Here is a 72,089-nt window from a genome sequence, read left to right on the forward strand (position 1 = left end):
TGCGATTTCTTTACTTTATTTATATCTTTTCTCAATTTATTTTTCTTACTATATCTTACCTCAATTTTTTTCTTCTCATTTTTGATAATTTTTTAGCATTTTTAAAAATAATTTATAAATTTAGGTCCATTTTTTAACAATTCTTTACGTTTTTTTTTCATTATACATATGTCGTAATTTTTAAAGTGATCATAACTATCCGGGATCTTCACGGGATTTAAAGGGATCCCTTTAAAATTTCAATTTTTTAAAGGATAAAGAACTATACAGCATTATCACGTTTGAACCATGATATAGAAGAATCTTATTTTAAAAAGCGTTTTCCGCGCGTTTCGTTTCGTTTTTTAATTTTATTGTTATTCATTAACAATGTTGTTTTTTTTTGGCCTTATGAAATAAGATATATCTAATATAGGGTATCAATCGATAGCTAATCAAAAGATCTATTGCAGGTCAATCTCTCTCCCATAATGGGCGGGTCTAGGTCTTGGGGGGTCAGAAATATTTTTATCATCACAAAATATCGAAATGGGCATCAAATAAAAGCTAATTTTAATATGGTTTGACTGAAAGTCTTCATTCATGGTCTGGATGGGTATGGCTTGGTCTGGGGGTGAGAGGAAAAAATAAATTTTATTGATATGGGTATCAAATAAAAGCTAATTTTGATATGGTTTGATTGAAAGTCTTTATTCTTGGTCTTGATGGGTATGACTTGGTCATACTAAAATTATTATAATAATTTTCGCTATTTATTTAGTAACGAGCTACCGCTATCTCTATTTTTTAAAAAATGTAGCCTGCTAAAGCTATCGATACTAAAAAAAATAGCTATGGAATAAGGCGCTAAATTTAGAATACTGCAAATTATATATTTCCAGTTCAGGATTGGAACCGAATAAAAAATTGTTTTATCTTCATTCTCTTTTATTTCTGTAAATTCTATCCAACTAGACATTTTTTTAATATATTGAGGGCCTGACAGTCATACCCATCAAAACCAAAAATTAATAATTTCAATCTAAAGATATCTAAACTAGCTTTTATTTGATACCCATATCGATATTTTGTGGTGATAAAAATATTCCTGACCCCCCCAAGACCTAGACCCACCTTCTATGAGTGATTATTATTATTACAATAAAAAAATATTTTTAATACTTTTTATTTGATACACATATCAAAAAAACTATTTTTTACACCCCCCCCCCACCCCCACCCCTTAGACCAAGTCATACCCATCAAGACCAGGAATGAAGACTTTCAGTCAAACCATATTAAAATTAACTTTTATTTGATACCCATATCAAAAAAATTTATTTTTACACCCCCCCCACACCCAATAACTCCTCACCCATTAACCCCCCCCCACCCCCAGACAAAGTCATAACCACCCAGACCTAGAATGTAGAGTTTCAGTCAAACCATATTAAAATTAGCTTTTATTTGATACCCATATCGATATTTTGTGTTGATAAAAATATTTCTGACCCCCCCAAGACCTAGACCTGCCATTTATGGGGGAGAGATTGACCTCCAATTGAATAGATCTTTTGATTAGCTATCGATTGATACCCTATATTAGACATATCTTATTTCATAAGGCCAAAAAAAAACAACATTGTTAATGAATAACAATAAAATTAAAAAACGAAACGCGCGGAAAACGCTTTTTAAAATAAGATTCTTCTATATCATGGTTCAAACGTGATAATGCCATATAGTTCTTTATCCTTTATAAAATTGAAATTTTAAAAGAATCCCTTTAACTTCCGTTAAGATCCCGGATAGTTATGATCCCTTTTAAAATTACGACATATGTATGATGAAAAAAAAACGTAAAGAATTGTTAAAATAATGGAACAAAAAACTATTTTTAAAAATATAAAATAATTATCAAAAATGAGAAGAAAAAAATTGAGAAAAGATATAATAAGAAAAATAAATTGAGAAAAGATACAAATAAAGTAAAGAAATCGCAAAAAGTTAGAAATAAAATAAGAAGGAATGGCAAAAATAAATAAAAATTTAAGAACAATTGAAAAATTTATAATTTTTTTTAAAAAATTACGATTTTCCTTTCCTTTTGAAAATTTTCCTTTTTCGATTGACACTTTTATTTTTTTGATTGACACTTTTCATTTTTTGATTGGACCTTTTCCTTTTGACACTTTTCCTTTTGACACTTTTCTTTTTTTGATCGGACTTTTTCCTTTCTTAAGGAGAATTTTCTTTTTTGATTGATACTTTTCCTTTTTTGTTTGGACCTTTTCCTTTTTTGATTAAACCTTTTCCTTTTCATATTGACCCTTTTCCTTTTTTGAATGGGAAAGCCTCTATCTGTGTAGCGTTGTAGAATGACTGCTGTGATAAATTGACTGTGAGTCGCAAATTCTAATTGAAATAATTGTAAAATTTTTAACCTTTAAAATTTTGTGTGTCACCTTCAGTGAAAAAGTTTAGCACATTTTCTTAATTTAAACCATAAATTATATACAATCAGGCGCGTAACCAATGGGGGGGGGGGGAATAGCAAATTTGACTGTTTTCATAAATATTATTTTAAGCTTAAAAAAATCTACCACCCCCCTCCCAATTAAATAAATTTTATTAAAATTTCCTTTCCTTGTGAGTATATTAACATTATTCAAAAATATGAATAAAATGGAAATTTTTTTAGTCAATGATATTAAAATCAAAAGGTAATTTATTTTATTATTATATATAATTATTTTATTAAATTCAAAATTATTAGTGAGTTGGAATTAATAAGTATTTTTAATAATATTTTAATTATTAATAAATATCTATAATTTTTTAAATATTTTTCATTTTTACTTCCATTTTGTAGAACAGAAGAAATAGAAATACAAAATAAATAAGGCTGAGCATGAAAAAAGTAATGTGTCGTCAGAAGTTATATCATTATTGAATTCAATTTATCAATCAGAGTTTATCATTGCTGCTAGTTGCATCAATAAATTATTTTCCTATAGCTCACTACTTTATAGAAATTTACAAAAACCAAGTTTAGATTGGTTCATGTTATTGATTTGTCGGAAAATATATATGAACAGGTAGATACAATAAGAATGAATGTAGATGAATATTTTCATAATATTTATCTAAACGTTGAATCGAAGGCTAAATTTTATGATATAACACTAATTAAACCTCGTCTAGCACCTAGGCAATTATTGAGATGTAAAATAAATATTGGCCCAACTGAAGAATATTATAAAATATCCATTTTCATCCTATTCTTAGATACTTTTTTATCGCAAATAAAAGTACGGTTTTTAGATAAAAAACAAGTCTTTAGCAATCTTCAAGTTTTATTACCCAAAGATCCATCTTCGTTTTCTAATGCCACTATTGGTAAAATTAAATATTTAGAAAAATTTTATTCCTATGATTTTGATACTGAAGTAAATTTAATCAGTGAATTCGAATTGTGGTATAAATATTTACTACTTTTAGCTATTTTACCTGAGCATGCTATTGATGCGCTCAATCGGTGTAAAGAAATCTTGGCTCAATTTCCTAATATTTTGAAGTTGTTTTATATTCTTGCATGTTTGCCTATTACAACATGTACGAATGAAAGGACTTTTTCCAACTTGAGAAGGTTGAAAACATATTTACGAAGTCTTACTTCCGAATCTCGGCTAAATGGGTTGACTTTGTTAAATATCCACAGAGATTTCGTTTCAACGACAAACAAAATTCTTGGCAACATTCCCACGAAAATTAAAAATCACATTATAATTATAGTATTTAATAAAAAAAATTGTATAATATTGTATTTGATAAGAAGTTAAATAAAACTTGTTTTTTAAATTATTTTCTAGTCAATATTTTATATACTACTATTAGTATTTACAATAAAAAAATTATATTCTACTTATATTGTGTGAGAATTTAAGCTGAGGCTAGTTTTTAAAGCAAATTTTATAAAAAATGACATTTCAACTTTACATTTAAAAAAACCTTATTAAATATAATATTCCTAACTTAAAATAATAAAAAATAGGCTTGTAATATCCATAAGCACGAATTAGTAAATAATAGTTAAAAATAGAAATATAACCCCCCCCCCCCATAAGAAAATCCTGGATACGCCACTGTACAGAATTTAATGAAATTGAACGATGTTGTTACAACATATTTATATTTAAAATCTACAAAATAGAGCTGTAATTTTAGAATTCAATCAACCCAGCCTCAAAGATTTTGAAATCAAGATCACATTATGTCAAAGAGTAAATGTGAAAATATTAGTAATCTAAAAAACAAGTATATTATTGTAGAATTTCACCATGGATATCAGGAAAACATTATCACTAAAATCTTTAGACCACATTGTTGTCGACATTTTGGGAATTGGGAGGGAATTATTATTAGGACCTAACCTCAAACTCATCAAGTATTTTATTTAGCATTATATATATTTTGTATATTTATTGCTTTTCATATTTTAGATATCTTTTAACCTACAAAACATCTCAAGATCATCTAGAGCTCTTCTTTAGCTGTTTACGAAGCAGAGGAGGTTTTAATAATAACCCTTCTACCTATCAATTACGATCAGCTATAAGAGGCGTTATGATAGCAAAGATGGGAGCCTTATGCACAGGTAATTGTATTCCACTCAATAATACAAATCTTTTTTGTGGAGATTATCAAGATAATGATAATGATGATGACAATATACAAGCTATAGATTTTTCTTTTATAGATGTTCCAGATATCCAAAAATTATCGCCATTTGTTGATAACATCGCAACTTATATATCAGGATATATAACACGTAAACTTATATCCGAAAATAAGGTAAAGTGTTATATATGTATTTCTGCAATGATTGTTAAAAATTGTAAAGATCAAGAGAGCTATAATTTAATTAAAATTAAAAACAATCAGGGATTAATAATTCCTTCCAGAGGTGAATCTAGATTATGCCAATATGCTGAAAGTGGTTTCCGTACATTTGAACATAATAATCAAATTAAAAGGCCTTGTATATTTAAACGAATAATATCTTTTGTGATTTCAAAAGTGATAGAAACAAATATTTTTGATAATCTGGTTGATCACATGCTAGATCAAGAAGAAACATCTAGCCATTATCAAAAATTAATTAGATTAATAGTTGAACGTTACATAAACATAAGATTTTATCATTTTGCAGATAAACAAAATAAAAATGAAAATACCAACATTCGTCAGAAGCTGACCAAAACCATTCTATTTAAAGGACAATAAATATATCTATATAATCTTTTTTAATATGATATTAGATATATATTGTAACTATATATATTTAAATATAAATAATATCTATAAATCCTTTTTGTAATTCATGAATATTATTTCTATTTATTAATTTATAATAAACAATTATTGATTTTCATCATAAGATTAATAATCTCATAATATTAAGTTATGAAATTCTTCAAAAAATAAAAAGGTAAGATTAAGCTAAATTTATCTGAAGTCTTAGAAATGTTTTAATTTATTTAATCTATATTTTTTTTATTGATAAAATAAACTGGATAATATAATATAAGGAAAAATAATTTTTTATTTGCAATACATAATTTATCCTAAGATATATCTATTAAATCAATATGATCCAATTAGCACAACTGATTAAAATATTAAATTCATATTGTATTTCTTTAATAATATAACATATTTTTTATAATATATATATTATTGAGAATCTGAAGATTAAACATTTACTTTATATTTAAAAAAAAAGAAATACCTCTATTTTTAAGATTCAGGATCACAACTTTAAAATTGAGAGAACTTTACGTTTATTATTTAAGAAAAATATTGGAGAGGATGCCTAATATTCTGGATTTCTAAGTTATATTTTACTTTTTTATTAATATCATAATGTAAATTTTTAGCTAGAATTCTTTAAAAATTAACTTATGTTTAGATGTTTAAGCCAAACAATATGAATATTTATAATAAAAATCCTGATGATTCAGTTTATCACCTTGTATGATTCGAAATATTAAAAGGGCAAGTAAAGTCTCATATTAAGATAAACATAAATTTAAGCAATGATTTAAATATATCTACCTTATTAGATATTTTAAGAATAGAATAGAAACTAAAAACAATTATAATGTGTCTTAAGAAAAACAAATGATAAGTAAGGGAACTTTATTAGATACTTTATATTCTATGTATAAAAAAATGTTTAAAATATAAATTTTAATAATTTAGTCATATAATTTTAAATTATTTGAATTTGGTCTGCTAGATATATATCTTCTTGGAAGAATAGCCTTGGAATATTTGTGGGATAGGATCCTTGATGGTACCATTAATGCAGATGGATGTGGATTTAAATTCTTTGTTAAGTATCATAGGAAAAATTCAGATATAGTAATAAATTAGGCTCTCGTAATTTTAATAATGATTTCTGTTACCAAAATGGCGGGTCCAGCTGATTTGCTTTTAACGACGCTTAAAAATGCATTTTAATGAATGAATCGTCAGTCTAGGTATATTATATGTCATTGATAATAACAATATATTATATTTTTAAGTTATTTGCATAATGTAAAATATAATTTAAGTTTATCAAATTGGTTTCTTGCCTAAACAAATTTAAACAACAGACAGGTTTTTATTTCACTCCATTAATCATTTCTAATGTTGTTAATCAGACGACTAATTAATAGTTTTAGTCAAAAAACTCGGTTAATGGCCTTAGCCACTAAATTAGTTGACTAAGACTAACATTATTTTATTAATTTTTATTATATATATTTCATATAATTTTTTAAAAATATACAAAATAATAGATTTGCTGCCAGATAAGCGCTAATAAACAAATATTAGATTTGGTACCAGCAAGGAGCTAAAAAAATTTAAAATAAATAAGAAGAAATATAATAGGGATAAAAATTATAAGCAAACGAATAGTGTTGTTAATTGGATTGTTGTGTACCCGGACCCGGGTTTAGGTCTAAAAATCGATGAAACCAGCTGTTAGTAGACCAGAGGTCCACCCGGGGTATCCTAAATTTTGATGTTAGCTAGTTATAATATATAATCAAAAGGTGATAAGTATTAAAAGTTTTAAACGGGGTTCATATAATGTTGTCAAACGCCTCGTTTAGATTTTTAAAAATGGCTAACTCAATATTTCATCCAAAATATTACCCAAGACTGAAGATTTTACTCATAATCGAAATCTAGAGGCTTAGGCAATACTTTTCTGACTAAAATATTGAGTTAGCCGTTATTAAAAATCGGCTCAAATCGAGCCGTTACACTAGGTACAAACCCGGAGCAAAAACTAGTTTATAGTTGTTTTTTTGTTGAAATTAGGAAAGTATATATATTCATTATATATCAATCTAGAGCTTATCAAAAGATCTATTTATTAGGAGGACAAGCGTTTCCTCTCGATCGGCTAAGGCTTGGGAGTTCAGGAATATTTTTATCAACACAAAATAACAATATGGGTATTAAATAAAAAGTATTTTAATTATATCTTGACTGTAATCATAATTATTATTCTAAGTGGGCAGTTCTAGATCAGGGGGCAAGGAATATTTTTAACAACACAAAATATTGATACAGGCATCAAATAAAAGTTAATTTCGTTATATTTTGATTGTAATCAATTATTATTCTTAGTGGGCGGATCTAGGTTTTGAGGGTCAGGCTAAATTTAGTCGATTACCGTTATTGAAAAATAATTTAATTTCAATTTCGCGGCTATTCACGACATGAAATATCTAAAAGTTTTTACAAATAATGGAAGAAGAAAATAGTAAAATATATATAATCTAAAAAAATTATGGTATTGGTTTTGTTATTTTTATTTTATTTATAATTATAATACACAATGAAAAATATTTTATTGTTTTATTTATAATTTATAAAATTTGAATTATTAAATTAGAATATACAAAATAAAAAAATTTAATTTCCATCTTCTTTTAATAATTTTGCAATTTTTTACAAAAATATTTAATAAAATAATAAGGAAGAAAATGTAAAATAAAAAAATAATTAATTTCTCCCACAATTGATCATACATACCCCGTTTTCTTTAAAAGTCAAAACAAATCTTTTCTTCTTCGGGAATTCTTAGTACAATTTATTCTCTTGTGATTTATTATAAGCTGTTTTGTTTATCCCATTCAAATTAGTTTTTCTGAAATTCGCACTTTTATAAAATAACAAATTTATGTATTTTATTTTTCAAATTTTAACAACTTATTTCTAATCATTTATTGTTATTATAATTTTACATGTCAAATCCAAATAATCATAAAACATTTTTTTTATGCTTAGCAAGAAAATAAATATATTCTATTTATGGATTATACTCACCCTTCACCCTGAATATATTATATATTGTCAATATTTTATTTTAGTATATATCCGCCTGTCATTTCTTCAAATTAAAATTTATTTTGGAAAATTATTTTTTTAATTTTATATTTATCAGGTCTGAACCCCGGGTCTGTGCTCAGGTTTCGTGCTCAGAGCAGGCCTGAGCACAAAATGTGGTCCTAAATTTTACGATCAATCAAATTATCAACACTAACCACGATAGTTTTTAATATATCTAGTAAGAGATCCTCACTAAGGCTACAAATTTTTTAAGATTTAGGTTTAAATTATTTTATTTACTACAAAAATACAATTAGCCACAAATATTATGAGTTTTATTTGAACTCTAAGATGGTCTAATTTTTACAATTTTAAAAATACCTCATTGTATTGTTTAAATAGTTTTGCCATATAATTAAAATAAATGGTGTACGAAAATAAAAAAACATTTAAACCTTTTTAAAATTTGTTAGATGAAAGTCGTCGCCATACGTCTATTAGTACAGAAAAATGTCACCTTTTATAGAAGTAATTTCACGAAGATATTAGAACAGATATTTTGACCCCCCCCCCCCCAAATATTATAATTATTTTCAAAGAAAGAATATAAGGTCTAGGTGATAATATTTATATTTTTAAATAAACTAAATATTTAGCAATTATTATCAGATATTAAAAACAATTGGTAATCTATAGGCTTAATTAACTCAATGGTAATAATTTATAATATTTTAAACATAAAAACTAAATTTTGAGCAATTATCATCAGATATTAAAAACGAATGGTAATCCTCAGGCTTAATTCAAGCAATGGTAATAATTCCTAATATTTTTAACATAGTGTTATATTATAGGAATTAATAAATTGTAATATTATATATTTTGGTTATTGAATAGTAATATGTTTTAATTTATGTAACGCACATTCAATTAATTCTGTTTATTCAAATTATATTTTTATTTTAATTATACTTTTATTTTATAACTTAACCTTTTTAATATTATATTCTAATTTTTGTTTGTAAAAAAATATATAAATAGTAGATTGAAAAAGAGAAATAAAAAAAGAGATATTAAATAAAATAAATTATTTATTATAGGCTCAGCTCCTTCTCTTCACATAGACTAAATTTTTTAGATTTATACCTCAAGATTTAACATATTATGTTAAATTACTGATTCCAAAGAAAGAAAACGAGAAAGATTAATAGTAGATAATGCCTAGAAAATATAAGAAAAAATAGACTAATTTAATAGATGTAACAAAAAAATTTATAAATATAAAATTTTATTCATTAGTATAAATTTTTAAAATATTTTATCAATTTAGAAATGATTGGCGTAGAAAAAAAATGAATGTCAACAACAAATATATTACTATTATTTAAATTTCTTTGAATCTTATTATATTTATAACAAGATAATTATCATTTTAAAAATATATTTAATAATGTATTTTTGAAGCAAATAAAAATTTTAATCGGAATTACCACTGCTTGCATAACAAAAATTTAGGATAATTTTCTTAAAAATCGTTAGCATTAATTATTATTTTATGTATCTGTTAAAATTGAAAGTATCATATGCTATCATGCTATTGAATAATTTTGTTGCTATTTATGATTATTAATTTAAAATGCAAAAATAAAAATGTGAACATAAAAATAAATAGAATTAAGCAAACTGTTGAGATACAAATAAGTAAAAACATTAAAATTATAAAAATTGATGAATTTCCATATTATATTGGAAAAAAATGAATTAAATAAGCATTTGTTGGGAATTTTTCTATAGTAGAAAGAAATAAGGCAAGGGGAGATAATGACAAATTGGAAATATTTTTGAAGGGGCACCATGGATATCCAAGCCATGAGATGTGATAAATTTGAATAAGAATTGAGATCCATTTTTGGGGTGTAACTCAGACATCTTCCAAAATATAGAAGTCATTGGGATACAAAACATTTTTGTATATAAGGCCTTTGATAGCTGCATTATTAAATATAGCTGAAAACATTTTCTTAGACTTGGTCAGATTCAGACATTGATTTTAAAATATTTTATTCTTATGAATATTATTTTCAAAATAACCGTAACATTGTTTATTAAATTTGAATGCTTATACATTTTCAAAGGATATTAAATATCTGAAATTTTTCCAAATATATTTTTACCAATTTTATACTGATTATGACTATGCTGTTTAGGCCTAATTTATAATTCATCTTAATATAGAAATAATAAAAAAAAACGAATTCAAAATCAGTCAATTTTAAAACACAATGGGCTCTTTTTTTATATATTAACCAAATAATTTAAGAAAATCTTTTGATAATAAGTAATTTTTTTAAAAAAATATATAAATTTGTGGTTATGTATTATGTTTAAATTCAACTGGCCTGTTAATTAAAAATAGCTAGCAAGATAAATCTAATCTTAATATTTTATATTACATAGATAATATTTTTAACAAGTAATTATAAGGTTTATTAAATACATACTTATATTACTAATTATACCATCTTATGATAATGATAGTGATCATATTCAATCGACAATTTTGTGGAAATTAAATATATAAAAAATGCAATTTCCATATATACATTTCAATTCGTTATTTTTAATATACTTATATTTATTGTCACCAATGCTCGTTACATATTCGTAAAATTTATAAATTAGGAAAAATAACATTTTTTCCTTGCTATAGGCATGTGGCACAGAACTAACATCTTCCTTAAAATTTAGTTTAAAATTTTGTTTTTATAAGAATTTAAAAATATTAAATTTGAATTAGGGGTTAGCTGTAATTCCCTATCAATTTTACAATGTTTACTTGAATTTTTAAATAATATGGTAAAATTTATTATATTACAGTTTACATATTTATGGAATAATATGTATGAAGATAAAGACTAAATTAGGAAATGTGTGATATGTCAGAAATCAGATAATGGATTTGTAAAAAAATTATTCAAAATTAAGTGTTCCTATTTTAAAAAGTAATAGGCATAGATACATGTCAACCTCCCCCTTCAACTGATATTATTTTTGCAGTTGGTTACTTTGCTAATTGAGGTTAAAATGCTTAGGATTGTAAAATAATAAAAATAACATTAAATAAATAAATTTTTTAAAAAAATCTTTATATAATACAAAATTGAAATCTAAAAAAAAATCAATTCAAGGGGCTATCAAATTTTTTTTTCGTTCAGGAGCTATTCAAAAAAAATGTTTGTTCAGATGGGCATAGAAAACAATTGGGTTCAGGAGGAGGCTATTCAAAATTTCAGAAACTTGAGCCCCTGCCCCCCCCCCCAATAGCGCTATTGACGTACTAATTTTTTATGGATATATTTCTCAACACACATCTATGCTTTACCCAGCTAATATAAATTAATATATTTCATTTAAATAAATGTGATTCCACCCGATAAAATTATAAATTAGGAATGACAGCCATATAGATATTATAAGATATTTCTAATCATTAAATTGTTAGATATTTTTTTGTACATTCGATACATTATATTTTACCTTAATTATGAAGGCTATTGCATTTAATTTAATGTTTTATTTGATATTTATTATTAATAATTTGGAAATGTGTTTTAAATATTTTTCTATAGTTTTTATTTATGTTATAAATTACTTAATTTTTATAAAATTTGACATTGACAATATACTATTATTCCACTAAAAATTTTTCTTATTTTTTAGAGGTCATTTATATATTTATGTTTTTCATTGCTAAAATTTAAAATTTATCTTTAGCATTTATATTTTAATCTTTAACTTAATGCATTTGACAATAAATCTCTATAAAATATATTAAAGAAATGCGGTATCACATTCGTTCAGATTATCTTTAGTTTAAATTATTATTTTTGTTATCTCATTGATAAATAATTTTGAACTAAAAGTGCTTAGTCACTTAGTAAAACTAATTATAGATATCTGTAATTTAGCAACCTATTAAAGAATTTTTCTAACTAAAAATATTCATGCTAGTTACATAAGAATTCTTATAAATGAGCTATTGGGATGTTTAATAATGAAAATTTGCAAAATTCATTTGAGTTTATTAAAGGCTTTCCTAAAATTGATGAATTAACCCTGACCAATGGAAAGATGAATGGTTCTTATGATATTGAAGATCTAATGAATGATAATGAAAATCTATCCCAACTTTATTCATTTGATTTAAATGAAAAGATATTGGAAGAAATTGAGGATTTAATTAACTCAGGTAATTTTAATATATCTTGATAACTTATTTTTTTTAAAAAAGGTCATTTGTCACCAAAAGATATTAATAAAAGTTTTATGGAAATTATTAAAAGCAACAATCCAGAAAAAATCTTTCACATACTTCAAAAGTTTAAATCTTCAAATTCTCTTACTAAACCTGTTGAGGCTTTTACAAAAATTGATATTGATTATTTACATATTAATGGCAATGCACATGAAATTGAATCTAATCATAATTATAAAGAAACTGACAATAGCAATATCAATGTATCTCATATAAGACAAAACATAAATACTAATATAATCATTAATAATCAAACAAAATTAGCTAATTCAATTGCTAATTTATCATTAAGTGGTAGTAATATCAATAATATAGATATAAATGTTGAACTAATTGAAGATCTAAGTGAATTGGATAAAATTGAAAATGACAACCAAAGCAATTCTAATGATAATAGCAATAGTAGCTATAATTATCTTGAAAATTTGACTACTGATAAAAAAGATAACCATGATATTGCAATTACTAAATCTCATAAAAACCAAATAAAAAGAGGACCTAGTGAGACAAAATTAAAGGTTTAAATTTTTAAGTTATATATTTACTTATATTTTTATTAATTACCATAAAACATAGGAAATACTTGATAGAACTGGGTATTCTCATAACATAACAGCTGGTCAACGAAAATATGGTGGGCCGCCTCCAGATTGGGAAGGTTCACCTCCTTCTTTAGGTTGTGAGGTAATTAATTTTTATTTGAATTACAATGTGTAAGATTATGTTTCTAATAAATTATTCACATATATAGTAAAATCCCTCTAAGTTACCCACCTTCTACAAAATGTTTTAACAAATTCACAATTATTTGTTGGGTTATAAATCATTCTAATAAAATCAAATAAAAATATATTATTTATGATCCTGCAGTTGTGTGGTCAGGATTTTTTTTTGCAACTTGTCCAGCCTCCAGATCCTCAGTTTGGTGAGGCACTATTATGTTTATCTTACTAATCATTATGGAGATCAATATTATCCTTTTATTTATGAATATACAAATTTTACTCTTTTCTTTAAATGAATAGAATAGGTTAAAATAAAATCTTGTTATACTTGGGTTTGGGCAATTAACTTTAGCTTAGCTCCCAATTATCTAATTATTGTTCAATTAAATCAAAGAAATGATTTTACTCTACATCTTTATATACTATTTTACCCCATACTTGTTTAGTTACGATAATATAGTTAATGGGCTCTTAGTTGAATAAATGGTCTGATATGCAAATATAATGTTAACTTATATTTAATGTTAATATTCTGGATGAATTTTTGTGCAAATGTTTTATATATTGGTATAAAAATGGCTTACTCAATATTTTAGTTATAAAATATCTGCAAGCCTGAAGATTTTCCATTTATATGGCTTGGCCTAGATTTTAAAAATATTTTCAGGCCTGTCAAATTTTTCGACCTGGTTTGCCAGAATTTTTTAAAATATCATCTATTTTTAATTTTGATATAAAATAATGGTGATTAAAAAATTTAGTTTTTAAATATACGGCCTAGCCTGTTAAAAAAAGTTTTTAGACTTAGCCCAGGTATATTTAAAAAAAAATTAAAATATGCATGCATAATATTTTTTTGGCTAAAATTTTAATTTAAAATTGGCAAAACCAAGCCATAGTATATGATGTTAAACAAAATTTATTTTAAAAAATGAATGCGAAATATTTTTTTATTAAAAACTGAAAACCATATTGGAATTTTTCTTTAACTTTGGGACTTGTTTCATTAAAATGAGTCTCAATATGCTACTGTGGTCAAAATTTGAACCAACAAAGTTCTGCCCATGGATGTTTATTTTATTGAGGGTTTTCACTAACATAAAAGGCCACTTGGTAACAAATAAAATTATATCTCTTAAACCATTTGAAATATTTATTTAAAAAAAATACTATACCTGATGTAATTATTATTATTTTGTATTATTGCTTACTATATAAATTTGATTTATTACTTATTTTATTATATAAAGCTATGGTTTGTCTTTTATCTTTAAGAGTTATAAACAGTTGAAAAACAATTATGAATCCCTCTCATCAGTGACATATTTAATAAATAAAACAAAATTATTTAGTTTTGTCAAATATTGGTTTGGGTTTTTTTTTGCTAATTTTGATCTTTGAATGGGTCCCAAACTAAAATCATGTACCACACTGCCCCTTAATATAATTTTTTGAAGGATGTAACATTTTTTTAAAATTTTATTTGGATTGAGGAGGATTTATTATTTATATTTATTCTGTAATTTTTTTCCCATGTTATAAAATTTCTCTTTATATTAAATAATTGACCTTTTGATCCCTTGCATTACCACACATATCACTTTTAAAACTCTACTATTCTTTTTTTTCATTTCTCATTTTATTTTAACTGTCCATTTTAGTTAAACATTATTGTTTAAAAAATAATTATATATAATAAAAATTTTGTTTTTACTTAAAAGTATATTATAATATATAATAAAACAATTTTTTAAAAATATTTTCAAGGTTTTTGTCAGCTACTAATATATGGAAATATGACAAAAAAATATATAATATTTTATTTTATTATGCATTTATATTATATATATTATTTTATTATATATACATTTTTTCAAGTTTTTTGTTTGTGTTTAGATTTTGATCAATAATAATTATTTAATTTTATATTTTTTTTTGTACTTTTTTGAAAATTATTATAAATTATAATGGAAATAACGTATCCCATTTTTGTGATCAACATCAATACAATATAGTTACACTTTTTTTATTTTCTGAAAATTTTTTTTTGTCTAAATTTCTTCCGCTTGTTACGTTTTTTTGTCCAACCCATAAAATTTGATCAAAACGCTAGCTTCTCAGGTTATGAAGAGTTCGAATTAGACGGGTTGCGGTTAACATTCGGAACATTTTTTTTACCTACGAAGTTTGGATAAAAAAAACATACAGTAAAACATCCTTATAGTTTTAAATTGGATTAAATATTTAACTTTCGTCATTGGTATATGATTTTTCAATATTTTCCGACTGATTAATTGATATAATTTTTAAATTAAAATTTTAAAACTGACCCAGACCTTATAAATTAAAATATTTTTAGGTCCGGTATTTTTTTTATGATTTGATAAAAATAATCATATATAACCTATTCCACAACATATTTATGTATAGCTAATAAAATGAATTAGGTTAAACTTATACATGGCGTGGCGTTACCCCCCCCCCCCCCCCCAAGTAAAATCTTATAGATGCCACTGTACTTATAGTTACCAAGGTAAATACATCGGGTTATTGAATTTAGTTAACTAATCCTTCATTCATAGTTAACGCAAATTCATGGTGAAGAATACAAAAATACATGATGTTTTGTATACTTCGCCGCGAATTCGCGCCAGTTGTAAATGAGGGATAAATTTAATATCCCTTTAGACGTTAACTATATCATGGTTTTACTCGGTTGCTCAAATTCGGACAGCACATGATAAAATAAATACATCTTTTTATTTATTAGCAAATTTATTTAAATATCCAAAATATACTATTTATTATGACTAATTTAAATAAATTAAAATTTTCTATCATAATAAAAACACTTTAAAAATAAAAGTTTTATAATAAAAAATTGCGGAATGATAAATTAAAGGCCAAAAAATCTGCCACTACTACTTCAGAAGCCGAAATAGTGGTCGCCAAGCTAATTATTCAGTCAATAGATCTTTCTTCTCTAATTGCCTGGAATTTTTTAATTGATACTTACACCAGCAGCCGCATAATTTTTCCACTATCACGAGTATTGACCAGGATAAAGTTCCATATTGAATGCCTTTATATCATTCATGCATAAGCAATAATGAGGGAAAGCCAACATTGTGCATAATGATAATGTCTACGGGATTTATAATAAAATTAACAGACTTTCCCGAAGAGCTAGAAGGTTGGCAAGACGAAGTAAAACGATTATCCCTAACCCGAATGTAGCTTCGACATCAGCCGCTCCTGTCACATAGAAGCTCGCGAAACACCCGAGGATTTGAAATATCCAGCCTAAAATCTTAACCACCTTAGCAACCACTACAGCTGCTGGATCCGCTAAGAAAAAATTTACAAGAAATATAGATAGACGACATCATCATTAGAAGGAGAAGGAATTTAAGGGGCCAATCCGGATAATTGATGTAAACGATATATCAACTAAAAGCCATTCGTCTGAAGATTATTCCCTATGCGTAGGCTTCTCGGATGATAATTCCCAAAGTCTATTGTTCATCACGGAAGAAAAATTTAGACTATATTCCCTATGCGTAGTGGCTTCTCAGATAACGATTCCCAAAGTTCATTGTTCACGGAAATTAAATTTAGACTATATTCGTTATTTTTAAATACGTCGTTTTTATATGACTTTATTCTAATTAAATAAATTAACGACTTTTAACGTGAAATAAAAAATTAAATATATTACTAATATGAACTTATCCTAAGGCTTAAATTATTTATTTTCTGAATAATGATAAATGGATAATGTATTTTACTTATTTTTTAACGTGATACGTGATACATCTATGTTGAGTAAACTTTGTTGGATGGAAATACTGACATGGTTAGCGCAAAGCTTCCTGAAATCGTAGGAATGAAATAAACTTTGAAAGCAGTTGAGGTAGCTTGATTTAATCTTGAGCAACTTCTTTATCGATCTATTTTATTTTTTCATTCTTATAAATTGCTTCATGTTCATACTTAAATCTGATATATCCTTCATTGCTCTATGGAACTCCGGTGTTTTGTATTTGCTATACGTCCCATTGAAAAAATAAAATCAGCGCATTAATGTATTAGGTTGCGATTTGAATTCCCGATGATATGAGCGATTTTCCTCTTTTCTTCTTAAGAGTAACACATACTGGAATGTGTTTGGATACCTTCCAGGGTAAAAAACTGCATTTATGATTCTTAAACATTTATTGATGAAAGTCTGCTTTCCAACTTATTTATCTCCTATTCCCCCCCCCCCGGTAGTAAATGGCGGATAACTATAAAATTAAATTTTTTAGCCTTGTGAATACCGATATCTTCCTTTTCCTCATTTTAAAGTATTTATAAAAATTTGTCCTCGCATTTTGGATTCTAATATTCCTCTTTGCATTTACCCACCACCTTGATGCTCTTCGAATCAATTGTGAAATCACCAGTTGTCGCATGGCTGGATGATCATCGTTTTGTCAAAATTGATAACGAGTCCTATCTTACGATTATACCAATTGAGGGCATAAATCAGGTTGTGAATTTCCTGGCTCCGTGTGGTGACAATAACAATATCATCCGCATACGATACCATTAGGTGATGATTACTCATTAAACTAAGTTCTAAAAAGTCGCAGCAGATAGTGCATTCTCCATTACTTTATTTATGGCAATGTTGGAGAGGGTAGAAACTTTGTTTATGGCAATGTTGGAGAGGGTAGGCGAAAGAGCGCAGCCCGGTTTGACCCCTTTTTAATTCTAAAATATGACGAGGTCGACGTCTTGTTGTTTAGCTAAAAGAAGCATATAAATTGTTATGATGATTCTTTAATGTTCTCACTATATTTATATCTGCCAACTTCCAATAGAATGCCCAATAAGGCATCATGACTTATGCTATCGAAAGCTCTTTTAAAGTCAATAAAGGTAGAAAGGCAATTTGTATTTATCGCATTTTTGTATTATGATTTTGAGTGCTTTTAGCTTCAAAATGTTTTTGTTAGGGCGATATGCACTTCTAAACCAGGCCCGGCACGAAATTTTTTTAAAAAAGTTTTACCCGGCCCGGTCCGAATTTATGAATTTATTTAAATATAGAAATTAATTTTTATAATTACTCAAAATAAACGATATATGTTATATGGGGTCTAGTTTCTATAAATAAAATCAAATATTTTTATTTTACATAAAAAATTTCGGGCCGGGTACGTGCCGGGCCTACTTTTGCAGATCTCTAGTTTGGAGTTCTAAAGAAAGTTGGGTAGGTTTTCGAGATTCGAAGATATGCATATAATGATTCAGCCATTTCTCATACATTTATTTACGAAAGTTTGCATTGATACGGCACTCTGAAATAGGAACAAACTTGTCTATATATTTCAGGATTTTTTTTGTTGATTAAGAAGGCTATTCCAGCCCAGTGGCTCTCGGTAGTCCCTGAGATATTGATGAAATGATTAAACGTAGCGGTGTTGTTGCCTTTGTTATATGTCTCCTGTATAGCCGTCAGATCTATTTTATTATCAGTTAACAATTTTAAATAAGTTTATTGCACATGCCGCTTATGTTTTGGGTTGAGATGATAAGATGTCCTTTAAAAGTATTCATAGGCTGATTTTTATTCTCGTTAATTTTGTTAAGGAATAGATGCTTTTTTCCGATAAAATAATTTAAAAAAGTTTATGAACACTTTTGGCAAAGATTTAAACACGCTGCTAATTGCTTCTCTCTATTATCATTTGCCAATATACGTTCAAAGTAGGAGCTACTTTGTAGATTATATGGCATAGCAGTGGTTTTGGGAATATTTTACGGAAAGACTTGAAGAATTGTGAGAAATGGATAACATTATTTTTTGTATAATGGTTTATTTGAATGAAATAAACTACGTTTCTATTGAAGCCCACGCACTGATTTGCTCGCATCCGATAAGACCAAATTCATATCAGTTGTCGGAGATATTTTCTTTGACTCGGTAGCGGACTAAAAGGTTTTATTCAGGCCGGATTCGTTCCTCGCAAAATTTTAAATTATTTTGCTTACCTTATTTTGTTACAAAGTTCTCTTTCTAGCCATTATAATTTTAACTCTTTCCTCGAGAAATCCTATTTTTTTTCGTCGAAACTTCCTATTTCTAATATACGAGTACTCAAATAGACTCGATTATGGGATCCCATTTCTGATAATATATCAAAGTATTTTTCTTAAAATTCCTAATAACACACCTAAGTTTACGACTTTCTGAATTAATAATTTTTAAGACATAAGATAAAAATATAGTAAACTCGATATCGTTACGCATAGCGAGTTATCCTTAGAGGCCTGCAAAACAAATTTCAAATCCCATTCGGCCCGAAAATTAAAATAAATGAACGAAGTAAATTTTTATAACACATCCTCTAGCGAACTTCTTTATTCCTTTTTTAAAAATTATGAATATATTTTATCGAGGCTAGAAAAGCTGATCAAATAATTTTTATATTTCAAATAAATGATTGTAAAAAAAAATTCAATTTAAGGCAATAAAATATAACGAGTCACTCAATTATTATATATATTTTTTAATTCATAATTTGAAAATTAGGAAGGGGGGGGGTAGTTTCGGCTCCAAATTACCGAAACTTTACGAATGATTAAGTGTATTTTATTATTTTTATTCTCCAAAAGTTAATAATCTCTTTTAAAATATTTGCAATGTTTATGAATGAATGCAGTGTTGTTAAACAGCTCTATTTAACCGATTTTTAAAAAGGAGTAAATCAAAATTTTGACCAAATTATTATTACCTAAACCTCGTAGTCTGCCATTTGTGAGCAAAATCAATAAGCTTGAGTAATTTGTTTTTGGCTAAAATCTTGAGTTACTCGTTTTTAAAAATTGACAAAATCGAGCCGTTTAGCAACATTAGCTGAATGCGATTCTTTAGATATTTTAAAACCCTTTTCTTGGTGTAGATAATATAACAAAAAATAATATAAAGTTTTAAACTACAAATTGTATTTTTAGTTCCTTTTATTAATTTATTATTAGGAAATTATTTACACATTAAAATTTTTATGCAAGCATAAAATAACCAAAAACAATAAAAAAAAAATATCGGCCCCGATACGATATTTTTGAAAACGCTAAATATCGGTACCGATCCAATCCAATATTATGATGACATTTTATTATTTGTTTCGCGTGGTACTTGTATAGAGTTTTGATTCGTTTGAGTTTTAATAAATATGTATAAAATGCCAAAAATAACCTTGAATTATTTTTTTATTAATATTTTATTATTAGTTGTTGTTATTAACCTCGAAATTTCATTCTTTTAAAATGGCAAGGTAATTATTTTAACCGCAATTTAATTGCCGTCCCCGTCCATAAATTTTTATAAATGTAATACGGTTCGTTCTACATAATCAATATATAGATATCTCGTCGTCATCTGTTGATATAATCTGAATTCGCATTCGCGCGCGCTAACTGTTTTCAGGGTTGTACAAATATATAATTTTAAAAATTAGCCTATGACATAAAAATAATATACAAGAACCCCTAAATTTCCTAAAAAATTAGTGTACGTGATATGTCTAAAAAAACAACTAGTTTTTGACCAATAGCTTAAATTATGCGGTACCTTTTTTTATTAGCTATAATAGTAAAAAGATACTAAATTTGTTTTAAAATAATATCCTTGAAATAAATTTATAATCACAAAATTTTTTTTTTCCAAAAAATCCACCGATATGTATATAAAAATTATAATGATTTGCGATTAAAGCTTAACTTATTTTAAAAAATTATGAGGGATGTTGAGGTTTAACTTGTTATTGATTTCTTGGTAAGGCGATAGCTTGATAGGAGTGGTTTTTTCAATTTTAAATCAATTATTGATTGCGTTTTTTTAAATTTAAAGAAATCTGATTTTATCGGTTGTTAAATGTATTTCAATATTGTGTGAAATATACCTGCCCTACAAACATTTTTATAATCAACTCTTAAATAAATTTTAATTTATATTAATTTTTCCAAATCTTTTTAAACAAAAATATAAAATTTTATCAAAAGTTTATTATGAAATTGTCTGAAATTTCATTATAATACATTTTCTGTAAAATCAGATATAAAAATTAATTTGGGGCTGAAAACCATTTTACCTGATTCTATTTAAAACCTAACAATACAAGATGGTACATTTCAATTTCAAATAACCTACGCCGATAAATAAGTTACCTAGTTTCGGGAATATTTTAAAAATTACCATAATGTGTAAAGATTAAATACAACCGATCTTATTTTGGCATTGGATTTTTTAAAAATAACCTTATGTACAAAACTATTCGTTGGCTTTATTCTATCTTTGATGCAACTCACCACGTGTTCTAGAGTGAGCCAATCAAATGCAGGGGGTTAGAAGGACAGTTGAATCAGTAATAGATTAGCGCCAACCAAAAATTAATTTCTATCCTAAAATATCATTTAGAATTCTAAAACAAAGCTGATCATTTCAAAAATGACTTTAAGAAAATTGGTCCTCCGATATGGTTACCTTTTAAAAGTGCTGAGTTTTATCATAATAAAATTTTTGTAAAAAATTTAATATTTTATATTAAATGATTTTTTTAACGTATAAATCTATCTAAATTATGAATAATTTAAACCACCCCTTCTCCCGTTCTTTCCAGATATATTGCGGAAAAATCCCGAAAGATATATTTGAAGACGAATTGATTCCGCTTTTCGAGGGCGTGGATCGAATATGGGATTTCCGTCTCATGATCGACTCCTCCAACGGGGGAGCCAGCAAAGGCTTTGCTTTCGTTCAATATCCCGACAAAGAAATGGCCGAAAAAGCTGTTAAAACGGTTTTTTAAACTATATTATTTACATTTTAATATAATGTCTAATTAATTTAATGTTGTATGATATACCTGGTACTGGTATTTTTATGTGAAAATATTGTATATTTGGCAAGCCAACTTAAAGATAATAAAATCTCTTTTTTAAATTAATTTTGAGTGAATTTAATTATTTTTAAATTACAACTTAAATTATTTTTTTATAGATAGGACAGAGAAAATTTAAAATACATTTTACATTCAAATATTTTTAATCGGAACCAATCAAGGTTTCGAACCGTTAAGCATAACGGTTCGGTTTGTTCCGGTTTTTAGTTTAAAATTTTATAAAGGTTTTGTTCCATATCGGTTTTTTTAAAAAAAATTCATATCGGTTCGGTTAGGTTTATGATTTATAACGGTTCATTTCGGTTTGTTCCGGTTTTTATAAATTTGATTTAAAAAAAATTAATCATTAACCATTTATATATTAATTTTAGAGAAAAATCTTATCAATTTATAATTTCTTATTTAATTTAACCATGATAATCTAATAGATATTTTTATTAAACTTAGTAAATATAAATTAGACAAATTAATTTTTTTTATTTCATAAATAAATGATAAAAACAAACATGCGTAAATACAATGATGAATAAAATAACACATAAATATAATAAAAGGTATACTATTTATGTTTAAAAAGAGAATTAGAACGGATGAAAATATTTTCTAATATTTCAGGATTTAATTTAGTTCTCTGCGCAGAGAGTATAAACTTTAGGCTAGAAAATGCTCTTTCTACGGATACGTGCATAGCTGGAACTGCTAGCACATTTATAGCTAACTTATAAAGTTCTGGCATATTATTCATTACATTTCCCCAATAATTCAAAAGATTAGTATCTTTTTCTAATCTCTCTATATTATCAAATGACCGAATTATATATTCTATTTCTATACATTTATTATAATTTTCTATGCCCTGAGAATTATTCTTATTAAGACTTTTATGCGACTTTAATAAATCTTCAAAATCATCATCAAAATTATCTTTCGAATGCGAACACGTAGGCATAGTATTTAGAATTTCAATATTCTGATTATTTAGACTTTGTATCAAGTTCCAAGTTTTACAAAGATGTTTTCTGGCGATCGCTCTTTCTTCAAATGTTAGAAATATTATTTTAATAATAAATAATTTATAATAACTTAAATGAATATTAGAATTCTAAATTTAAAAAAACAATATGATTATAAATAAAAAATTATCATATCATTAAAATATTGCTGACCATTTTATTTATTGTCATTTAAATTCTATGATCCAAGCTTTTATAATGAGATAATAAACCATATAATATAAAAATGATTGTAAAAAGTACTTGATTTCTATTAGATGTTAGTTATTAATAGTAGATTTATTTAATTTTTTCCTAAATTGCAAATATTATTATAAAAGCTTATTAATAACTTATATATATAATCTTGTTAATTTAGCCAAGAATAATTATGTGTGATTATCTAATTAACAGATAATTAGCCTAATCTCTAATAAAATAAGTATTTAAAGAAAAAAACATGGTATTAATTGATATATAATGTTGATAATAAAAAAATATTTAATTTGAAAAGAAATCACCAATTTAAAAACTTCCCCCAAGGAAAATTAAAATTTCAAATATAGATTAATAATTTAAAATTAATTATTTTTTAAAACAACTGGTTCAAAATTATTATAACGGTTCGGTTTGCTCTTTTTATATTTTCTTTATAACGGTTCGGTTAAGGTTACGGTTCAGAAAATCCTAACGGTTCATTCCGGTTTGGCGGTTCAGTTCGGTTCGAAACCCTGGAACCAATAATATAATTTACTTATCATGTTGATTTTCAAATATGAATTAAGGAAATTTTAGAATGACTAATTTATGTAATATTTGCCAAATTGAGGTATTTTTAAAATTTACGAATAACGACTGACTACCTATTGAGCCATGAATGATTGCTCATTATTTATATTTTTATGCGAATTGAATAATTATTTTATTTTTATTCACTCGATTTGAATATTATTCATTCAGATTATTGCTCATGGAATCGAATGTTTAATGTTCGAAAAAAATTTTTTATTTGAATAAATAAATATTCGCGAATCCACGCATGTAATCGAAAATTCAATATTCGACATGAATAATTTTATTCGAATAATCAGAAATGGATATTCGCGAATCGAATCATGTTCATTTTAAATTAACACGCTATAACAAAAAAATCTATTTAAAAAAATTAGCTGAACAATTACGAGATCAGGCCTGGAAAATATCTAAAGCTCAACATATCTATCCCTAACTTGAGGTTATTCGTTGGTAATATTCCAAAATCCAAAGGGAAGGACGAAATATTTGAAGAATTTTTGAAACTTACTGGTCATTTTTTAATATATATTATATTTATACCATTTTCTTATCTGGTTTTATTTTTTATTCATTATATCAATATTGAACTCTAACAAAACTAGGAAAAATCATTACATCTTGTAGGAATTTATTGGGCGTTATTTTCAAATATCTTTTTTCCCTTCTGTGATTCTACTTAAAATTTTATTTTTCTCAATTTTATTCGACTATGGTATTCAATTTTATTATAGGGTTTTTTCAAAAAAATGTTGCTCAATAAAGATAGGTTTTACTTTATAGCACCAAATTTTTGGTTATTTATTGTTTCCCATTTACCCACGGTAAGATACTTATAGGCTAATATTTTTTAAATATATTTAAAACAAAATATTTAGATGGCCTAGTGGACGTTATTGTTTATTCAACTCCCGGTGAGAAACGCAAAAACAGGGGGTTTTGCTTTCTTCAATACGAAAGTCATTTGGCTGCTAGCGTTGCTAAAAAACGTTTAACCAATAACCTTCATAGCAATATAAACCCCACTGGTCTAGGTCCTGGCCCTTATTATTACAATTTAGGTATTTTTTTTATTATGATATGCAGAAATATTTTAGATTAATTTGGAAACTATAAGAAGAAAAGGTAGTTATGATTTTATAAACATAGAGGAAGCAGTTTTATAATTATAAATACTATTGTGACTTTGACCAAGATTTAGTTGTTCATTTAAATACTGAGGAGGTTAAAGTACATTAAACTTAAAAATTTTTCTCTATGTGCAGATACCTATAGATAGTGTTGTTAAACGGCTCATTTTGAGCAGATTTTTTAAAACGGCTAACTCAATATTTTATTAGGAAAATTATTATGCAAGCATTAAGATTTTGTTTATAAGTGGCATAAAGGTTTGAACATCTATTAACTTAATCTCGAGACAATATTTTTCTGGCTAAAATATTTAGCTAGCCATTTTTAAAAATCGTCTCAAATCGAGTTAACAACACTACCTATAGATATTTTAATTTAGCAAGCCTGGTCCGGATTTGCATTTCTTTTTTCGTCTCTGGACTTAATTTTTTTACATTAGATTTGTGACCGGCCCAGATTTGTAAAAAAAGAAATTGGGGGTTTTAAATAAGAGTTTTTTATATTATAGTATATTGCCATATATATAAATCATAGAGATGCACTAATAGGATACTTGGTTAATATTGGCATCTGCCCATACTTTTAATTTTAACAGTACCCAAAAATGATAGTTAACCTTCATAAATTAAAAAAAAATTTAGCCTAACAAGCTATGAATTTTTAAATATATTTCATCTATATACAATTTTTAATCGCCTTTTACTTTTATAATTAAATGATATATATTTTTACTTTTATTTCCAGTAAATTAAATATACTACATTATTCTCTGGTACCAATGGTATTGGTGCTATTATAAATAATATTTTGTAACAGGTTTACCACGATACAGTACAGCTATTCGCCAATTACAAAATTGATATTTTTTAGTCCAAAATCAAATATATTTTATACCTTTTTTTTAACTATTCGAAATTTAGATAGGGAAATGCGCTATTGCCCCTTTCGATTAAGCTGTAGCTTACAAAAACTCAATATTTGCTGTAGCCATAAAAACTATGGCTAATAGTTCCTAACCATGGCTATTGGCCATAACCCTTTTAAATCACCACGACTAATATTTCACTCCTAAAATGAATAATTTTTTTACGGTTTCCAGGTAATAACAATGCTCCTACCGGGAATCTCAATTACAATTGGCCCTTTAAGAGGGTTTGGAATTGTGACATCATAGTTGAATGGGCTCAAGTTCAAGAAGAACCTCCTCAAGAGACTATGGCTAAAGTTTAAAATCGATTCTAATTTTTTTTACTAATATTTATTTAATTATTGATTGATTATTAATATCAAAATTAAAAGATTGTTATAAATTCATTTACGAATTTTTACATTAAATTTTTTTAAAAAATAAAGGTAAAAGTGCTTTATGTTAGCAATCTCACAAATAGTGTAGAGGAGTCGGAACTCAAAAAGGCATTCGAGCGATTCGGTCCTGTCCAACATGTCAAGAAGGTTTTAAAATATATATGATTAATTTGTATAGTCAAAATTATAATATATAGTAATTAGGGATGTACACGGGAAAATTGATTCAGGGAAAATAAAGGAAAATTAGGGGAAATATCGGAAAATTAAAAAATAACCACAAAACACACTTTACACCTTTCATTTTTTTATTAAATAACTTTATTAAATTTGGGGAACTAAGGGGAAAAAATAATTAAACAATAAAGACAAAAATACACTGTAAACATTCATTTTTTTTGAATAACTTTATTAATTACAAGAAGCATGTATTATAAATTACATTTAAAAATCATGGGATGCTAATGAAATAGCATCAACATCTTCATGGGATGCAATTGAAATATTTGATATTGATAAATCGAAATCTGAACTCCTTTGATGATATCCCGAACATTATGTATTTGTGTGATCCTTTAAATGTTATGCCTCTTTGATATCAATTTTCGACTCTTTCACTCTTTATTCTATTACTCGTTTTTGAATGAATTTTTCCAAAAACTGACCAGACTCTTTCTGACGAGACTTAAGGGTGGTATTGAAAGACATCTTACTGCCACTTGATAAAGGGGTTTATTTGTGCACAACCTTTTCCGCCTATGGGTGGTTTGGTATGGATCGAGCTCTCCCATATGCCAGCTCCTTTATAGAAAATAAACCTTGTTTTGGACGATATTCTGCTAAATTACGCATAATTTTCCAATATCGCGATTAATTTGGCCTGAAATAATATTTATTAAATTTAAAGCTAACTCGCGGTCTCTTAATTTCATACAATAATATCTAGTCCATAAGATTTGTTGCATAATGATATTCTTAGCAACAAAATTTATTTCGTTTGTTTTAAATCATTTTCATTAAAAATAAAAATTTATGTTTTGATTTTGGCTTTTATATCCCAAAATATTTCTGGTACGTCAGATAATATCGCTATTTCTGATTCTACAATTATAATTTTGTTATAAATAAATTCCAATTATTTTTTTAATAACCTCATTAAGTTTCATTTTCAGGCTAATTTGATTTTCTTTAATCAAATCTTCTAACATTTGAATATTTTATTGTAACTTTTTATTTTCTAAAACTTTTGAAGAAAACCAGTTAATAGACGAAGTGGAAGATCTTTTGGTTATCCTATTTATACCATAATCAATAGAATCACCTGAACAATTTGAATTTATATTTCCAAATGATCGACATGATTTAACGGGATGGGCATTACTATAAAATGGATATCGGAAACCTTCATAAAAGTTGTGTCATTTCAAACATCTATTGGAACTATTAAAATTATTATTAAATTTACAAGAATCACCAAATTTATATCCTTATGGACTTGTAAATTGTCTTGTCTGATGATTATTATTATAATTAGTTCTAAATTTCATTTTTATTTATTTTACAAATTTCATTGAAATTTGGAGAAGTCAATAAAAAAAACTAAATATTTTAAAAATTTATAAAGAGGAAATGTAATCTATTAATTATAGTAATAATTAGAGAATGTTCTATTCTAATATATTGTTATAATTAATATTCCAGGTAAAATATTCATTTTTCGGGTTCTCAAATTTTACAATATTAGTCATTGACAAATGTTTGGATACTATCCTTTAGTATGTTCTATCTAAGCTTGGCAGGATTTCTTCTAATAAAGCAGTGGCAAAGTGATTATTTCTCAAATATTAATATTAATTTTTTTTTATTTTTTTTTAAACCTCTAAATTATTAGATTAGATTAAATATATGAGGAGCGCATCATAGATTAAAATATTTCCAAGCACACATCAATTAGTTAACATATTTCTTAAATCAGAATTTATACTAGTATTTTTCCATCTTCAACATGTTTGCATGATCCTTAACTACATGTCATCGTCCAATTAAAATCATAATCGATTTTTAGATTTTCTTATATTTGTTAAATTTTATTCATAAATCCTCACATTTATAAAATCCAATTTTTAAAAAAAAAATCTAAACACTCTGGTGATTACAAAGTCGCTATTATAGCGGAGATTTACCTTTAGGTTTTTTCCACTTAATTCATTAATTTATGATAACTCAAATTGTTCTAAGGTTAAAGATTACGCATTCGTTCATTTCGGGGAGCGTGATCACGCGTTACAAGCTATGAAAGAGATGGAGGGTAGCAAACATATACAAGGCCAGAACGGAATACCTATAAAAGTTTCTTTAGCTAAGCCACCTTCCGACAAAAAGAATACCACAAATAACAGCAACACGAGTTCTAACGTGGCGTTGACGTTGAACGGAAGGAGAGGAGATTTCAATAATAATATTAATAGTAATAATAATAGCAACAAAGAGGCCTTCTTGAATTATGGCGGGAACGGAGTTTACGGAAATTTGGGCAATAATTTTGGACAGATAGTCAATCAGGCCAACCAGTGCTATTATTACTATGTGTAAGTGTTTCTGATTCATTTGTGTGTTATATATTAGTTTTTTTTAAAATTATTTAATTAAAAATTCAAATAAATTTATAATTAATATTTTCCCATTTTTCTTTTCGCAAAATTTAATTACTAGCGGTCGCAGGCCTAACAATTTTAGCAATTTAAACCCCGGATTTAATACCTTAAACACAGCCGCCTTTCCTGCCCCTCTCTATAACCCGCACTCAACCCGGCTCAACAAATATTACCATCTCTCTGAAGGGGGTGCGTTCCTTCCTTCCCCCAATTCTCACATTCACCCTTCCTCTAACATAAATTATCCTATGTATTATCCGCCTGTTATGCAAAATCCTAGTCAACTAAGCTACTTATCGAATTTTCAAAATATACAAAACCATCAAAAATCTAACGATATTATGATAGATGGTGCTAATCCGATTAATAAAGAAGAAATTAATAACAGTGTAAACAGTATCAATAATGCGACTAATAATCTGAACTTAGTTGAAAATAGTAACTACAACTGTAACGTTCCCAATTGTAATATGCTCAGTTGTAGCAGCAATATAGACGTTGATAGACAGCCCCAGATTTACAATAATGGGTAAATAAAGTCTTTTAAAAAAAAAATTCTTCTTTAATTCCCCAAATTTTCTCGATTTTTTGATCAGCCCTTTTCATTAAAATATAGAAAGTACATTTTAATTTTTTTAATCAATACATTATTTTAAAAATCTAAATTTTATATTATAAAAAAGAAACGATTATTCATTATACCTAACCAATATAAGTTTTCGGACACTATAATGTCGAATTTTGAATAATTTTACAAATATCCCAATGTTTAATAGAGTTGCGAATTATTTGTACGAAAATTGTCTGGCTGCTAGCCCTGGAAGATCTTTAGTTAATAATGCGCCTCCATTATCACCTCTTAATCCGAAATCTTACGAAACTGGTAAGTAAGCATAGTATCTTTTTTAAAGTTATTATTATATTTGAGGTTTATAGTAAATATTTATCAGATGTAGTAGGACCTGGGGGATTATTATAATACAGTAAATATGTAATAAAGTTAAGGTAAGTTATAGTCCCGACTTGACTCCGGACTAAAATTCAAATATCGGTCCCTTAAATGGTCCGCTATTAGGGGTGGGACCTTTGAACTTCACTATTAAAAAAAGCGATGAGATCATTTAACCTTCATTTTTACTCTTTAGACTCTTTTGATCCCGATTTATATACTCCTCACCATCCATCGAACGGTGGCTATTATTTCAATTATTACAACTTATATCATCAACCTCCTCCCACTCCTCAAAATGGCGCATCTGTTTCTTCCCCGGTCTGCAATATTTCCAATCATCATAATAGTAATTCCACTCAGTTCATCGGGTCTCCAGCTGAAACCAATACTAGTCATAATGGCGGGCCTACCCCATCTCCATACTTTCAATTTAACAATGCGGCTTATCTATTACCTTCTCAGGGTTTTACTGCCGATCCTCCCCCTTATTACTTTACCGTGCCGAGAGCGCATCAGTCCTTTCAAAACTCTCAAATTTTAAATGGTAACCTTAATATTTTGAATAAAAACAAGCAGGAGAGTAACAATAACTATTACAATGTAAAATCGAATCCTAAATCTAACGTAAAACTTAGCGCTCACAAGTATATTTATAGTCAAAATGATCAACATACTGCAAATAATGGGCTGAACAATATCGTTAATCACAATGCATCTTCGAATCACCATCATAAAAGGTCTAAAGGAGGGAAACGGGATAATATATCTTGTGATAATAGTGACACTTATAATATGACAGACTTATGTACTAAAGATAGTGATATTAGTGAGAAAACGACGGGGATTGGAATTATGGTTGTAGACAAAAATAGTTGATCTTCTTACCCATTATCGATATAATTCAAATATAGTCATTTTATAAAATCAAATCATTTGTCGCAAAACATTTTCCCTGTCCCCATTGCAATAAGCAAATTAAATTAGGAATTATTAAAGAGAGAATGACTGATTGCCTGGGCACATTTATTTTCCTTTTTTTTAAAGTTAAATATTTCAAAACTTATTTCTTTTGAAAAAAAAACAAAATTTTATATAATCTTTTTATTTGAAATATTTACGGATTGTTTTTTGAAATTTATATTATTATAGCACATTTATTCAATTGAGCTTTAAGAAATTCAAATTATATAACATTTTATTTATAATTATTTTACCCTTAAAACCCATCATTTCATTAGATAATGTTAATTATAAAAGTATTATGTGTCAAAGGAATACACATCAACACTTCGAATCTTCCTCTCATTTTCGCACAGTGATATCTAGGTTATTTAATTTAAATCACCACCAAATCCATAACCTTTACATTAAAAAATTTTTTAATACCTAATTAAGCTTACAAACAAAAAAATGATGACAAATAAATTTTATATTGTATATGAAAACAAAATTTGATATTATATTTTTTGGAATGTGTTTTTTATTTTCTAAATTTTATATATAAAAAAAAGTTTCTTGTTTTTATTTTCCCGCTAGTTTTTTATCGCTTTTATTTATATTTACTATCATTAGAAACCAGGGTCGTTCCTGATCGAAAATTGAAATTTTATGCAAACTGATCAGCTTCTAAAGGGACACCTTGTGGATCTCTTATTATTATATTACAATATTTAGATTAATAATTTGCCCCCCAAAAAAAATCAATTTTTTTAAATAGAAAAGTTTTTCGTGCAACATTAAGGTTAATGCATAATTTGTGTGTTTCAACGTTTAACATGTTGGAGAGAAATGTTAATTTAATATTTAATAATTTGTTTTTATTATATATATATACTAATATTATATTATTATCATTTATATTATTTTTTATATTTGATCATGTATATAATAGGAATTGTGAATTTAGCAATATATATTTTTTAGATTTTTATCGCGGATATTATATTATAACTTATAGGACATAAGGATAGGTTGAAGATGAACACATTTTAGGAATAAAATATTATGACTCATATTTTATATTATATATAAATATTAATATTTACCTATTATTTATATAAATATCAAACGCAAATGTGTGAAATAATAAATAGATGGATACAAATGAAATTATGAAATATTACACAAAAATTGGGATATAGAGGTTTGCAACGGGTAATGTTTAGGAATCATATAAACAAAATAAGCAACAAAAAAAGTATTTCTAACTTAAATTAGCAAGAAAAAATTTAGACGTTCTCCAAAGTGTTTAGGGGGCTTGAGTTCCTGTGTCTCCCTAGCCACACTATTGGGGTTTATCCTCCATCTCTTTGTTTCTTTTGCCTGATTAAAAACTCACCCGTTGCTCATTCTCTTTCTTTAAATTTATAATAGTTATTTTTAATTCATTTTCTTTACCCATTTAAAAATTAATTTTTCACAATTGTTTTTATGTTAAAAATGAATAAATATCGGAAAAAGGAGAATGAAGCTAAATTAAAATTATTTATTTTCATGCAAAAAGGTTAAAGAGAACAAAATATTAATTAAAAAGACAAAAAATTAAAATCAGTGAAATATTCATATTCGATTTTAATTACTATTTTAATTACTCGCACGAATTAAATAATTTAATTAATATTCTGCGATTTTAATAATTGTATTATTCGTAATCATACAAATCGAATCATAAACTTTTTAAATATTAATTATAGTTATACGTCCCGCTTAGGTTGCGCTGTCCTCTAAATAAACTTTTGTACCGCGAAAAATTCAACAGTCATCAAGTACTTCAAAAATATCTTTACATATAAACTAAAATGCCTCAATGATGTAAATTTTGAGAATGCTTTTATTAGTAAAATTTATTATTATATATAATCATTTAATTATACTTTTTGTATATAGATGAAAATTTTAAAAAATTTTAAGCTCATTTTAAAATTTTAACATAAATTATGCAAACTTTACTTAATTATAATATATATATATCTTAAAGGGAAATTTTATTTATGCCTAGATATATTTAAAAAATATCGGAGTCTTCTAAAGAGCATGTCTGCTACTAAGAGATAGTTGTCACTTGTTTTGCAATTGATTTTTTTTCAATTTGGAGCTTAAACTTAATTTCTTTCATAAAAACATCCGCAAATTACTTTAAAATCATTCTTTAAACATGAATTATAAGAAGCGTTATCTCTGGATCTTAATTTATTTGGCCATTAGTATAAAGTAATATAAAGTTTGAATTTTATTAAGGACTTACACCATGAAGATCTTTTATGTAATTTGCTTTACAAGTAACCGAATATTTTTATAAATGAAATCGTTTTCTACTTCTCTCCATCTTTAAAATTAATCCTAATTTTTCTAAAACAGCAATAATAATTTTACTAACTGTCGCCTTTGATAACAACGATTTTATAAAACATCTTCCCTTGGATTTTGTTATATCGAAAGTCTCCTCTTATCTTTTCTAAGTTTGCTCCTTATAGCTTTCTCTGACGATTTTATCACACCAAAGAAATTTCCGTAATTTTTTATTTACAAATTTGCTGTGTTTTGATCCCCTGTAGGATAAATTTGTATAACTAATAAATTTATTATCTCTAATGCTTGTTTTATTATATGGTTATTATTGCAAATCTGTCTACAAACGATATCGTCCGTTTTATTTAATTCTGCTATTAAATTTTTGACTACATTGGCAAATGAACACAATTCGTTACGTAATTTAACACTCAATATATTTGCCAATTGTGCTAGTTTTTCCAAGGTCTTTTTAGAAATACCTTTACTATTTATTTCATCAAAATGCCTTGGATGCAAATATTGCACATTCAAAATAAGCACTCTATTCGCAGAAAACCGTTCTGACAAGCTGTTTACAATTTGATAAATTATAGGACGAAATACTCCGACCCTATAAAGGTCAATCGATTCTTGAGGACGTTCATCTTGGCTTTCGTCACTATATATTCTCTTCGCTCGTCCTATTCGATTTTTTGGCACAACATTCTGTACCCAAATACTCTCCGGGAGTTAAATATGAAAGTGTTTCATTTAAATTAGAAGCCATTTTTATTGCTTTATTTTGAATCGATGTAATAGTTATCGATGATACAGGAAACTTAGCATCTTCCATGCTGACAATATCTAAATTTTTAATTTGAAAATATAATGACAGTAGTCCCATTATTTTAAAAATTACTTAATATATTATAGTTGTACTTAGAGTATTAAATTTACATAAATTATTGATCAAAGACTGCGCTTCTAATGAGGTTTTTGCCTCAAATAATTTATTATCTATATATTATAAGTTGAAGTGCATTTATCGTTATTGGGAGCAAGCTCTCTTTACCATTCCATCTAAGAGATTTTTCACGTGCCGACCACCTTGTCTCACCTATTTTTTGCAGCCTTCTCAACTTATTTTGGCCAAATGAATTATTCTGTTTCACTCAAGCATCCATCCTTTTATGTGATTCACCAAAGAAACTTGCTAGTTTGTTCAATAATCCAAATAAATTTTTGCCTTCAATATTATCACATGAATCACATATACAGAAATTTAATATGTGACTGTAACGCCAAAGATACAAACTACGGAGCTTCTTGTTTAATAAGAGCTTGCAACCCAACAAATTTATCGCGCATATCTGCAGCACCATCAAATGATTCTCCAATTATATTTCTCACCTGAATTCCATGTTTTAAAAAGCATTCACTCAAGATAAAATCCTTTTCCAGAAGAGTTTGTAACTTTTGTAAGTGCGAAAAGCCTTTCTGTTATTTTGCCATTATATATGTATTGTAGGCAAATTGTTGCTTAATCATAAACGCTAATGTCTTGAGTTATCCATTTGCAAAATAAACCCTCTGTTACCCATCTCCTTTTTTATTAAATTCCTGATTAGATCAAGAACAACATCAATAACTTTGTTAACAGTTGTTTTTGGCAATAGGTTATAAGAGAACCTCTTTCCTTCGATTTTGATTTGTTAAAGAGTAGGCTTTATTGCATTATATTAGTTTTATTGTACTACATTTTCTAATTACCATTCGATAATATAATTTAGCATTTATTGGTTGTATAGGATGTTGCATTAAAAATGTATGTTTTTGAGGTACAGTAGCTGTTAATTGCAACTTAAAATTTTCATGTATGCATATAATTCTAAAGGAAATACTGTAGCATCCCCTGAATAAATTTGTGGCATATCTGGGAAGGAGCTCTTTAAAAGAATAGATGATGAAATTGTTACAGATAAATATGACTTTAATATTCCTATATATGGCGAAATTGTTTCCAATGTCAATAATCCACTTTACGAAATATGAAGGCATTATTGATGTAGTTGCTTCTGATAAGTGTGAGGATAATAAAGATGGAATTGTTGTAATTATAGATAATTTATTTTCAAATATATTAATGATTTATCTGCTGTAATGGTGGCTAATGTAGTTTTAGGTGGGCGTGGCAATGATTGAACTGATGCAATAATAAATGAAGATGTTGCAGACAATATAGTTGTTTTAGGTAGATGAATAAAAGGCAGTTGTTGATATTCCTAAAAAAAAATTTTTTTTTACATGAAGTAATAGTATTAGATATTATTATTTATCAAAGATAATGTTGTTTTGGATCTGCACCAGCTGCTTTGATACCAGCACCATATTTTTTCTCTTAATTTTTTAGCTCCACCTATAAATTTACATTTGGCATTTCTATGCATGATATTTAAAAATATATCACTTTAACTAAAAATAATACATTGTTACCCATGATTAATATAAACAAGATAAGTGTAAAATTAAATTTAATGCAATTTTTTTGAAGAATTGTATTTTAATATAAGGTAATAAAGTCATCCTGTTAGGTTATCCTTTCATATGTGATGTTGCATAAAACATTTACTATTATTCATTTATAACTTAAGGCTAAAAAAAATGTCTCAAGAACTGGAAATTCAAATAAAATTCATATTTCATATAAAATTACTTATTTTTATAAAAATCTTATGAACCAGCCAGTAATAATAAAAAAAATATTATTGTATATGGTTACAAAATATGAATAAGTTGTTTACTCTCGACTTTTTACATACATCTCAATTCAATGATCATGTAAATAAGTGTAGAAATAGCTATATAAAGTTGATTATTATATTTGGTTTGTACAATTTTACTAAATTTTTATAAATAATAAGTAAATTGTTATAATCTAAATATTAGGTAAGATTTTAAAAATCTGTTTTCCTTGACCTTATGTTGATTGATTGATTTTTAATTTAACTTAAGTTGCTATTATATAAAATATATATTTCGTTTAAATTGTTTTTTTTTATAATACATATATATATATGCCTTATTTTATATTTATTTTTAGTATCATTTTTTAGTTTTAGAATAAAATAATTATAACTTAAAACCGTTTTTCTTACCATCGTTATTGTTGTATAACATGGTGCCCCGGAATGATAACTCACAATGATATATAAAAAAATCTCATATATACTGTGCATATCCCGATAAATATAAAAAAATAAAACAAAATTTTTGGAATTATGTAATAAATTATAAAAATTACTCGACATAAAGGACATACAAGGTAAATTTAAAAAAAAAAAATTGAATACATAATAGTGACAATATGTATCTTTGCTAATTTAAATAAGTTTTTAAAATAAAAATCTGCATTATGGGTGATAAAATTAGCATATCTTCCAACAGGGAAGTTAAGTTCCCAAAGTTGGAGGGACCCTTACATATACTTGGAAAGACTTGACGATTATTTCTCTCAAACAATTTTATCCGACTCAGTAAAAATTGAAACATTGATGAGCAATTTATCTGATGACCTATACGATAAAATTAAGTCATTATGTACTAAGGAAGATATCAAAGATTATAAAATTATTATTAAAAAATTAAAATTTTTATTACCCAGTCAAGATGTTTGGATATTGACTGGGAAGTTTAACCTTGCTTCACAAGGTATTAATGAATCTTTTTTGGAATGGTTTTTTAGATTGTCTAAATTAAGTAGACAATGGAATTTTATTAATGATAATCGCATAAAAGAAAAATTGAGAACATATAGTGTAAATGACAATATAAAAAATAAATAAAATAAAAATATTAACTACACATTAGATGAAATGATTGAAATAGGAAGAAAATTAGATAGTATTAACATTAAATCAAAACATAACAATGTTAATTATGTTTTTAGTAGGGATAAAAATTTAATAAAAATAATGATAATAATAGAAATAATGATAAGAATTTAGATACCCAAAGTATTTCTAATAGGAATGAGATTAATAGTAACTATAATAGACCTAATTATTATTCGAGTCAAAATTTTGATAGTAGGAATAGAATTCATGGTGATAACAATTTTAGTAATGTTAACGACAACAGGAATAGAAATTTTAGTAACGTTAATAACAATAACAATTATAATAATAACAACTATAGAAATGATCAGTATAATAATAGTAACTATCAAAATTACAATTATCGGTATAACAACAGCAACAGAAACTTTCATAATAATAATCATCAATCTCATAACAACAACTAAGGTAGGAACAACGCGTGGTTTAATTATAATTAGAGGAGGCAGATTCAATGTGACGATCAAAATCATAATAATTACCATATTACAACAACAATTCAAGTTATGAAGGAAACAACAGGTGGCATAATAAGGATAACCAAAGAAAACAAATCGAATATGACGATCGTAATAGGTGGAAGGATTTTAATTAAAGAAAACAAATCCAGTATGATAATCAAAACTTCTACGATAGCAATAATTGTAATATGAACATTGAAGAAATTGGGGAAAATAAAGTTGACACTGTCAAAGATAATAATGAGAATGATTTCAATGTCAACAACCTGGCTGAAAATACAGACAAAAATGATGACAGTGCTTTTATGACTACTTTGAAATTAAATAATATTACTACTACTATGCAGGTCGACACTGGATCAAAATATACAATCATACCTCATGATATGGCAAAAAAAATTGGTATAGGAGAAATGAAGAAATCCAGTTTGCGGCTTACAGCCTACGACGAAAACTTGGTTAAAATCATCGGGACAACTCAGGTTAAAGTAAGTTATGAAGGAATCACTAAATATTTACTAGCAGTAGTTGTAGAGTCGAGAAAGAATGCATTATTAGGAAGAATCTGGATCAATGCCTTTAAAAATATTTTAAATATATTCATAGGAAATGTCGATACCAATTATGAAGACGAAATCAATAAACTTATTAAAGATTATGAATCATAATTGACTAGCGAACCAATTAACAAAGTAAATGTCAAATTACATTTAAGATGTGACGCCCAACTTACAATGATACCACCAAGACGTATACCGTATTCAAAGATTGATCTTGTGGGCAAAGAACTGAATAGATGGACACACGAAAAAATTATTGAGCCTGTAAATGATGTGCTATGGGCGAGTCCTATAACCGCCGTATACAAAGATGATGGGAGCATCAGCCTTTGCGCAGATTTTAAAGACACTATAAACCCAGCTCTCGAAGACTTTAGATACCCACTTCCACGTATAAATGATCTTATAGCTAAACTTTCAGAAGGTAAAAATTTACCAAAATCGATTTCAAAAATGCTTTTCTACAAGTTCCGATCGATAAAAATAGCAGAAAATTTTTGACTATATCTACACATATGGGATACTACCAATTTACCAGACTTCCTTTTGGGTTGAAAACTTCATCTGCAATATTCCAACAAATCATGGATCAGATTTTCGGTGATATGAAAGATGTCATATTTTATCATGATGACTTATTAATAACTGGAAATAACGATGAAGCACATAACAACATCAAAAAGGTCTTTGAGAGAATATTATCGTACTGGTTAGTACCTAACTCCGCCAAAAGTTTATTTTTTAAAAATAAAGTTAGGTTCCTGGGTCATGATATTGACGCCAAGGGGATTCATGCTAATCATGACAAATTTTTATTTAATTACAGAAATACTCGTAATGACACTACAGGAGTTACACCGTCTAAGAGGATGTTTAACCGTGATATTAGAGTGAAATGGGACTTATTGAGACCGTTGGAGGAGAAGGAGAATAAAATAAACGTTACTTTACTACGAAATAGAACCTTCAACACAGGAGATTTTGTTTGTTATAAAGTACAAGGGATTGACACGTGTGACAAAGGGACAATTAATTTGAAGGAAAGCGACACTATGTTCTATGTCTATACAGAAAAGGGTATTAGAGGAAACACCTAGACCAATTAAGAAAGAGAGAATGCTATAACACATTTGCATACCATGACTCTCCTAAGAAGGACGGAAGTGAGGTCAAAAATATTAAAACTAATGATAAAAATATTGATACCGAATCCTAGACCGATACGAAGTAGACAAAAACCTGTTTATCTAAAAGATTATATAACTTAGTATATTAAAACAGGTAAAAATAAATACTAAAATATGTAAAAATAAATTAAAAACTAAAACACAAAATAAAAATAAAAACGCTAAAAATATCATATAAAAAATAAAAACGCCAAAAATATTATCAAACAATCTTGTTGATTTATCATCCTTTTATTATTCTAACATCCAAATTTGATCAATTCTCTAATTATTCATATATTCTGAAATCCTATTTAATAATGATAATTTTACATTGGTGATAATAACAATTTTGTAAAATTGACAATGATAACGAATTTAGCTTGACGACGAGCCAGCGTACTCAAACGATATTAACAAACCAACGTGATAGAATCAAGCCAACGACTACAATGACTTATGAACGACTTGAACAGTCAAAATGAACAACCATTTGAACGACATATTTTCTATGATAGCTCAGATGGATTATGGGAAGGCTTTTCAGAAGAAGGGGAATGTTGATTGATTTTTTTTATTTAACTTGCTTTAAAATATATATTTCGCTTAAATTGTTTTTTTTATAATACATATATATATACCTTATTTTATATTTATTTTTAGTCTCATTTTTTAGTTTTAGAATAAAATAATTATAACTTAAACCGTTTTTCTTACCATCGTTATTGTTATATAGCACCTTAGTTAGTAATAAAATAACATAAATTAACAATCATTTAATATTTAAAAAAACATTGGAAAATTAAATTGATTAAAAATTTATTTTATTAAAATTATTATACCTGGGTTTTATTTAATTTCAATGAACTAAGAACAAGAAATACAATCACAAATGTTGGCTATATTATTTCTACATAAATAAATATAAAATTATAATATAATAAGTTAATCAAAACTTAGCTTTAACTCTACTCAAACTCAAACGAAAGCGTTTTCACTTTTGAGAAAAAAACAAAACACGTGGTAATGATGTATAACATCAAGCGACGTCATTGATATTTTATCCATTAAAATATAGTAAACGATATGATAATTCTCAAGGAATTTGATATTCAAATAATAGAGATATCATTAATAATAAATATATGATAAGAGAAAATAATGTGAACATAATAAAAAAAAATTTTGATCGGCCTCTTTTTTGATATGATATTTTCCTCTGATGGGCCTCAAAAATCGACATTTTCTCGTGGCCTCGTGGACAAATTGCTTACCTGATCTTATGGCCAGTTCACCCCAGCGGCTCACTAATCATATCCAGTCGCTTATATACTTTCAATCTTCCTAAGAAACCATTTATAAAATAGAACCAAAATTAAAAAATTCCGATTTTTAAAATTCCGGGTCAGATCAAAAAAAATGATATTTACGATTAAATAGTATAAAATTTTAAATTTCATGGATAACTGAATCGCTAAAAAGAGTCTACGATACAGGGATCTATTTTATTTTCCCTAATTAAGATGTATTTGTATTTGAACATTAAATTGGTGGTTTCACTAAATTTTGGCTAAAAATATTCTTTTTATTTTTTTTAAATGCATTTTGCCAATCACAGTAAATTTAAGCAAATGAACTCCATATTAACCAGTTTTATTTTGAGTTATACCATTAGATCTTTTATTTTATTATATATTATACAAAATTTCATTATTATAATAAATATATATTTTTAAAATAAATGTATACTGATATATAATAGTTACAAATTTTTAATATTTTTAAGCCACGGGAAAAACGAAATTTATATTAAGGTTAGAATCCGTCAAACTATTTTCAAGGTTTGTTAATAGAGATTTATACGTTTTATTCTCCGGCTCTAATATTTCCTTGGCGTTTTTGATGTCCTTTAACGCGTTGTTGATTTGACTTTTTTTTAAATAAATAAGAACATGATTAATATGGGTGATTGAAAATTTTTTTTCGTTGCATAAATTTTAATCAAGTTCATCAAATATAAATAATTTTGAAATAAACTTACTTTTGACTTTTATTGATGAGGGCTCTTATGTAATAAGCTTCTAAACATTTTGGGTTAATTTTTAAGGTCTTGGAAGCATAATCAATAGCTAGCGGATAATTCTAAATAAAAAAAAATATGAATGAAATAGTTTGGTTTCTCTAAGATGATATAATTTTAAGTGTTTTGGGAAAATAAATATAAAATACTATTGATTATTACCTGTTGAAATAATTTGCACCGAGATAAATTGACGTATATATTGACTTCGAGTTCTGTAAAAGAGCTCACCAAATCGTCGCATTTCTCACTGACTAGAGCCAAAATATCTATCCCACTTTCTCGTGGGGATTTGTGTCCATCTTCAAATGCATTGGTTTTACTGATCGATGGAAACTTTTTCAGTGCGTATTCGTACCTGTAAACGGCGTCTGGTATCGTGGAGCTTGTGTGCGTTAGAACTTTGGCATCCTGAACTATTTTGGACAAAAATATGTATTGCAACGAAAGAACGGCTTTAATAGCTTTTACGAATGAAGTGTTTCGGGAGTAAAATGATTGTGTAGTTTTGATTTTGGCTTCATTTTGTGTCGAAGTGAAGATTAAATTTAGCGAATCGGCTGCAAGACTCATAAGCTTCCATGCATTAGCTCTAATCTTGGCTCCTCGGTTCAGAAATGTGTTTATTATAGATAGATATGGATTAGTACAAATGTCATTCTCATTATTAGTATGCGAGGCATCTGATAGATACTCAAACTCGGACACTACGTATTTTTGATTAAGTAATTTTAAGGAGTATGACGTATGGGACATTTTATTTTCGATATCTCGTAGATGTGAATAAATTGTTAAGTCTAGAGGGGATAAGCTTTCATTATCAAGGGTGTCAAGTGGAGAATCTCCTATATCTATCAACATTTCAACCTTTATTATAATAGTATTTAATTATAAATTTAGTTAGAAAAGTTTTGTGAAAAAAAATATTAATTTAGAATATATACATAAGAGTTAAGAAAAAAGATAATGGTGAAATAATTACTATGATATTTCTGCCAGTATGAGCCGCTAAGTGTAGTGGTGTCCGACCTAACTTGTCTACAATGTTGAGCAAAAAATGAGCTTTCTTTACCAGGTACAAGCATACATCTGTATGACCGTTATAGCATGCCCAATGTAATGCTGACCAGCCTTGTTTATCCAGCGCAGTAATGTTGGCTCCTGTTATAACATAAATTAAATTTTATAAAAATTGAATTTTAATAATTTTTCATGAATATTTTTAATTGAAATCAAAAAATGGCATATAGGATTTTGAATAAATAATTTTTTTTATATTTTCATTAAACAGCATATATAATTGAAAATTTTTTGTATTATATTAAAATTGTAGAAAAAATCAAACCTTCATTGATCAGATGTTTCAGAAGTAATGAATGTCCTTGTGAGGCAGCAAAAATGACGGCCGTTCGTTTACTAAAAACATCACAAGCTTCAAAGAAGATGGTTGATATTTTTGAGCCTATATTTTCCTCTCTATAATATTGGCAGAGTAAGTTAAAGGTTTTAAGATCTCCAATATAAGAGCAACATATTAACGGAGTGACGCCCCTAAGATAAGATAAGCCCTCTGTTTTATTTGTAGGGGCAGTGAATGCTTGTCCATATATATCCGCCTTCGCGGTATTTACCAAAAATTGGATTGTATGCTGTCTTTTATCACAGCTAAAATCGATCTGGGTTTTAGCTTGAGAATTTAAAAAATTGATATCCAAGTTTGTACTGAGATCGGGGGAGTTAAGAATAGAGCTAGTTAATATAGCAGCACACAATGGAGTAATTGCATAGTAGGTGTTATTAAAACGTTGTTGAGAATTTATATTAATATAGAATGGGGTGTTGTAAGACGAATCAACTAAAATCTTAGGATTTGGTGAGTTATGTTGAAATTGCTCCAATATAAATTTGCAAGCCTTTATAAATATAACATATAAGTGCTATAGGAAAGATAAGAATTATTTTAAAAAATTAATAAATAAATTTATCAGTGTTTAAATAAAGTTAAAATTTAATTTTAAGTTTTTACCGATATGTTCGAATGTGCGCATGCGAATAAAAAAGATCTTTGAATATGTTTAGTAATTGCATTGAATTCCGTCTCTGAGTTAGGTAAACAAGATGTGAGCAAAAATGTAATCACGTCATATTGCTCCGAAATTATGGCATATTCTAGAGCACTTGAATCTTTATCATCGGTCCTCCAAAAATTAATGTGAGGCCTTTTAAGTTGTAATGATTGCAAAAATCTCATGTTTCCTTCTCTGGAAGCTATCATTATACTATTCATTTTATCAAGTTCATTCACAGCATACGGATCTGCACCGTTTTCTATTAACATTTCTGCAAAATCTATTAATCTTGGATCAGCTACCGCCCAATTTAACAAAGTAAAAAGACAATCATTATTCATCTTGAAAAGAATGTTAGAATCAGCTCCACACATTATGAGCAAACGACTAATCTATAATTATTTAAAGTCAATATTAAATATTAATAATAAAGAAATTAAACATTAATTTTTTTTAATATAGAAACAGAGTAATTTAACATATCTTCAAAATTAATGTGATATATAAAAAATAAACTAACATCACTATCAGGCTGATATAAGTTATTCGGAATCGTTAAAGCTCTAGTGAGCATTTCGGAACTGCAATACTTTTTCAATACTGTAAGATCCGGAGATGCTTGATTTGTAGATTTTATTAAATGCGAAGCCGCCTCGTAGATATTCAAATAATTACTATTATTATTGATTTTTCCATGTTCAAGAATAGATAAAATGTCGTTAGATATAATACGGTGTCCAATTCTTAAATTTATTGCAAAAAGGTATTAAAAATATATAAAATATTCAAATGAAGTTTAAATGAAGTTTAAATGTTAAAAAAAAGAAAAGAAAAACACTGACTTCCAATCGATGGAAAATCTCAGTCTGTGATGACTCCTATTGATAAGCCAATCCCGTAGTGATGGATGTGACAAATATATCAATACGTCCCTAAAACATGTTTTATTGAGATAGGCATTGCGACTCCTACTTTTTACTAGCGATTCTCTCTCATTTCTTTCGGAAGGATGCAGCGTAATAATTTGATATTTAGTAAAAGTTGCTAGGATATTATCAACCATGCCCCTTAAATCACCTTTATCGGTAGAAACGAGATTTTCCTTTATGTTCTTTTGGTCGCATATTAGGGAAAATGAGTCGTTTAAAGAAATATCGAGTGTATTTGGCATCGTGTTGATTTCGGCAATATAGTTATCCTTGAACCATTTATTCATAATTCTTAAGAATTGAAATCGAGTCATTGGCCTAAAAGAAGCCACTAAAATGGATAATGCTATGTCAAAAAAACCTTTTTTAAATGTGCTAGCTATAGGAAATGCTCGGTTAAAACGTAGCGCGAATATTTCATCTAACGAGCGAGGAAGTATTTTAAAGGAAGAATTTTTAACGACTAAATCCCCGGATTGAATCAGGTCAAGCACACTTTCTATGTAAAGTAAATTGCCCTGACTCATTTCTACTAGATTATCCACTAGTTTCGGCAAAAGCGTGGCCGCTTGAAGGCGCTGCTCATAATCCCTCACTTTAGAATTTTGTAGAGGTATCTGATTATGCAAGGAATGAGAGGATGATAAGGAACTGGAAGAATTAGAGGAAGACGTTGAATTGTTTGATACGATTGACATACTCGATGTTATTGTGGATGAATTAATTTGACGAGAATCGGTGTGAGGTGTTTCCATCAAATATTCGTTATCGCAAGCCCCTACTACATTATCGTATATCGCCTTCGGATTCAATTGAATTCTCCGTCCGATAAAACGGTATGCGTCTTCCTTAACTGAAACCACTCTGTCTGTACTTTTGCCTTCGTTGGCCAGCTCATCCGAACAACCATCAAGACTTATCGAAAGGGTAATGAATTCTTGACTAGTTAATAATCCTCCCATTCTCATTTGTTGGTCAGCTTCTCGAGCAGTGAATATGATTTTTAACCAAGGTGGTATCAAAGGGAGACAGGAGTAAGTTACGAAGTTGCATAAATCGAATTTCGTCTCCGTGTTAATGAGATCGTCAATTAATATAACGAAAGCTTTATTTTGAGGTAGGCAGCCTCTCAATTTTAATTTCTCTAGTGGAGCCACTATTAATCGATAAAAGGCCTCGACTGGGTCGGCTTCAACAACCGAGGATGATTGAAATATAATGTTATTACAGTGAAGAGGCCAATAGTGAAGCATGGCTTGGGAGAGTTGACGAGCTATATTGATTACGAAATGAGGAACAGACAACGTGGACACATCTTCCAGCTGGCAAAAGTGGTAAGCCAATACGCTCTGTCCCAGACATTCTAAAGGTAATATCATTTGGTCATCAAAAGAAGTTTCGTTTTCGCCACTATGAAGGACAGAAATCTTCTTAGAGGAAAACTTATCTAATAAAATGGTCTTTCTTGTATCGTCAATTTCTTCCTTATCAGCGCCGCGTCTGTCAAATCGGGTCATGATTAATGGTTTTGTAGGCGGGCTCCTGTTAGGAATACGAAAGGAGGCCGAAGCGTTTAGCAAACTTGTTTTCCTGCGAATTATGGATTCGGGTGACATTTTGGTACTGAATTTTTTGAATAAGAGCGGGGTCGTTATAATAGGATACTCTGTTTGATGTTTATTTAGTTTAGGAACACCAGCCTTATCATAAAAATTTTCCAGCCTCCGATTTCTCCTTTGAAGCTGGGGCGTAAGTAATAGTCTATCAGTGCATAGATTAGGGTGATTTAATTGACTGTTGCTATCAATATTGTTGTTAATGCTATTGGATGTACACCGATAATTTTGAGAATTTTTGTCTTTATCGCTATCCTTATTGTATGAACAGTTTTGATTATTTGATTGAGCTTGTCGTTCCCGCATTTGTAACGATAATATTAAATTGTCTATTTTAAAAAATTTAAAGGGTTAAAATTATTATAGTTTATATTATTATTCTAAAATTACACGTTTTTAATATAAATATATAAATTAAATACTGTTTTATTTACCATTTATGAACGATATGTCATAATTGGTTGATGAAGCATTATTTAACAAAGCGGATGCATCGTTCCTAAAAACTGGACTATGTCTAAGTATTTCCCTTAAGATAGCAGTTTTCCCTGAACCCGTTTTTCCTGTTATTACGAATCCCTTAATTTCCAATTCATCTTCATCTTTGTTTCGGAGCCCATTTAAATTAAGTTTCTATATAACAATAAAATTTAAATTCTAAAAGAATGGCCCTTAAACATTACACATTGAATTATAATCATTCTTCTAACCCATACTATAGTTTTTAATTACTAAGTATAAAAATACAAACCTTCAAATTAACTATACATTATATTTAATAAAATTTAAAAAGGCTAAATATAAAATATAATTATATATATAATACGTGACAATTTTGTAGTATCCATATTTTTACAATAAAAAAATTTTGTAATTTTTTTTCAAAATTTATAAATAATAATTTGAATATATTTTTTTTAAAAATAGGGGAAAATCCCCCCCCCCTCCTCTTCTATGGATAAAAAGGGGGTTTCAAATTCTTGAATTTTATTTGGTCAGGTTTAAAATATCTTTTATTAGAGCAAAGCATATTTTTACCACATTTTAAATTTTTTACTTTTAAGTATAAGTCTGACCCTGCCTTTATAGTTAGCGTGAATTCGCGGCGAAGGAATGCAGGGTAAATGCTAAAGAATGGAAAATAATGTATTTTATATTTTACTTGTATCATATTTGTATATATCCAATTTCTTTCAACGAATATTGAATTCGTTTTATCTAAATAAGGCAAGGGGAATTTCAACGTTTGATCAAAGTTTTCGCACTCTTTACCGGTGTTAAAGAGATCATCTAATGTAAATAAGCAAATAATTTAATTGAAAGTTTGTTTTTTTAATATTAAAACATTATAACTTTAATAATGTACATAAAAGAAAGCTACAAAAAAAATCTTCGTGTAATAAAATAAAAATGTTTTACTTAAAAAAGTATAGCTAAGTTTTGGGTTTATTTCTTCAATAATTTTGCATTGCGAATCGGAAGTTGGTTCATAATGATTTTCAAGTTTTGTCCACACATTTTTCTCTTTCATTATGTGTACTCCTCTATCATTATTCTGCACATCATTTCGAACGCGAACATCATGGCAGTTATCTTCCGTTAATGTTTTCCTTCTCTCATCGATCCAAATAGACTTAGTATTTCTTCCACTCGCATAGACAGATTCCTTTTCGTTGATTGGAAACTTCCTAAAAGTTTCTTTTTCGTAATCCCTGTCAATCGAAATACTGGAATCAACATGCATCGAATCTAATGCGATATTGATACATTTTTCTTTGAGTTTGCTACCGCGTTTATTATTATATTTTAGACCCCCGTTATACTTTTCTGTCAAGATTATTTGGTCTTTAATGTCCGAATTTCTGAGGCCCTCTTTTTCTTCGCCGTAATAATAGTGTTGGATTGATGCTTTCCTCTGCACTTTTCTATTTTTAATTATTTTGATGGATTCTTTAGTTTGTATACTAGGATTCGGATTAGAATATAAAATATCATCTTTACGGTTATTTGTGTTGCAAGGAGAATAATTTGAGCCCAAAGATCCTTCGTACCCTAAATCATCGGAACCTAGTCGAGAATAAATTGATATTAGATAGTTAAATAAATATTTTATATTGAATTATAAAAAATGAACCTTTTTTTCTTAAAATCAAATAAATTATATTAGAGTCCTACAGGGCCGACCCATCATCCTGGCCCACACCAGACCGGCGGTACCACCATCATCAATTAAATATAGTATCGGTCACATGTGGCCCAAAAATTATTAATGTTATAAATATTATCTTTTGGTCTGATTAACATAAAACTAATTTTAAAAAAATAAGAAAAGATTTTACAAAATCAGGAAATGGGGAGGGCCATATACTATTCATTTTCATATCATATTTTGCAAATGAATAAAATAAATAGATAAAATTTGAGTTATCAAAGTTGTTGCTGAATATTTAAATTCAATGCATAGCAATTAAAATTGGGTACAATTACATTTTTTGAGTTTGAGATTTCTTCTCTATAAGCTTCTTTTTTTAAAAAAATATCGGACCACGGATCGGCAAAAAATTTGAAACCGGCGCTTGTATATTTTAGAGGTCTCTATATTATATCAGTTTCAAATTCAAAACCCGAAATCTGAAAGAATATTTTTATTTTAAATAAGAATCAATAGCTATTTGTAAATCGAAGCTTGATTTCAACAGTGCAATGCTCAAACAATACTTTTAAAAAGGTTAACTTAATTTAGTATAGCTTTGTACCATTTTTCCATTTTTAGCGTTTATTAGGGAGAAAACTGAGCAATTTGATTTTTTTAAATAGGAAAAATGATCCTAATATAAAAGTTTTTTTTTACTGTTGATAAGCATTTTCTTTTTAATAAACAGAAAATCAAAGGTAATAATGTTTGCTTTAAAACAAAAAAAAAATTCAAATATTATGTTCTTATATTTACATTTTACAAACACAAATATAAATTATTGTTTCTTTAATATAATAATTATAAATCATTTATTTCGTCAATATCTAAAAAAAATTGTGTTAACTATTGCAAAAATAGTTTTTATAATTTATTTTTAAATCCTCCAAAAATGACAATAGGTGTCCCTTTAAGTCGGCCTTCCCAGTCAAGATCCTATAAAATCTTTACATATTGCTCACCAATCTATGTTCATAAAATGTAACATAACCCCCTTGGCGTATCACTTTATAGATATTTCTTTAAAATTTGTTATATTATAGGATATTTTTTTTTACTATTGTCTATAGTGAATTATTTTAGATATGATAAGTAAACCAAAAGTGATAAAATAAAAAAAGACAATAAATTTAGGGTGGCAAAGTTAAAATATACAAAAATTATACAATAAGAAAAATTAAACAATAAGAAAAATTAAACAATAAAAATTCTTCTTTTTTTTATCGTGAGAAAATATTTTGCCAAGCAACTACTTTTATTTTTAATGGTTATTAAGAAAAGGTAGGGGAGGGAGTTATATTTATTATTTATAAAGGCTAATTAAAATGATAAAGAAAAAATAATTGTCATTGTGTCTCGGCTGCCCCCTTTCGAGAGGGTATATAATAGTTAGGTTGTGTGAAAAAAAGATATAAATGTATAATTGAAGATTTAAAATATTAGATTTATAAAATGTGATATAATTATTTTTTACTTTTTTCTCTTTTATAATATTTTTAATATGACTTTACTTTTATCATATTGTTATTATCTAATCACTTTAAAATCAAAATAAATTTTTATAATAAAATGAATTTTTTTTCTTCTATAATTTATTTTTTTTAAAAAGGCCTTCTTAGGTAGAAATATTTGACTAGAATAATTTATTTTATTTAAAAAGGTGATTTCAAGTTCGACCTTTTGAATAATCTTTTAAATATTATAATACACAAAAATTCTGAATCAAAATATCGTTTAAAAATGAAGGTGTCGAAAAAAATCGGTATAGCCTTGGGGCGCGAGTATATATATAATCTTTTTAGTTTTTCTTAAGCAATTTTTGGGTCAAAGCTTTGAGGCGGAGATATATTTTCATCAAAAAATAGAGTTTGAGGTATAAAAAACTTTTTAATAAAAATTTTTGTTATTTAGTAAAATATTATTAATAAAAATCATTCCTTTTTTTAATGGTAACTGTGATTCAGTTGGTTGTGAAATATGAATTATATTGAGTGAAGCGACGAGTCAGTGATTCAATTTAAGGCGGGACCCATTTTTCTGAACATTATTTCTGAGGCTAATTAACACTACCAGTTAGTTAAGGGTTAAATAGTTGGTAGAAAGATACGGGGATAGGGTAATATATTAAAAGGGTTTAATAAAATTTGAACTTCTAAACAATGACCTGTAAATAATTTTTGAAGTCGGCTAAAAATCTAACTATAACATGGGAGTATAAATTTGTTAAAAGCGTTAAACATTAAAACAGAGAAACATTTTGTAAATTATAAAATTTATATCTCCTGAAATCAAGAAACGATTTATAAGCGGATATATTATAAATAATTAGTTAATTCATTTATATATCTTTTACGTAAAATGTTAGTTTATCTTTATTTCCCATTTTTTTAAATAATAATTATATCTAATTGTTAACATTTTATTATAAATGAAATTGTATTAATGAATTTAAAATATGTTAAGAATTAAGATTAAATAATGGAATTTAAAAGAAAAAAAATTTTGATTTTTGAAATCGGGAATGCAATTCAAAAACGAAAAATCATAAAATAGCGTGTAGTGAAGGAGGGAGACAAATCTCCTTAACCCGTGGTTAATTTTTAAAAAAATTAGCATTTTTAAATAATGAATAAAATCTCCTTGCCATCCTTTTCAAAAAGAAAATATATTTAATTGTATAGGTCATTGCAGGGTAATAACCATGCATTATACCTTATCATAATCCTAATCATCATAATAGACACATTTTTAACTAAAATCAATTCAAGATTTATAATTCATCAATGACTTTTACAACTGTTATTACCTTGGAATCTTTTTAAGGTTAATATCAAAGTATTAAGAAAATTAAATATTTACAACTCAATTAAAATCTGAGGGTATATGAGGATGCATTACTTGTAAAATAGTTATGATATAAAAAAAAATTACCGTAGATTATCTTCTAAGAAATGCCATGTTTACACATTTTTTAAGAATATTTCCTAATATATTTAAATTATTGTATTTGTATATTTTAGCTAGGTAAGGAAACCAGGGCGGCACAAGATTTTATTTAAAAACCAGACATTGAAATAGCATTGTATAATATGTACATTAGAGATCTGCAAAGTTAGGCCCGGCCCGTACCCAGCCTGAGTCCGGCCCGGCCCGAACTTTAAAAAAATTTCGAGCCGGGTCGGGTCGGATTTTGGAAATTTTATTAAATATATCTAAATTTATCAATTTTATATTGAATTTTTTATGTAAAATAAAAATTTTTGATTTAATTTATTGAAACTAAACGCTATATAACATATGTCTTTTATTTTAAGTAATTATTAAAATTAATATCTATATTTAAATAAATTCGGGCCTAACCGGGCCGGTAAATTTTTTTAAAATAAATTTCGGGTTCGGGCCGGGCCGGCAAAACTTTTTTAAAAAAAATTTCGGGTCGGGCTTGAAAAATTAGGCCCGATGTAGATCACTAATGTACATTGCGGAAAAAATTTCATACCTTTCAGCTATTTGAATTTTCTTATGATTAAATATGTTTTTTTGGTAAAAATCAACATGTTTTAACACCACAATATTAGATGACATTAAAATATAAAGAGTTTAAAAATAATAAATTTGACATTATATGAAATATAAAATCCTTTTTTCGCATTTCAGTAAGTTTCATAATCATATATCATGAAATATATATTTAAAAGATATTAATTGTTTAAGTAACTAGAGGCTAGAATCAGAGTGGGGTCAATCAAATTATGCTTACAAATATATAATATAATATAATATAAAATAAGTATTTATTGGCCACTGTTATATGTTTAATTCAATTCTATATGATAATACTAGTGTTGTTAAACGGCTCGTTTTGAGCCGATTATTAAAAAACGGCCTAGTCAATATTTTAGCCAGAAAAATATTCCCTCAGCCAAGAGATTTCGCTAATTGATGTCTAAGAACCTTTGTGCCATCTATGAGCAAAATCTTCAGGCTTGCGTAATATTATTTTGGATAAAATATTGAGTTAGCAGTTTTTAAAAATTGACTCAAAACGAGCCATTTAACAACACTAGATAATATAATAGAAATAGGAAAAAAATACAAATAATGTCATATTTTGTCATTTTTATATGAATTATTTTTATGTAAATGGTATATTTATATCAATAAAACATTGTCCATGAAAATAATGAAATAGTAATTCATATTATCTTATGAGATACTATGTGAATCTACAAGCCCCGGGTTTGGGGCTTGTTGACGCAAAACTATTACTAGAGAATCAATCTTGAAAAAAAAGTATAAAATAATTTAAAAATTTATCAATGTAAAACGTTAGGTAGAATTTTGGGCGACCTTATGGTATCATAAATTTAAATACAATTATTTTCGAACCTATAATGATTTTGACAAAAATTGGGCCGACTTGCCCTGATCTCCCATATTGCAAAGAATAGTATGATATAAGTAAGACATTAGAAAATAGATTGAATTTGAATGGGTTAGTTTTTTTAAATAAGGTATATACATATTTGATCCCCCCTAATACAGAGTAAATTATTGAAAAATTGCCTCGATAATAATATAAAATTTCTGTTAAATCTATCCTAATCTATTATATTTTAACTGTATTTGGTACCTTTTTATTTTTTTCATGCAATTGTATTTTATTTATAATTTTCCCCCTCCCATCCCCCATTTTTATGTGATATGATTGATCTGCTGATTCGGTACAGGTTGATACGTTTGTCAAATATAATCTGCCCTTAACTCTGCATTCATAGTTAAGAATTCATGGCGAAGTTTACAATATATGCTGTTTTTTGTGTATTTTTATACATTTCGCTGCGAATTAACTGTCCTTGCAGGGTTGATTTGATTTTTTAGGCTTCCTTCCTTGAGTCTGATGACAATTTCAGTTTGAAAATGTTTGTAGCCGTTTAGGTGTCGGCTCAAAATCGAGAAAATGGAGCAATTTATCAACACTTATTATTTTCTCTCGGTCGGATTGGACCTTTATTTTAAAATTTTAAGTCAGACCAGACTCGGATCTCTATAAAATTTTAAATTATTTTATTTTCTTAATCTTTTTATAAATATTGTTTGCAAAATTAATACAATACTTAATAATTTCAGCTTTCCTTATAATATATCATAGAGATTTGCAAAAGTAGGTCCGGCCCGTACCCGTCCCAAACGGGCTTCGGGCCGGGCCTAATATTTTTAAAAAAATTTAAGCCGGGTCGGGTCGGGCCTTGGATTTTTTTTTAAATATATCTAAATTTATCAATTTTATGTTGAATTTTTCATGTAAAATAAAAATATTAGATTTTATTTATAGAAACTAGACGCCATATATTTATTTTGAGTAATTATAAAAATTAATTTCTATATTTAAATAAATTCGGGCCGGGCCTGGCTTGAAAAATTAGACCCGATGTAGATCACTAATATATCACGCTTTTTAACAGCCTGAAAAAAAATATTAGGATCGACTTGTATGCACTTTTATTTTGTAACAAAATTTTTGTGCGTTTATTTATATTTGAGTTTTTTTCATATTAATATATTTAAAAATTGGCAATTATTTTTACATTTTTAATATATTTAACTTTAATTTTAAAAATTTACAAAACCACTTATAGATAATTTCAAAAAATTGCACCCCATCCCTACACCCTTGACCCATCCTGGTTACGCGCTTGTAATTTTCCAAACCACTGGATTTTTTTGCCACATCAAAGAGAGTGCACATTATTATTAAAACTGTTAAAAAAAGGAAGCCAAGATGATGCTCATAAAATAGATATATCGATGTTATAAATATGTAAATCACATTATTATGCAATACAAAACATGAAACAATAAAAAAACATAAATTTTTATAAAAATTGTCAATCCCTCCCCATCCAAATATATAATTCATTGAGGTTACTTTATTAAACCAGGAACTTCTTCCATGAGGGGGTAGGGGTTATGACGCAAGATAATCACTGAAATTAGAAGGGGGTAGGTAAATATGAAGATACTATAGATATTTAAATAAAATTGGAGAATGGTGGGGGGAGTGGGGTTTTGATTGGCATTTCATTTTTTTCTAATTTTGATTCAATAGAAAGGGGTAGATGCCAAAATTTAAAGAGAAGTTGGGTAATTTTTTGAAGTAAATCGTCATTGGCTTAGGGAGAGTGACCCCTACTGCATACTATATTATTTATTAGGCGAGATCTTATCATATAGTGGGGTGGCTGAAATGGAAAACTCAGCTCAGCACACCTAAAATATTTTCTATTTGAGCTAAAATTAATTTATAAGCACAAATAGTCCTGCTTACGAATACTCCATCTTTTATAAATACTAGAGAAGCTTAACAAAAATATCAAGGAATATATTCTCGATCTTTTACGTATTTCATTAAGTTTTCAAAAGAAAATATTTTTTAAAAAAATGTATAAACTTTAATATTAAAATAAGATTTAATTATTTTATTACCTGAGGAACCGATGGTAGGATATGTATTCTTAATATTCATAAAAATATTTGTGGATGTGTTGATGTTTAAATCCTCAAAATCAGAATTCCTCTTCAAATGAGAATTATTGGCAGTTATTAAATTTACATGATTATTGACTATCTCAAATTTTGTGATCAATTTTGATGTCATTGTACATTTACGTTTTAAAAAATAAATTTAAATATTGTTTACATTTTTTTACCCAGGTAATTAAGAATTAAAATGTATTAAATTTCGGGAAACATATTAAAAAATTTTAATACCTTATTTTAAAAATTAATTAACTTATTTTTTTTTAACTTTTTGACATATAAAATTAAAATATAAAAAAAATATTAATATATTTTTAATATAACACAGTAAAATTTTAATGAATGAGATACAATAAAATAAAATAAATTTATATATTTTATGTATATCTATTTTTTTTTAATTTATGTGTATTTTTTTTCTATTTTAATTTTATTATGTTTTTTGATGTAAACAAGGTGTAGCAGATATTTGTTGTAACAGTTAATACATAGTAAAGTAACCGTACTTAAGTAGGGTAGTGTAAAAATATTATTAAATTATATGAGATTATAAAATTAAAATTTTATAAAATGGGAATGGGACGAATATTTTTACATTCATAAAATTTTATTATAAATTGCTAAAAATTTCAATAGATTTTGAATTTAATATTAGGAAGGACCAACGTTAGTCTGGAAAATAATACTGAGATATTCTTTTTTACTCTTTAATTCCTGTTTAAGAATGCCAGATAAAAATTTATTAATCAAGAAGACCCAGATAATAAAATAGTAAAAATATGCTTGATAAAAAAACCACAGTTTATTTATCTTAAAAGTAAATTAACCCAACTCTGCTATTATATTTATTTTCTTTATTAATATAAATTTTTAATGTAAATTTCAGAAATGTTAACGCTCCTTTTTAAAAGTAGCTAGCTTCCGCTCCTACCTTCTCAGAGCTAGCTCCCCCGCTCTAAGTAAAGGAGTGTCTCTCCATAGACGCTCCTTTGATTTTCATTTTTTTTAGAAAGTACACGAAACAAAATCATATTTTTTTATCAAAAAAGTTTTATTTATATTAAATGATATATCAAAATATATCTGTTTAGCATTACTAAACAGGAGCACTAGAGGGAGGCAGGTTTTAAAAATAATTATTATTGGGTTTACAGTTTTCCTAGATTTGTGAGAGTGCCCTACCTCCCAAATTCTTCAATTTAGAACGAAAACGGAGGGTTTATTAATTAAATATAATATTTATATTATATCATTGGACCAATCCATCTAAATGCCCGACAAAAATGCAATGAATTAATAGGGTATAAGTCTGTTTCGGGCCTAATTTTTCAGTCTCGGTCAAATTTATTTTTAAAAAGTCAGACCCGTCTCGATTGAGAATTTTTTTTATTTTTACCGAAAAGCCCGACCCGAAGAGAATAAGATTGTTTGTTTCTTGCAAAAATTTTAAATATCAGATTTATATCAAAATTTAAGCCCAACTAGGCCCGAATTTTTTAAAAATATAAGGGCGGGATGAGCCCGAATCGATTTTTTTAAAGGCCCTTGACCTACGATCATTAATTAACCCTATATTCGACAATAAAAAAAAATTTTCGAAGTATATTAAATATTTGCTTAAATTGTAATATTTTATTTTTATCCGTGAATATTTTAGTCCGATTATCTAAGTGATTGTTGAATATAAACAGATGGGTGAGTATTATTCTATTTATAAATATCCTCTTCCAAATATGCAATTAAAGAAAAATTCTAAAAATTAATAAGGTTCCGTCTAGGGTCTACGTACAAAGTATAATTTTGATAAAATTGCTATTCTTTCCTTATTTATTATAAATTTAATTTGCTTAAAGTTAGTTATGATTTATACATTTATAATAAAATTCTCTCAATGAAAACCCGGAAACCTTAACATTATAACATTTTTGTGGAAAAAAAATACTTTTAAAATTAAAACAGATAATAGGTATAAATTATTGGCAGGTTTTAACTTTTTTAGACAAAGTATAAAGTTTCTTTGAGCGACACATTAATTTTTTTTTCCCATAAAAGATATAAAGATAAATTGTTATTTTATAATACCTCTAATAGACACTTATAAAATATTTTGCCTTGTAAAATTTATAGAAAATTATTATTGTTAGATAAAAGATATGGAAATTATTTTACTCTTCAGGTGTTTATAATTTAATAAATAATAATATTTTCCTCTTTCTCACAAATTGCTAATGCAATATACTTTATAGGTAAGGCAATTTAATAAAATAAATTCCCATATTACTACTTATTTGTTATTAAATATATCTTTCTTTATTAAATGATTAGTGATTTATAATAATATTTTAAGAAAAGTAAATTTAATTTTCTTTGTAAAATATTTAAGAAAAACATATTGTGTAAAAGATAAAAATTAAAAAACCAATTTTTTAAAAAATAAATAATAAAGCAAAATTTTAAATATAAATTATTTTCACCTTGAGTGGGAGTCAATGACATGTCTTTATTTAAGGATAACATACTATTCCGCCTATTATCCTTATTGAAGCGTGGAAACAATTGTTTATGATCTAAATAACGTGTAGTGTTAAAGCATTCAGTTGATTCAACAAAAAAATTCGTGTTTTTTAAAGTTTGTGTGCTTTTGGAATGTTTTGAAATTCTTGGACCTGGGGGATTCGCCAAAAAGGGAATATAACCATTTTTTAAGTTAGTTGAGCAACAATATTCTTTAATATGACTAAGATCATGTTTGGAGCTATTATTAATAGAGGGTTTTGTAACCTTTTTGTTACGAGAGAGCCTTAAGGAGTTGTAGCGTTGGAAAAATTGGGAAGGTTGTTGAAATATAGAGGACTTACTTTTCTTAGATGTCACGTTTTTATTGGACTCAATCACATTTCTGTTGAGTAAATCTTCGTGAACTTGCTGGCATAAATCTCCCTTGCGAAAACTGAGAGTTGAAAGTGTATCTAGGGTGTGAGTAGATGCTGTGAGGTTTTTGCCTACTGAATCATTTTTATAACATTCAGTCAAGTCAAAACATGCTTCTTGCTGTATGATATTTTCCCAAAAGTATTCATCCTCGTAAAAATATTTTCTAGAGTTAACGGGTTCTTGTGTAATATTCTCAGGACTTTTATATTTGTTTGCAATATTATCATTGTTCCTTGGACGTGTTTGTAATGAACGGTACATATAATTAGTTCTATCATATATGGTATCTAATAAATTACAAATAATTTGATTCTAAGTCAATAACGTTTCTAAAAAAAATTATTGAAAATATTACAAAATGTATATATTAGGGAGGCCAACATTTCCTCTTTTAATTCTGTATTATCTTATAGTTAATACCTCAAAGTTTAGGAATGTACTTAATTATAGTTATGTCTATCATAGTGTTCTGCAGATTTAATTCAAAACATTTACATATTTTTTAATTCGTTCGTGAATAAAGTTATTTAACTTGTAAAAATTGAAAAGAATTATCTTTAAAAAATTTTTGCAAGTCAAATGATTTTATTTTCAAATAAATTAAAAAATATGGAAATATTTTCCATCAAATCTGGTCAACAAACATGGTATATTCACTTAAATCAAAGATAAAAAATTTTCTTAGCAGGTTATCAATATTATTACATATTAATATTTACAACAAATTTAGATAATTTTAAAACGGAAATCCTGATATTAGCTCATCCAAATTTATTTGTTCTAACATCTAAATTATTTTTTATATAATCTTTGAATTCTCTAATATTTTTTTATTCAAACAATATGGGAAAGAATGGCGATTGTTTGTCTTGAATATTATTATTATCTTACAAATATTTTATATGATATACATAAAATTGTAAAAACCATAACTATAAATTACCATATTGTTATTTTTTTTATAAGCATAATTTATCGTAGAAACTACATAGTAAGAAACACACGCAACAAACAAAAACTTACCATGCACTGCAGTCTGCACATCTATTGGCTTGTTTACGATACGAATAATTAAAAAATTAAATTATAATTTTCACATGTGTGAACAAAATGTTTTACATTTTATAGTACTAGTATTTAATAAGTGTAAAATTTTTTTAAAATATAAATAATTAACTTTAATAGTACTAAACACACGAAGAATTCACTATCCACTTCATTTATCTATAATTAAAATGATTTATCTCCTCTACTTTCTATCAGTGATTTATAATCTAAATATTTATATTGAATTAACTTTTTTTCATAATCATAAGTTATAATAATAATTTAATTAATAGCCAACCAATAACCGTATTTTAAAAATCAAAGATAATTGAACTTCACAATCTTTCTAACGCAAGTTAAGAAAATATTATATCACACTGTCATTTACTTTTCGTATTTATAAACACATTGAAGAATTTAAAGATTTACAAGATATTTTAAAATTCTTTAATCTTATATAAAAAATTATAATTATTGATAAATTATAATCTTAATCCTTTTTAAATATATTTTTATGTAAAAATGTCCTTGATGGAGATGTGACAAAACTTCTCCTATTTTTAATTAAAGAAAGATATTTTTTAAAAAAATCAATTGAGGTTTTTACAAATTATAAAATCTCGGCTATATCTATATATTATGTTCGAATATTGCTCTATAATTATTTTTAATATAAGTGTTCATGACATAACTTACAAATAATTTAAAAAAAAAAAATTTGAGCCCCCGAGATTGTAAGGGATAATGATGCCACTGGCATCTGTACAACCTATCTACCCACAGTATATTCATGTTTCTTGTTAATCATTTGTTATGTAAATTGTAATGGAATAAAATAGTTTTTGCAAAATTTTAATCATCCTTATTTTTTAATTTCAAATATCACTAAATAAACTATAAATAATAATATTTTGATTTAAAAAAATACAATTTTTTAAAAAATAATATAATTTATTATATAGTTGTATTGCCAAGGAGAGATGATCAAATGCGTGCTCATCGCTTATAAATTTTTCTGAGTGAGCAGTTTTTTCCTTTCGGCAGTCTTAAATCAAAAAAATATTTTCTCCAATTGTTTAAAATTATTTATACATTTTACCTTTTGAAAGATTGCAATCAGTTGCATGTTCGAGAATTTGAGGAAGGTGTCGATATTTTTCATGACTGATTTTCTGGTTTTGTTTTTTATCCTTACTGGAATCGTTTTGGTGGTGGAACAGATTTTTCCACATTTAAAATTCTCTGCCGTTTTTGTCTAATGCATATTTTTTATAAAAAAATACAATATTTAGAAGTAGCACAATTATCAGAGGAATAAAAAACAATAAAGCAAATTAGCAAGAAAAATTAAGATTCTTTATTTTTAAAATATAAAATAATATATGTGAAAAAAGTTAAACATTAATAAGTATATTAACATAGATTTGTCGTTGACCTGTATAAAGATTAAAAATTTGCTTTTGCTTTATATTTATTCCCATCATACTCAGAATTAATCAAACTTAGTTTAAGGTGGTCAATCATATTCATACATATAGGTGGACCAAGCATATTAAACCAAAACTTTATATATCTGAGTATCTGTTTAACAAATTAGTTTCGAAGTTTGAATTCTATACTAAGGTCTTCCATATTGTCAACCTAAAAGTCTATTCATCTCATCTTATACAATGCGTTTATCGCTGTATCTCTATGTTTTAAATACCTATATTTGTCATTATATTTCGTCTACCTTTACAGTACATCAAATATTTGTTGGTAATATATAATAAAAATTATCTGTTGTTAATATTATTACCATTATTCTATCCCTCCTAAAAAGTATCCCTTCCATTTGTAATGATGTGTATAAAAATTATTTGCCTTCCATGGCGCCTACTGATTAATCTTCCATTTATGCATATCTTTTTGTAAACTATATAAAATTAATATACACGTAGGATTTATATTATATTATTATCAGTTATCTTTTATCTATATAATAATATCTTTTTTTTAAATTTTCTATTTTACTCGCATTCTTTGGAATACATTATAATTTACTTAGCATAAAATAAAAATTATATTATAATAAATTAAAGAAAAAAGGAAAAAAATTACAAAATGAATTTCTTTGATCAGATTATTAGATATACATATACTTATTTTAAAATATTATTTATACATAATTTTTTTAACATTTAATAATATACAAATATTTTCAATTTTGTATTTTAACGTAACACTTCACAAAAGTCATTCAATACCACGAACACGATTATAAAAGTTATATATAAAGTTGGATTTATTGTCTAGATAAATAAATGTCTTTGTGTTATAATTATATAATACAAAAAGATAAATAAACATTAGGTATTATAGTATACACTATTGCTTCTTTAAAAATTCTTTAACGCAGAATTCTAAAGGTGTGAATTTCGTCCCTAACAGTATTTGTTGTTAAATTTTTGCGACTGGACATGGTATTTTATATATTATGGCAAATATTTAATAATTTATATCTTGGAGTCAATGTACTTTTTCAGTCAATGTTATTTTGATTTGAGATCTTTTTTTGAGCGCATTTTTTAAATTTAAAAATTTTATTTTACGAAAAATATATTCTAGCATATTTAAGAAACCTACTCTGTGATTTTAGAAAATTTTGCCATGAACTTAAGAACTTAAATATTCTAATTTTGAATGACTCAAAGGTTAACGGTAAAATTGTCTAAAATTAACAGGGGTAAAATAAGATTTTAGAAATATTTTATTTTATTCAGTTTAAAAGTCAAAACATTAAAAAAATAAATATAAAATATAATTTATAAACTAAAAAAAAAACAGATAAAAAAATTTCTAATAGACGTGCACCGATGTATGCAAATTACATTTAACCGGCATACTCCTAATCCAATTTTTTTATCGAATATAGATGCTTTCCTCAGCTATCTTAATGTTGTGGGAAAATTTCCTAACGAGTATCTTGAGAAATTTTAGGAAGGCGTCCCCAAATTTACCAAGAGTGCTGCTAATTAACGGGATAAAATTATGGCTTGATAGAAAGGAGTATTTAAATATTTTTTAGATTCCTAGTTTCTGTGGAATGGTTGCTATTATACGCTGCCGCTAATATATCTGTACATTAGTAGTCGTAAACGAGGGGTCGATTCAATTGCCAAAATATGAGGAATATTTCATCATAGCATTTATTGTCTCCTAAGTTTATCCCGTTAAGTCCTGGCGAAATATGTTATTTATAATTTGGTGTCTAATTAGCAGTTCTTTAGAGTATTTAAAGAGGGTGATATCCGTTAGAGCAAACAAGACATGTATTGAAAGGGAGCAGCTATAAGGCAATTAATTCGGAGTCCTATCCGTAATTTTTCCAAGGATGGTCACAAGTCTATTTCTTTTGGTATGGCCTCTAGCTATTCAAATCCATTTTTGTTTTTTAAGAATTCCAGACTATTCATTGCCAAGGATAGCTCGTTTGATAGTATATATTCAACGGAACGGGCTATTAATGCCAAAGCCCACTCTTTTACGTGGAAGCAGAAAGTCAGGGAAGATTTGAAGGTGAATTTTGGTCCCACGCTATCAAAGCCTTGTCTAATTAACGGTTATTATGTTGCGCAAATACTGTGTTCAATCAAAAACATATCTGTCTTGATCAAATAAAGCCAGAAAGAGAAAGTAGTGGGAGGGAAATAACACCGATACTTCGGGATTTACTTTACTAAGTAAGATGGCCCAGCCAAGAGAGAGGAAACGCCAGGTTCAAGATTTTGCCTTTTAAGGTCATAAAGCATATAGGTATCGACAAATATTAACGGAGAGTATTTATATGTAATCTTTGGAATGTTAAGAAAGTTTTGAATAAGAAAGAATGGTGAGAAGGTAATAATAAGAGGAGTTGTTTCACGTGACTCAATTTGGTTTATGTTATTTAAAAATTTGTTGATGACGATGTAGTCTCCGATGGGTACTCCCTAACTTGTCTCATAGTTTGAGGCATGCCGATGTTTGAATCCAGTGGCCCCTACAATGGGGGGGGGGGTCGAAGCAACTGCTTCTAAAAATTTGAGTGGGGGTACTTTTTTTTTAAAAAAAAATTTTTAATTTTTTATTTTAGTACTTTTTTTAAAAAAATTTTTATTTTAAATTTTTTGTTTTAATATTTATAAAAAAAAAATTTTTTTAAATTTAATTCTTTGTTTTGCTACATCTATTCATATCCTATTGATTTCTGGTTAGGCTTATTCAAAAATAATTCGAATCTAATCGAATATTTACGAATACAAATAATAAATTATTTGTTTTATCTGAATACGAATAATCATTTATTCGATTAGAATAAGAATTATTCGTAATATTTAATAAATTGTTTAATAAATCTAACATTTGTCATTTCTATTTGTTGACCTGCCAATCTGACAGGTGATGTGTTTTTGTTTATAAAGATTCTAGCACAAATTTAAAAATTCTGAAGTGAAAATTTAAATTTTTATTTGCCACATTTTTTGAATCTCACGAAAAGTTTATTTTTTGAATCTCATAATAAATTATATTAAAAATTAAACAAACCAGAGGTATATAAAAATATATTACATCTCTAACAATAATTATTGTTAGCTAACCTAATTATGTTAGAGGAGAATGGTTCTGATGAAATTATGCTTGATGTTGAAGATGAGAAAATTTCCTCACAAAAGAGAGCAATCATATGAGATAATATCAAATCCTTAAGGAAGGTGAAAAGGCTTCTTGCAATAATTGCAAGAGTATTATAAAATGTAAAGGCAAAACAACCTCTCCTCTTATTAATCATTATAATAGGTTTCATTCAAACCTTAGTAAAAAAAATAATAAAATTGACATTTTTTTAAAGTCTACACCAAATTCTTCAAAAAAAAAATTAATTTTAAGGATAATTTATTAAAATTATTGATAAATAATAATATACCTTTTAAAATTATTAATTCAAATGATTTTAAAAATTTTATAAGTGATCTTGATTGTCTGTAAAATCATTATGCTCCAATACTTTTAAATTGCACATGTATAATATATTTGCAGATAAAGAACAGTTGGTAAAGGAAAAATATATAAAAATAAAAGTCAGTTTAATTTTTCATCTGACATTTGGACTAGCAACACAGGTTCCTATTTAAAGGCTAACAGCCCATTTTATTGATGATAATTTTAAAATAATTAACATAATTTTGGATGTCAGTCTAATAAATGAAACACATTCAGGTGAAAATATATTTAAAGCCTTTGTTAAAATAATTAAAATTTATAATTTAGAGAATAAAAATTTTTATATAACTTTTAGATAATACAACTAATAATAAAACATTTATTGATACATTTTCTTTAAAATATCCATTAATAAAAATAGGGCACATCCGATGCTTTGCCCATGTAATTAATTTAATATACAAAGAAATTTAAAATTTTTAGATCCTTCAATTCTAAAACTAAGAAACATTATTAGAATGATTCGTGTGTGTGGAAGGCAAATGCTTATCGGATCCCCATGCTCTCGAAAATGGCAAGGGATTATCTATCTATGCAAGGAACATCAGCTGCTTGTGAAAGGCTTTTCTCAGTTGGAACTAATTTATTGTCAAAAAACCGCATGTCATATAAGGAAGAAAATAAAAGAAAAACTCTTTGCCTTAAAAATTGGCTTAAATTATAAAATAAATTAATAATATACATTTTAATTTTGTTTATAACTTGATTATATATTATTTATTATCAGATTATTGATTACATATTATTATAATTTTTTCTGTTTAAAATCAAATTTGTAATAAAAAAATTTGTCAATATATTTGAGTATGATTTATTTTATTAAAAAAATTAATTCGATTCGAATCGAATACAAATAGTAGATTTTATTATTCGTACGAATTCAAATAGTAAATTATTATTCGTACGAATTCAAATAGTAAATTATTCGATTCGTTTAAACGAATCGGATATGAATAATGCACTATTCGATTCGAATTCGTTTTTGAATAGGCCTATTTCTGGTTGATGTATGTAATAATAAGACCCCCACCCCTCCCACTTATTATTTAATTTAATATGTATCGATGGAAATTTTGCTGGATGTTTAATAAATTAAATATTACTAAAAAAAATAAAATGTGTTAGAAGAAAATATAATATGACTCTTTTAATGATCATGAAATTTAATCGTGATATTATTGTGCATGGATCTTCACAGGCACATATGATGACCGATTATGGAAGGCTTTCACACAACAAAAATTCCATATTACAATTTATAATATCCCAGAAAGAATGTGTGGATAATAACCGTTATATCATAAGAATAATAATAAGATGTCTAGGTTATTTAATATCTAGTAACCAAGCCTTCTGGGGGAATAGACAACAAGAAGGCACTATGATGGGCCTTATTAAACTCATTGCAGATTCTAAACCACTGGGAGAAAAAAAAATAAGGGATTAAAAATAATTATATTCAAATCTATTATCATATAATAACATAAATATTATCATTGAAACCATGAATATGGTTATAAAAAAAATTCAAAATGAGATTGAATTTAATTAACAGGTGCTTTTCAATCATAGTTGATGGCACATATGATGTTTCGAAATCAGAAGCAATAGCTTTGATAGTAATATATGAAAATAGTGAGACGCCTAAGCCCACTGAAAGACTGATAGATATACATTTATGGGAAATACAAATGGTCTCGATATTAAAAAGAATATAATATCCAAACTTGGCTCCATTAACTTATCTCTTGAAGTTCTAGTTGGGCAAAGCTATGATGGCGTCTCAAACATGAGTGGAAGAATCAATGGAGTGCAGGCTTTGATTAGAGCGAAGGCGCAAAGGCAGCTTTTATTTGGTGCTATTGTCATCGATTAAATTTAATCATTGTTCAATTATGTCAATCAATAAATGAATTACGAAATGTTTTAGGAATATTAGACGAGATTATATATATTTTAATGGTGTTAAAAGATATGAGGTGCTCAAAGCATACCAGAGGAATGCACTAACAAAATCGCAACAACTTCTACGCTTCAAGAATACCACTCGCTAATATTATCTTATTTGTTTAGATAGAAGCTGGCTATCGTCTTATTCTTATAAAGCTATTGTAAATTTTTTTATACTTTATGATGCCTTGAGGGCAGCTTTAACAAATTTAAAGGATTCTGAAGATCTGCCACTTCCAGTATGGCTAGTGCTATTAGAATAGAAAAATTTGATTTTATCTCATCACTTTATGTTTTGGATAAAATATTGTTTATAACAAGTTTGGCTTGTACAAAATTGCAAACCATTTCGAAGGATATAGGATTTTCAATAATCAAATTCAATTGGCAAAAGATTGCTAGATTAATTTGAGAAGTATAATATAAATTATTATCTTAATTATTTTTTAATCTTAATAGATAATAGATAATAACACTGAATTTTGGATGTTTTTCAAAGGCACAAGATTTTATGAAGGAGAGAAATCTACCTTTTGATTTTAAAAGTTCTAGACTTCAAACATTACAATCCAAAAAGGAGAGGTATATATATACTTTTATCCATAAATATAATAATTTTAGCTTTAAAATAGGTGTGTTTTATGCTGCACTTTATCTGCAGTTTAATGATTTAATGATGAATCGATGAAATTTTTAAATCAAACATCATTTTTTGCACCAAAGGGAATGGCGGAAAAGTCAATTATTAAAGAAGATATCGAGGATATCTGTGAATTTTACCATTTAAATTCAGTCAAATTTTCGAAGAAATGTTGAAGTTTAGAAATATTTATAAGATGGCCAAAATGGGGGATGTAAATATTAATCATGACCTAGAGGTTCAAGAATCTAAAGATTTGTCAGATTCTGAGAATTGTAAATTTATTTAATTAAAATATTTTTACCAATACATTAATTAGCTTCTTCTGATGATGATGATAATTCAGGGACTTATGATTCAGATTGGAAAAACTATTCATTTATTTTACCTTATGATCGTCTACTTTTAAATTTTTCTGCTTTACCTAATTTAACAATTTTATATAAATATTTATTAATCATTCCTACAATCTCATGTACTGCCGAAAGAATCATGAGTAAAATTAAATTAATTAAAACAAGACTTCGTAGTACCATGAAAGATCTATTTCTTAAATTTAACCATTTTATCAATGGAAAAAAATTTATTTAAACAATTAAATATTGATGAAATTATAAATTCTTTCGCTTTCTCTTCCTCTAATTTATCTAAATTATTAATTTAAAAATAATGTTTTTAAAGTATATATTTTTTGCATTTTATTTATATTATATATTAAAAATTGATGCAATAAAAATTATTTTTAAAATTTATGGGTGTCATAAATTAATTAGCATTTTTTTGAGGGGGGTGGGTAATTTCAGGGGGGTATTCTGCTTCGTGCGCTCAGAAAGTGTAGGGGCCACTGTTTGAATCAATGCCTGTTGAAGAGGACTCACATTTGTTCTGTTTAATGAAAGACATATAAGGGGGGGGGGGGGGGCGGGGGTGTTATTCTATGATTTATAAAACTTTAAGCAACTCCTGCCTGTCTCTCGCAACAATTTCCTTGTTTAAATACCAAATATTTAATTTTATATTGCACTGCTCTATAGTGCGGGTTACATTGGGCTTCTTTAAAATTTCTTGTTGGAAAGTATTACTGTATCTTGGTATTTAAGGGGGTGGTGAAGGTATAACTATTTATTATATATTTAAAATAAAAAAAATATTACACCCACCTTTAATTTCAAAACCAAGTTGGTAAGGTTGGAGAGACACACCTTATTTTTTAAATAGCTAAAGAGCTATAAGCCTGACCCCCCCCCCCACACCTCCCCTAAATAGAATTGACTACTTTAAGGATACTGGCTTTCATAATATTATTTAACAAAGTCGTTAGATTGGTGAGAAGTAAGTTTGCGAAAAAATGTGGGTTTGAGAAGGTTTTGATGGTATATTGACCGCATCTTACAAAGGGTCCAGCAGAATCTTTATCGAAGAAGTTTATCAAGTGTGAAAAGAATAATCAAGAGACTTTTTGGAATAATAATACTAAGTAGTAAGCTCTAGCTGCTACTTCATGAACATTGTAAAAGATAGTTAATCTATAATGAAAAAAGGCCAGGATGTTCTAATTTGGAAAGTATTTGAGCTGATTTCAAGGCTCTTTGGATGATTGAGTTACATTGTGTATGCCTGTTAAGGCCGTTGTAGGAACGACAATGTAAACTATCTTCATGTCTACGAATGAGTTACAACCTGAGCACGTGTGAGGAGGGTAATGGAACAGTTAAGACCAAACAAATGGCGTGGGTAATTTCGTTATTAGAAAGTTGAGGTTGTAGATTAATAGAAATGGCTTCGAAAAACTCATGCCTGGTAGGTGCCACTGAGCAGAGAAGAGAATAAGTTGCAGTCCGTAGATTGTAGACTAGATAATAGAGTTTCAACGCAGAGTGCTACTATATGTGCATCCAAGTGAGAATCTGCATTAATCCAGTTTTTCTAAATATTTGTAACCTCGATAAAGGAAGAGTCTTATTTAATGGACATTGATTATTTGCTTTGATAAAAGGCTGCTCAACATAAAGGATGTTATTGTTAGGTCGAAAACAAATCTGGTCGAGAACGAGGCTTGGACCTAAGCAGTTTAATTAAATCTGAGATTAAATATTTTTCCTTTAGGTCCTCTATTCCATCTTGGTATATCTTGAATGGAAAAGGGTATTTGAAAATCAGTGGAACAAAGTGTGTAAAGAATAATCCTAGAATAAATAAGGAATAAATTTTTAGCAAAAAAATAATTTGTCGGATGAAAGAGGAATCAAGATGTCTTATAATTTAAGATGTCATGGCTAGAGTGAATAATAGTGAATTTGGCGTATGCTCTTTAAAGTGGGTTCTAGGTATGTTAGTCCATCTTGAACCATGAATTTAAAATCAAGAGTTTTAGGAGCATTTGAATTTTATTTAATCAATTTTGATTTGCTCAGATTGAGCGAGAGTCCAATGAAATTGCCTAATACGCGAATTATGTTAACTACTTTGTTAGTTTCAAAGCTGAGACCGCTCAAGATTCCGTTATCGTTGTACCAGGTATGAAGCAATATGGTACATGATGAATTTATAGATTTTTTATGTTATTGATTCCGAAACTAAAGAGTACAGATCCGAACAGATCACCCTGTTGAATACCCTCAAATAAAAGTATTTTCTAGAATGTAAGATTGTAGGAAATTGATAGCAAGCAAAAAGAAATTTAGTGCATGCCGGTAAAGGGTGAAAGTAAAAAAGTGTTGCCTGAAAAGATTTAAGGAAAGTCGATTTTCATTAGTTTCATTTGTTGGATTATTTTCGAGAAGAATTCTTGTAAGGTGCACTACTGCTTCACAGTAGGTATGCCTACCCCTAATTTATAAGGGCTGAGGATGTGTGATGCTTCCTGTTTGATTCTTGAATAAATTATAGTTTTGCTACCAATCTGTTATATGTTTAACAAATGATAGGCCAAATATCCTTATTGAGTTTTTATAGTGCGATGAGTCTGACACCAAAGAGTAAGGGGTAACAAAATTGGGTATCTCTCCATTTAAGACTTTATTGCATGAGTTAGTAATTTTAGTGAGAGTTGAAGTATGTGTACATATAGGAGGAGAGGTGATGTCCTGGAACAAGATCCAATCCAGCCTGTGAGCTGAGTCACGATGAACCTGTGTGAAATCTGAGGCACTATGGTGGAATTATAGGAGTTAGGGGGTGGAAAAATTTGCAAGAGTATTATTGGTGGAATGTTTGAAGGCTACTTTAATGTTAAAACTGTCAATTTTCTTCTAAATCAAAGTGTTATTTTGCGGGAAAGGGGAAATATTTTTGTTTGTTTTGGGGATGTACAAAATTTTGGGGATCATGAAGAAAGAGAAAGATGTTAGAAACGGCATTCTTTATTTGTTAAGTTAAGGATTTATGGGCTGATTTTTTTGGAATTTTGAATGTGTTAAATCCAAATTAAAGAAACTTTAACTATTCATCCTCGTTATTAAAGTTTTGTAAGAGAGAGGAGATGCAATCACAGAGAGAGTTGGCTACTTGTAAGCTTCTTTTTTGCGGATTCTAGAAATGAGATTTGTTTTTTAATCTTGTGAAATATGTCTGATAAAGAGTCATTAGAGGAATGAGTAGATGGGAGTTCTATGATTGAATTAAAAATAGGATTGCGTTCTGGATGAAAGGTGAGCGCTTTGAATGTGGGTATCTGACATTGACCGGTCCATGCACCCAAAATAAACTGTCATATGTAATTGTATCAGCTTCAAGAAAGAGGGACAGATTTAGTGTTAATGGGTATTGCCATTATTATACTATCATGATGCGATAATGAATAAAACAGACGCTAAATATAGAGGAAATGAAGCAAAAAAAATAAATTGAGGAAAAAACGCAAATAAATAAAATTATGATAAGGCGCCATAATGATCGAAAACGAATGCGAAAAAATAATCTGAAGCAAAGCTTATGAATAAAGATGAGATCGAGAAGCATGAATTATTAATAAATGATGAAATGATATTTAATTTTAAGCGAATTAATTCATTTGAACAGTGAAATTTATAAAAATAACTATTTTATATGCCATATTAATTTCAAATTAGTTAGGTATTCATTGACTAATGAATTAATAGCTAACGAATTGCCTAATTTATTCTAGTGTTGTTAAACGGCGGAGCTAAGCCGGCTTAGCCGAAATCTCAGCCAGTTTTTGAGCCAAAAATTTGCCTCAAGCTCAAGTCAGCTCATTGAGCCGGCTATCTCAAGTCATTGGCTCAAGCCGATTATTTAGGCGAAATTTATTTATTTGAGATTAATGTTGTCAAATGGTTGAGCCAAGCCGGCTTAGCCCTAAACTCATCTAGTTTTTGAGTCGAAAATTGACTCAGGTTCAAGCTGATTCATTGAGCCATATTAGTCAGCTGGTTCGAGTCGACTCAAGCCGGCTAAGGAGTTGGCTCAAGCTGTCTTTTAAGCTGAAATTTATTTTATTTGGGATCAGTGTTGTTAAATGGCTGAGCCAAGGTGGCTTAGCCCAAAACTCTGTTAGTTTTTGAGTCGAAAATTGCCTCAGGCTCAAGCCCGCTCAGGATGAGTTCAATTTTGAGCCGAAATTTATTTATTTGATTGAGATATTTAAGAATATAATTATGTAGAAACTGTGTTCTACTACCACGTTTTTAGTGAAAAAATGGATTCAGAATCAAGCTAGCTCGATGTGAAACATAAATGGGCTAACTCATTTTTAATCATTAATTTAATTTTTTTAAATTATTATATTATATTATTTATTAATGGCTATGTAAGACAAATAAAAAAAAGAGGGTAGGTCTACAGTGTTGTGATGATATAATGACACATATTGAGGATTAAATTTAAACCCATTCATGTATAATTAAATTATTTCTTTTGTTGTACATTTGTAAAGATTATAATTATATATGCATGTGTTCAAATTAAGTCGTTAATATGTTAAATTAAATACTCATAACACTGTATAAGTCGAAAGGCTGTTTGATACGAAAGGCTAAAAAATAATATTGAAAATAAAAAATAACAAAGAAAATGATTAATGAGAAATGATTGATGTTTTTATTGCTTTCTTTACTAGAAAAATTTTATAATAACATTACATCATAATATATTAAAAAATTGGAAATTTTAAGATCTTTTCAATTTTTTTATTAATTCTTTGTAATAATTTGCGGTTGTAATTTAATTTTATTATATTAATTTTTAAATTAAATTTTTGATATTTTCTGAACCGAAAACGTAAAAAAATACATCTAGGTGTATTTAGATAGGGAATTTAATTACGAGTTCAGTGATATTAAAATATTCGAAATTACATTTAAAATGTTAGCCTTTTCCTTCTGATAGTTTTCGCGATAAAAAAATATTTTTGGAACCGAAAAGATAAAAAAATACATCTAAACATGTTTAAACAGAGAATTTAATTCTGAGTTTAATGATATAAAAATATTTGAAATTACATTTAAAATGTTAGCTTTTTCCCTCTGATAGATATCGTGACAAAAAAAATATTTTTCGAACCGGAAACG

General features: G+C 27.2%; 2 protein-coding genes and 1 long non-coding RNA gene across 5 annotated transcripts; 1 reads left to right on the forward strand and 2 right to left on the reverse strand.

The window, feature by feature from the left end:
• Nucleotides 1–6,163: 6,163 nt before the first annotated feature.
• LOC135925011 (uncharacterized) lies at nt 6,164–6,525 on the reverse strand. The gene is made up of 2 exons (XR_010571494.1): nt 6,450–6,525; nt 6,164–6,371 (listed from the first exon to the last, which is right to left on the reverse strand). It is a non-coding gene; the product is annotated as an uncharacterized LOC135925011 (long non-coding RNA).
• A 5,696-nt stretch (nt 6,526–12,221) lies between these two features.
• Nucleotides 12,222–32,277, forward strand: LOC135925114 (putative uncharacterized protein DDB_G0282133). 2 transcript variants are annotated; one of them, XM_065460299.1, is made up of 12 exons: nt 12,222–12,622; nt 12,665–13,206; nt 13,265–13,372; nt 22,083–22,262; nt 24,526–24,661; nt 25,027–25,209; nt 26,379–26,503; nt 26,633–26,731; nt 28,823–29,172; nt 29,297–29,767; nt 30,015–30,121; nt 30,767–30,891. In XM_065460299.1, the coding sequence occupies exons 1-12, from the start codon at nt 12,418–12,420 to the stop codon at nt 30,772–30,774; spliced, it is 2,514 nt and encodes an 837-aa protein (XP_065316371.1). In that variant the 5' UTR covers nt 12,222–12,417; the 3' UTR covers nt 30,775–30,891. The 2 variants fall into 2 exon arrangements, with proteins under 2 accessions (XP_065316371.1, XP_065316370.1); XM_065460298.1 differs by having other exon boundaries at nt 12,223–12,622; nt 30,384–32,277.
• An 8,971-nt stretch (nt 32,278–41,248) lies between these two features.
• Nucleotides 41,249–57,471, reverse strand: LOC135925391 (uncharacterized). Of its 2 annotated transcripts, none has more exons than XM_065460682.1 (12): nt 57,443–57,471; nt 47,654–48,301; nt 47,397–47,524; nt 46,669–46,867; nt 44,532–46,563; nt 44,210–44,432; nt 43,647–44,081; nt 42,966–43,533; nt 42,603–42,781; nt 41,783–42,487; nt 41,582–41,682; nt 41,249–41,469 (listed from the first exon to the last, which is right to left on the reverse strand). In XM_065460682.1, exons 1-12 carry the CDS (start codon nt 57,462–57,464, stop codon nt 41,322–41,324), a joined length of 5,388 nt encoding a protein of 1,795 aa, XP_065316754.1. In that variant the 5' UTR covers nt 57,465–57,471; the 3' UTR covers nt 41,249–41,321. The 2 variants fall into 2 exon arrangements, with proteins under 2 accessions (XP_065316754.1, XP_065316753.1); XM_065460681.1 differs by lacking the exon at nt 57,443–57,471 and adding an exon at nt 54,915–55,045 and having other exon boundaries at nt 41,250–41,469.
• Nucleotides 57,472–72,089: the final 14,618 nt, after the last annotated feature.

The sequence above is a fragment of the Gordionus sp. m RMFG-2023 genome, chromosome 2, assembly GCF_954871325.1.
Source record: "Gordionus sp. m RMFG-2023 chromosome 2, tfGorSpeb1-WG-v2, whole genome shotgun sequence".
Taxonomy (NCBI): Eukaryota; Metazoa; Nematomorpha; class Gordioida; order Chordodea; family Parachordodidae; genus Gordionus; species Gordionus sp. m RMFG-2023.

Bases quoted from the DNA above. Each gene is read 5' to 3' on its own strand.
- LOC135925114 (XM_065460298.1), top strand. From the start codon at position 12,418: ATGTTTAATAATGAAAATTTGCAAAATTCATTTGAGTTTATTAAAGGC. The intron at 26,504-26,632 runs GTTTAAAATCGA...TAAAAAATAAAG, and splicing joins CTCAAGAGACTATGGCTAAA to GTAAAAGTGCTTTATGTTAG. The intron at 26,732-28,822 runs GTTTTAAAATAT...AATTGTTCTAAG, and splicing joins CTGTCCAACATGTCAAGAAG to GTTAAAGATTACGCATTCGT.
- LOC135925391 (XM_065460681.1), bottom strand. From the start codon at position 54,954: ATGAATATTAAGAATACATATCCTACCATCGGTTCCTCAG. The intron at 48,302-54,914 runs GTAATAAAATAA...ATTCTCGACTAG, and splicing joins TCCTACCATCGGTTCCTCAG to GTTCCGATGATTTAGGGTAC. The intron at 44,433-44,531 runs GTCAGTGTTTTT...AATAAATTTAAG, and splicing joins AGATTTTCCATCGATTGGAA to AATTGGACACCGTATTATAT.